Here is a 72,089-nt window from a genome sequence, read left to right as displayed (position 1 = left end):
ATTATTGACTTTTTAGACGGCTTTGGTGCCTTGGACATGAGCTAGTACCTTAAGATTTTGTAAGAAGGTAGGTATAGCAGCCGCGTTGCACAGGGGAATGTGAAAAGTGTTCATATGTAGTGAAAACCTGAGAAATCGGCCCGTTTTCGTCATTTGCTATCGAATCGACTTAATGCCAGATCGTCATATTGACGGTTCTTCTCTCTGAAATGGTTACATTTATCGTGTGCAATGCTATGTCGCGTGCTGCGGTATGTGGAGACACGAAAAGCACCATAATATAATACAAAAGAAGCACCTAAGTTAATGTGATAGCCAGTACGAAGCTGTGCAATTCAAGTTTTAGTTATCGATTATTGACTTTTTAGACGGCTTTGGTGCCGTGGGCATGATCTAGGACCTTACGATTTTGCAGGGAGGGAGGTCTAGCCGCCGCGTTGCATGGGGGAATGTGAAAAGTGTTCATATGTAGTGAAAACCGGAGAAATCCGCCTGCTTTCGTCATTTGCTATTGAATCGACTTAATGCCAGATCGTCATATTGGCCACTTTTCTCTCTGAAACGGTTACATTTATCGTGTGCAAAGCTATGTCGCTTGCTGTGGTATGTGGAGACACTAAAAGCACCATAATAGAACACAGAAGAAGCTTCTATGTTGATGTGAAAGCCAGCACGTAGCAGTACAATTCAAGTTTTAGTTATCGATTATTGACTTTTTAGACGGCTATGGTGCATTGGACATGAGCTAGGACCTGAAGATTTTGCATGAAGGGAATTCTAGCAGCCGCGTTGCACGGGGTGATGTGAAAAGTTTCGTATGTAGTGAAAAGCTGAGAAATCCGCCCGTTTTCTTTATTTCTATCGAATCGACCTAATGCCAGATCGTCTTATTGGCCGCTCTTCTCTCTGAAATGGTTACATTTATCGTGTGCAAAGCTATGTCGCGTGCTGCGGTATGTGGAAACAGTAAAAGCACCATAATATAATACAAAAGAAGCATCTAAGTTGATGTGATAGCCAGTACGAAGCAGTACAATTCAAGTTTTAGTTATCGATTATTGCCTTTTTTAGACGGCCTTGGTGCCTTGGACATGAGCTAGGACCTTAAGATTTTGCATGAAGGGTGGTCTCGCAGCCACGTTGCATGACAGAATGTGAAAAGTACTCATATATATTAAACACCTGAGAAATCCGCCCGTTTTCGTCATTTGCTATCGAATCGATTTAATGCCATCTCGTCAAATTTGCCGCCCTTCGCTCTGAAACGGTTACATTTATCGTGTGCAAAGCTATGTCGCGTGCTGCGGTATGCGGAGACACTAAAAGCACCATAACAGAACACAGAAGAAGCTTCTATGATGAAGTGATAGCCACTACGAAGCAGTACAATTCAAGTTTTAGTTATCGATTATTGACGTTTTAGACGGCATTGGTTCCTTTGACATGAGCTACGACCTTACGATATTGCATGAAAGGATGTCTAGGAGCTGCGTTGCACGGGGGAATGTGAAAAGTGTTCATATATAGTGGAAAACTGAGAAATCCGCCCGTTTTCGACATTTGCTATGGAATCGCCTTAGTGCCAGATCGTCATATTGCCCGCTCTTCTCTCTTAAATGGTTACATGTATCGTGTGCAAAGCTATGTCGCGTGCTGCGGTATGTGGAGACACTAAAAGCACCATAACAGAACACAGAAGAAGCGTCTAAATTGATGTGATAGCCAGTACCAAGCAGTACAATTTATGATTTTGTTATCGATTATTGACTTTTTAGACGGCTTTGGTTCCTTTGACATGAGCTACGACCTGTCCTGATGTGATAGCCTGTACGAAGCAGTACAATTCAAGTTTTAGTTATCGGTTATTGAATTTTTAGACTATATTGGTGAATTGGACATTAGCTAGGACCTTACGACCTTGAATGAAGGGGGGTCTAGCAGCCGCGTCGCACGGGAGAATGTGAAAACTGTTCATATGCATTGAAAACCTGAGAAATCCGCTTGTTTTCGTCATTTCCTATCGAATCGACTTAATGCCAGATCGTCATATTGGCCGGTATTCTCTCTGAAACGGTTACATTTATAGTGTGCAAAGATATGTCGCGTGCTGTGGTATGCGGAGACACTAAAAGCACCATAATGGAACACAGAAGATGCTTCTAAGTTGATGTGATAGCCAGTAAGAAGCAGTACAATTCAAGTTTTAGTTATCGATAATTGACTTTTTAGATGGAGATGAGCTGGGACTTTACGATTTGCATGAGGGAGTTATAGCAGCCGCGTTGCACGTTGGAATGTGAAAAATGTTCATATGTAGTGAAAACCTGAGAAATCCCCCAGTTTTCGTCATTTGCTATCGAATCGACTTTTGCCAGATGGTCATATTGGCCGCTCTTCTCTCTGAAACGGTTACATTTATCGTGTGCAAAGCCATGTCGCGTGCTGCGCTATGCGGAGACACTAAAAGCACCATAATATATCACAGAAGAAGCTTCTCAGTTGATGTGATAGACAGTACGAAGCAGTACAGTTCAAGATTTAGTTATCGATTATTGACTTTTTAGACTGCTTTGGTGCCTTGGACATGAGCTAGGACCTTACGATTTTGAATGAAGGGAGGTCTAACAGCCGCGTTGCACTGGAGACCGTGAAAAGTTTTCATATGCAAAAAAAACCTCAGAAATCCGCCCGTTTTCGTCATTTGCTATCGAATCGACTAAATGCCAGATCGCCATTTTGGCTGGTATTCTCACTAAAACGGTTACATTTATCGTGTGCAAAGCCATGTCGCGTGCTGCGCTATGCGGAGACACTAAAAGCACCATAATAGAACACAGAAGAATCTTCTAAGTTGATATGATAGCCAAAACGAAGCAATACAATTCAAGTTTTAGTTATCGATTATTGACTTTTTTGGCGATTTTCGTGCCTTGGACATGAGCTAGGACCTTACAAACTTGCATGAATGGAGGACCAGCAGCCGCGTTGCACGGGAGAATGTGAAAAGTGTTCATATGTAGTGAAAACATGAGAAATCAACCCGTTTTCGTCATTTGCTATCGAATAGACATTTGCCAGATCGTCATATTGGCGGCTCTTCTCTCTGAAACGGTTACATTTATCGTGTGCAAAGCTATGTCGCGTGCTGCGGTATGCGGAGACACTAAACGCACCATAACAGAACACAAAAGAAGCTTCTAAATTATTGTGATAGCCAGTCCGAAGCAGTACATTTCAAGTTTCAGTTATCGATTATTGACTTTTTAAACGGCCTTGGTGCCTTGGACATGAGCTAGGACCTTAAGATTTTGCATAAAGGTAGGTCTAGTAGCCGCGTTGCACTGTGGAATATGAAAACTGTTCATACGTTGTGAAAACCTGAGAAATCCGCCCGTTTTCGTCATTTGCTATCGAATCGACTTAATGCCAGATCGTCATATTGGCCGGTATTCTCTCTGAAACGGTTACATTTATCGTGTGCAAAGCAATGCCGCTGCTGTGGTATGCGGAGACACTAAAAGCACCATAATAGAACACAGAACAAGCTTCTAAGTTGATGAGATAGTCAGTACTAAGCAGTAATATTGAAGTTTTAGTTATCGATTATTGACTTTTTAGACGATTTTGGTGCCATGTACATGCGCTAGGACCTTACGACCTTGCATGAAAGGAGTCTAGCAGCCGCGTTGCACGGGGGAATGTGAAAAGTGTTCATATGTAGTGAAATCCTGAGAAATCCGCTCGTTTTCGTCATTTGCTATCGAATCGACTTAATGCCAGATCGTCATATTGGCCGCTCTTCTCTCTAAAATGTTTACATTTCTCGTGTGCAAAGCTATGAAAGCTATGTCGCGTGCTGCGGTCTGCGGAGACACTAAAAGCTCCATAATAGAACACAGAATAAGCTTCTAGGTTGATGTGATAGCCAGTACGAAGCAGTACAATTAAAGATTTAGTTATCGATGATTGACTTTTTAGACGATATTTGTGCCTTGGACATGCGCTGGGACCTTAAGACCTTGCATGAAAGCAGTCTAGCTGCCACGTTGGACGGGGGAATCTGAAAAGTGTTCAAATGTAGTGAAATCCTGAGAAATCCACTCGTTTTCGTCATTTGCTATCGAATCGACTTAATGCCAGATCGTCATATTGGCCTCTCTTCTCTCTTAAACGGTTACATTTATCCTGTGCAAAGCTATGTCGCGTGCTGCGGTATGCGGAGACACTAAACGCACCATAACAGAACACAAAAGAAGATTCTAAATTGGTGTGATAGCCAGTCCGAAGCAGTACATTTCAAGTTTCAGTTATCGATTATTGACTTTTTAAACGGCTTTGGTGCCTTGGACATGAGCTAGGACCTTAAGATTTTGCATAAAGGTAGGTCTAGTAGACGCGTTGCACTGGGGAATGTGAAAAGTGTTCATACGTTGTGAAAACCTGAGAAATCCGCCCGTTTTCGTCATTTGCTATCGAATCAAATTAATGACAGATCGTCATATTGGCCGGTATTCTCTCTGAAACGGTTACATTTATCGTATGCAAAGCAATGTCGCGTGCTGCGGTATGCGGAGACACTAAAAGCACCATAATAGAACACAGAAGAAGCATCTAAGTTGATGTGATAGCTAGTATGAAGCAGTACAAATTAAGTTTTAGATATCGATTATTGAATTTTTAGACGGTTTTGGTGCCTTGGACATGATCTAGGACATTACGATTTTGCATGAATGGAGGTCTAGCATCCGCGTTCCACGGGTGAATGTGAAATGTGTTCATATGTAGTGAAATTCTGAGAAATCCGCCCGTTTTCGTCATTTGCTATCGAATCGACTTAATGCCAGATCGTCATATTGGCCGGAATTCTCTCTGAAACGGTTACATTTGTCGTGTGCAAAGCTATGTCGCGTGCTGCGGTATGCGGAGACACTAAACGCTCCATAATAGAACACAGAATAAGCTTCTAAGTTGAAGTGATAGAAAGTACGCAGCAGTACAATTCAAGTTTTAGGTATCGATTATTACCTTTTTAGACGGCTTCGGTGCCTTGGACATGATCCAGGACCTTAAGATTTTGCATGAAGCGAGTTCTAGCAACCGCGTTGCACGGGGGAATGTGAAAAGTGTTCATATGTAGTGGAAACATGAGAAATCCGCCCGTTTTCGTCATTTGCTATCGAATCGACTTTTGCCAGATCGTCATATTTGCCGCTCTTCTCTATGAAACGGTTACAATTATCGTGTGCAAAGCTATGTCGCGTGCTGCGGAATGCGGAGACACTACAAGCACCATAGTAGAACACAGAAGAAGCTTCTAAGTTGACGTAATAGCCAGTAAGAAGCCGTAAAATAATTCTTTTAGCTATCGATTATTGACATTTTAGTCGGCTTTGGTGCACTGGACATGAGCTAGGATATTAAGATTTTGCATGAGGGAGTTCTAGCAGCCGCGTTGCACGGGGGAATGTGCAAAGTGTTCATATGTAGTAAAAACCGAGAAATCCGCCGATTACGTCATTTGCTATCGAATCGACTTTTGTGAGATCGTCATATTGGCCGCTCTTCTCTCTGAAACGGTTACATTTATCGTGTGAAAAGTATGTCGCGTGCTGCGGTATGCGTAGACAATAAAAGCACCATAATAGAACAAAGAAGATGTTTCTAAGTTGGTGTGATAGCCAAAACGAAGCAGTACAAATCTAGTTTAAGTCATCGATTATTCACTTTTTGGACGGCTTTGGTGCTTTGGACATGAGCTATGACCTTAAGATTTTGCATGAAGGGAGGTCTAGCAGGCGCGTTGCACGGGGGAATGTGAAAAGTGTCCATATGTAGTGAAAACCTGAAATATCCGCCCGTTTTCGTCATTTGTTATCGAATCGACATAATGCCAGATCGCTATATTGGCCGCTCTTCTCTCTGAAACGGTTACATTTATCGTGTGCAAAGCTATGTCGCGTGCTGCGGTATGCGTAGACATTAAAAGCAACATAATAGAACACAGAAGAAGTTTCTAAGTTGATGTAATAGCCAGTACGAAGCAGTACAATTCAAGTTTTAGTTATCGATTATTGACTTTTTAGACGGCTTTGGTTCCTTTGAGATGAGCTAGGACCTTAAGATATTGCATAAAGGGATGACTAAGAGAAGCGATGCACGGGTGAATGTGAAAATTGTTCATATGTAGAGAAAACCTGAGATATCCGAGCGTTTTCGTAATTTGCTATCGAATCCACTTAATTTCAGATAGTCATATTGCCCGCTATTCTCTCTGAAACCGTCACATTTATCGTGTACAAAGCTATGTCGCGTGCTGCGGCATGGAGAGACACTAAAAGCACCATAATAGAACACAGAAGATGCTTCTAAGTTGATGTGATAGCCAGTAAGAATCAGTGCAATTCAGGTTTTAGTTATCGATTATTGACTTCTTAGACGGCTTTTATGCCTTGGACATGAGATAGGACCTTAAGATTTTGCATGAAGGGAGGTGTAGGGACCACGTTGCACGGGGTAATGTGAAAAGTGTTCATATGTAGTGAAAACCTGACAAATCCGCCCGTTTTCGTCATTTGCTATCGAATCGACTTAGTGCCAGATCGATATATTACCCGCAATTATCTCTGAATCCGTTACATTTATGGTGTGCAAAGCTATGTTGCGTGCTGCGGTATGCGTAGATACTAAAACAACCATAATAGAACACAGAGGAAGCTTCTATGTTGATGTGATAGCCAGTACGAAGCGGTACAATTCAGGTTTTAGTTATCGATTATTGACTTCTTAGACGGCTTTGGTGCCTTGGACATGAGCTAGGACCTTAAGATTTTGCATGAGGGAGTTCTAGCAGCCACGTTGCACGGGGGAATGTGAAAAGTGTTCATATGTAGTGAAAACCTGAGAAAACCGCCGATATCGTCATTTGCTATCGAATCGACTTAACGCCAAATCGTCATATTGGCCGCTCTTCTCTCTGAAACGGTTACATTTATCGTGTTCAAAGCTATGTCGCGTGCTGCGGTATGCGTAGACATTAAAAGCAACATAATAGAACACAGAAGAAGTTTCTAAGTTGATGTAATAGCCAGTACGAAGCAGTACAATTCAAGTTTTAGTTATCGATTATTGACTTTTTAGACGGCTTTGGTTCCTTTGAGATGAGCTAGGACCTTAAGATATTGCATAAAGGGATGACTAAGAGAAGCGATGCACGGGTGAATGTGAAAATTGTTCATATGTAGAGAAAACCTGAGATATCCGAGCGTTTTCGTAATTTGCTATCGAATCCACTTAATTTCAGATCGTCATATTGCCCGCTATTCTCTCTGAAACCGTCACACTTATCGTGTACAAAGCTATGTCGCCTGCTGCGGCATGGAGAGACACTAAAAGCACCATAATAGAACACAGAAGATGCTTCTAAGTTGATGTGATAGCCAGTAAGAAATCAGTGCAATTCAGGTTTTAGTTATCGATTATTGACTTCTTAGACGGCTTTTATGCCTTGGACATGAGATAGGACCTTAAGATTTTGCATGAATGGAGGTCTAGCAGCCGCATTGCACGGGGGAATGTGAAAAGTGTTCATATGTTGTGAAACCCTAGAAATCCACCCGTTTTCGTCATTTGCTATGGAATCGACTTTTGCCAGATCGTCATATTGGCCGCTCTTTTCTCTGAAACGGTTACATTTATCGTGTGCAAAGCTAAGTAGCGTGTTGCGGTATGCGGAGACACTAAAAGCACCATAATTGAACACAGAAGAAGCTTCTAAGTTGATGTGATAGCCAGTACGTAGCAGTACAATTCAAGTTTTAGTTATCGATTATTGACTGTTTATACGGCTTTGGTGCCTTGGACATGAGCTAGGACCTTAAGATTTTGCATGAAGGGAGGTGTAGCAACCGCATTGCACGGGGAATGTGAAAAGAGTTCATATGTAGTGAAAACCTAAGAAATCCTTCCGATTTCGTAATCTGCTATCGAATCGACTTAATGCCAGATCGTCATATTGGCCAGTAATCTCTCTGAAACGGTTACATTTATCGTGTGCAAAGCTATGTAACGTGCTGCGAAATGCAGAGATACTAAAAGCACCATAATGGAACACAGAAGATTATTCTAAGTTGATGTGATAGCCAGTACCAAGTAGTACAATTCAAGTTTTAGCTATCGATTATTGACTTTGTTGACAGCTTTGGTGCCTTGGGTATCAGCTAGCACCGTAAGATTTTCCGTCAAGGGAGGTCTAGCAGCCGCGTTGCACGGGTGAATGTGAAAAGTGTTCATATGTAGTGAAGACCTGAGAAATCCGTATGTTTTCGTCATTTGCTATCGAATCGACATTTGCCAGATCGTCGTATTGGCCGCACTTCTCTCTGAAACGGTTACATTTACCGTGTGCAAAGCTATGTCGCGTACTGCGGTATGTGGAGACACTAAATGCACCATAATAGAACACAGAAGAAGCTTCTAAGTTGATGTGATAGCCAGTACGAAACAGTACAATTTAACTCTTAGTTATCGATTATTGAATTTTTAGACGGCTTCGGTGCCTTGGACATGAGCTAGGACATTACCATTTGGCATTAAGGGAGGTCTAGCGACCGCGTTGCACGGGGGAATGTGAAAAGTGTTCATATGTAGTGAAAACCTGAGAAATCCGCCCGTTTTCGTCATTTGTAATCGAATCGACTTAATGCCAGATCGTCATATTGCCCGCTATTCTCTCTGAAACCCTTACATATATCGTGTGCAAAGCTATATTGCGTGCTGCGGTATGTGGAGACACTAAGAGCACCATAAAAGAACACAGATTAAGCTTCTAAGTTGATGTGATAGCCAAAACGAAGCAGTACAATTCAAGTTTTACCTATCGATTATTGACTTTTTAGACGGCGTTGGTGCCTTCGACATGAGCTAGGACCTTAAAATTTTGCGTGAATGGAGATCTAGCAGCCGCGTTGCACGGGGGAATGTGAAAAGTGTTCTTATGTAGCGAAAACCTGAGAAATCCGCCCGTCTTCGTCATTTGCTGTCGATTCGAGTTTTGCCAGGTCGTCATATTGGCCGGTTTTCACCCTGAGAAGGTTACATTTATCGTTAGGAAAGCTATGTCACGTGCTGCGGTATGCGGAGTCACTAAAAGCACCATAATAGATCAAAGAAGAAGCTTCTAAGTTGATGTGATATCCAGTTCGAAGCAGTCCAATTCAAGTTTTAACTATCGATTATTGACTTTTTAGACGGCTTTCGTGGCTTGGACATGAGGTAGGTCCTTAAGATTATGCATTAGGGAGGTCTAGCAGCCGCGTTTGACGAGGGAATGTGAGAAGTGTTCATATGTAGTGAAAACCTGGGAAATCCGCCCGTTCTCCTCATTTGCTATCGAATCGACGTTTGAAAGATCGTCGTATTGGCAGCTCTTCTCACTGAAACGGTTACATTTATCGTGTGCAAAGCTATGTCTCGTGCTGCGGTATGCGGAGACACTAAAACCTCCATAATAGAACTTAGAAGAAGCTTCTAAGTTGATGTGATAGCCAGTTAGATGCAGTACAATTCCAGTTTTAACTATCGATTATTGACTTTTTAGACGGCTTAGGTGCCTTGGACATGAGCTAGGACCTTAAAATTTTGCATGAAGGGAGATCCAGCAGCCGCGTTGCACGGGGTAATGTGAAAAGTGTTCATATGTAGTGAAAACCTGATAAACCTGCCCGTTTTCTTCATTTGCTATCGAATCGACTTAATGCCAGATCGTCATATTGGACGTACTTCTCTCTAAAACGGTTACATTTATAGTGTGCGAAGCTATGTCACGTGGTGCGGTATGCGGAGTCACTAAAAGCACCATAATAGATCAAAGAAGAAGCTTCTAAGTTGATGTGATAGCCACTACGACGCAGTACAATTCAAGTTTTAATTTTTGAGTATTGACTTTTTAGACGGCTTTGTTGCCTCTGACGCGAGGTAGGACCATAAGATTTTGCGTGAAGAGAGGTCTAGCAGCCGTCATGCACTAGGGAATGTGAAAAGTGTTCATATGTAGTGAAAACCTGAGGAATCCGCCCGTTTTCGTCATTTGCCATCGAATCGACCTAATGCCAGATCGTCATATTTCGCGCTCCTCTCTCTGAAACGGTTACATTATTCGTGTGCAAAGCCATGTCGCGTGCTGCGTTATGCGGAGACACTAAAAGCACCATAATGGATCACAGAAGAAGCTTCTAAGTTGAAGTGATAGCCAGTAAGAAGCAGTACAAATCAAGTTTTAGTTATCGATATTGACTTCTTAGACGGCTTTGGTGCCTTGGACATGAGCTAGGACCTTAAGATTTTGCATGAAGGGAGGTCTAGCAGCCGTAATGCACTGGGGAATGTGAAAAGTGTTCATATGTAGTGAAAACCTGGGAAATACACCCGTTTTCGTGATTTGCTATCGAATCGACATTTGCCAGATCGTCATATTTTCGGCTCTTCTCTCTGAAACGGTGACATTTATCGTGAGCAAAGCTTTGTCGCGTGCTGCGGTATGCGGAGACACTAAAAGCACCATAATAGAACACAGAAGAAGGTTCTAAGTTGGTGTGATAGCCAAAACGAAGCAGTACAATTCAAGTTTTAGTTATCGATTATTGACCTTTTAGACGGTTATGGTGCATTGCACATGAGCTAGGACCTTAAGATGTTCCATGAAGGGACGTCTAGCAGCCGCGTTGCACGGGGTAATGTGAAAAGTGTTCATATGTAGTGAAAACCTTAGAAATCCGCCCTTTTCGTCATTTGCTATCGAATCGACTTTTGCCAGTTCGTCTTATAACTGGTCTTCTCTCTGAAACGGTTACATTTATCGTGTGCAAAGCTATGTAGCGTGCTGCGGTACGAGGGGACCCTCAAAGCACCATCATAGAACACAGAAGAAGCTTCTAAGTTGATGTGACAGCCAGTACGTAGCAGGACTATTCAAGTTTTTGTTATCGATTATTGACTTTTTATACGGCTTTGGTGCCTTCGACATGAGCTCGGACCTTAAGATTTTTCGTGAAGTGAGGTCTAGCAGCCGCGTTGCACGGCGGAATGTGAAAAGTGTTCATATGTAGTGAAAACCTGAGAAATAAGCCCGTTTTCGTCATTTGCTATCGAATCGACTTAATGCCAGATCGTCATACTGGCCGCACTTGTCTCTGAAACGGTTACATTTATCGTGTGCAAAGCTATGTCGCGTGCTGCGGTATGCGGAGTCACTAAAAGCTCCATAATAGAACATATATGAAGCTTCTAAGTTGCTGTGAAAGTCATTACGTAGCAGTACAATTCAAGTGTTAGTTATCGATTAATAACTTGTTAGACGGCTTCGGTGCCCTAGACATGATCAAGGACCTTAAGATTTTGCATGAAGCGAGGTCTAGCAACCGCGTTGCACGGGGGAATGTGAAAAGTGTTCATATGTAGTGAAAACCTGAGAAATCCGCCCGTTTTCGTCATATGCTATCGTATCAGCTTAACGCCAGATCGTCATACTGGCCGCACTTGTCTCTGAAACGGTTACATGTATCGTGTTCAAAGCTATGTCGCGTACTGCGGTATGCGTAGACACTAAAAGCACCACAATAGAACACAGAAGAAGTTTCTAAGTTGGTGTGATACCCAAAACGAAGCAGTACAATTCTAGATTAAGTTATCGATTATTGATTTTTTAGACGGCTTTGGTGCCTTGCACATGAGCTAGGACCTTAAGATTTTGCATGAAGGGAGGTCTAGCAGCCGCGTTGGACGGGGGAATGTGAAAAGTGTTCATATGTAGTGAAAACCGGAGAAATCCGCTCGTTTTCGTCATTTGCTATCGATTCGACTTTTGCCAGATCGTCATATTAGCCGCTATTCTCAATGAAACGGTTACAATTATCGTGTGCAAAGCTATGTCGCGTGCTGAGGTATGCGGAGACAATAAAAGCACCATAATAGGACACAGAAGAAGCTTCAAAGATGATGTGATAGCCTGTACTAAGCATTACAATTTTTGTTTTAGTTATCGATTATTGACCTTTTACACGGCTTTGGTGCCTTTGACATGAGCTAGGATCTTAAGATATTGCATGAAGGGAGGTCTAGGAGCTGTGTTGCACTGGGGAATGTGAAAAGTGTTCATATGTAGTGAAAAAATGAGAAATCCGCCCGTTTGCGTCATTTGCTATCGAATCAGGTTAATGCAAGATCGTCATATAGCCCGCTTTTCTCTCTGAAACCGTTACATTTATCGTGTGCAAAGATATGTCGCGTGCTGCGGTATGCGGAGACACTAAAAGCACCATAATAGAATACAGAAGAAGCTTCTAAGTTCATGTGATAGCTAGTACGAAGCAGTACAATTCAAATTTAGTTATCGATTATTGATTTTATAGACGGCTTTGTTGCGTTGGGCATGAGCTAGGACCTACAGATTTTGCATGAAGGGAGCTCTAGTAGCCGCGTTGCTCGGGGGAATGTGCAAAAGTGTTCATATGTAGTGAAAACCTGAGCAATCCGTCCGTTATCGTCATTTGTTATCGATTCCAGTTAAAGTCTAATCGTCACATTGGCCGCTCTTCTCTCTAAAACGGTTACATTTATCGTCTGTAAAGCTATGTCGCATGCTGCGGTACGCGGAGACACTAAATGCACCATAGTAGAACACTGAAGAAGCTTCTAAGTTGATGTAATAGCCAGTAAGAACTAATACAATACAAGTTTTAGATATCGATTATTATGTTTTTAGCTTTTGGTGCCTTTGACATGAGCTAGGACCTTACGATTCTGCATGATGGGAGGTCTAGCAGCCGCGTTGCACGAGAGAATGTGAAAAGTGTTAATTTGTAGTAAAAAACAGAGAAATCAGTCCGTTTTCGTCATTTGTTATCGAATCGGCTTTTAGCTAGATCGTCACATTGGCCGGTCTTCTCTCTGAAACGGTTACATTTATGGACTGCAAATCTATGTCGCGTGCTGCGGTATGTGGAGACACTAAATGCAGCATAGCAGAACACATAAGAGGCTTCTAAGTTGATGTAATAGGCAGTAAGAAGTAGTACAATTCAAGTTTTAGTTATCGATTATTGACTTTTTACCGTTCTTTGGTGCGTAGGACTTGTGCTAGGACCTTACAATTTTGCACCACAGAAGAACTAGCAGCCGCGGTACAAGGGAGACTGTGTTCTCAAGTAGTAAAAACCTGGAAATCCGTCCGTTTTCGTCATTTGTTATCAAATCGACTTAAAGTGAGATCGTCATTTGCTATCGAGTCGACTTTTGCTAGCTCGTCATATTGGCCGCTCTTTTCTCTGAAACGGTTACATTTATCGTCTGCAAAGCTAAGTCGCGTGCTGCGGTATGCGGGGACAATAAAAGCACCATAACCGAACACAGAAGAAGGTTCTATGTTGATGTAATAGCCAGTAAGAAGTAGTACAATTCAAGTTTTAGTTATCGATTATTGACTTTTTAGCCGGCTTTGGTGCCTTGGACATGAGCTAGGACCTTAAGATTTGGCATGAAGGGAGGTCGAGCAGCCGCGTTGCACGGGGGAATGTGAAATGTGTTCATATGTAGTGAAAACCTGACAAATTCGGCCGTTTTCGTCATTTGATATCGAATCGACTTAATGCCAGATCGTCATATTGGCCGCTTTTCTCTCTGCAATGGTTATATTTATCTTCTGCAAAACTATATCGTGTCCTTCGCTATGCTTAGACACTAAAAGAACCATAGTAGAACACAGAAGAAGACTCTCAGAAGATGTAATCGGCCAGTACGAAACATTACAATTCACATTTTACTTATCTATTATTGACTTATTAACCGGCTTTGGTTATTTGTACATGAGCTATGACCTTGAGATTGTTCATGAAACGAGGTCTGTCTGCCACGTTGCGCGGGAGAATGTGAAAAGTGTTCATATGTAGTAAAAACCTGAGAAATCCTCCCGTTTTCGTCATTTTCTATTTAATCGACTAATTGCCAGATCTGCAAGCTTATGTCGCGTGCTGCGTTATGCGGAGACAGTCAAAGCATCACAGTAGAACACAGATGAAGCTTCTCTGTTGGTGTAATCAGCGAGAAAGAACCAGTAATAAGTTGTACAATTCAAATTTTAGTTATCATTTATTGACTTATTAGCCTGCTTTGGTACCTTGGACATGAGCTAGGGCCTTAAGATTTTGCATGAAACGCGGTCTGGACGCCACGTTGCACGGGATGATGTGAAAAGTGTCCATTTGTAGTAAAAACCTGACAAATCCGACCGTTTTCTTCATTTGCTGACGAATCGACTTATTGGCAGATCGTCACATCGGCCGCTTTACGCTCTGAGACGGTTAAATTTATAGTCTGCAAACTTATGTCGCCTGCTGCGGTTTGCGGAGACACTAAAAGCACCACAGTAGAAGACAGAAGAAGGTGTTAAGAAGATGTATTCAGCCAGTAAGAAGCAGTACAATTCAAGTTTTAGTTATAGATTACTGACTTATTAGCCGGCTTTGGTGCCTTGGACATGATCGAGGACCTCAAGCTTTTGCATCAAACGAGGTCTGAACGTCACGTTGCACGGGGAAATGTGAAACGTGTTAATATATATTAAAAACCTAAGAAAACCTTTCGCATTTATTTAAGTTCCTTTAGTACAATAAGAATCTGTTAAAAAACTGACTACAATAATCATAATCTTGCTGTACAAGGGAAGTAGCTACTATTATTAACAGTATTTATCAACAGCAAATAAAACAAAAGGTAAAACAGAAAGATTATCAAACGTCTAATGGCACAGTAACGAAACTGAAAACAGTTCGCGACAATTTCTTCTGAAATTATTTCACCAGGAAACAACAAGAACACCGATTGAAGACTACTAAAGTTCCAAAATAAACCACTGTACACAAACAACTAATTAGTACTTAGCTTTGGATGCGCCGCTACAGCTGCAACTGGTCAGCGCGGAATGTAAACACAGGTAAGAAGTTAAGTTGCTCGATACGAAACACTCGCAAATATCAGGTCACAACCCAAGAAAGGCGGAGGTGAATGAAGAAACCATTAATAAGTATCTTATATAGTAAATATTATCACAAAAACCGTTAAAATATGTATCTGAAACCTATAAATGTATGAAAACTTAGAGAGCGATTTCACACGCACTCACGCGCCTAATCGTAATGCCAGATCGTCGCAGTGGCAGCTTTGCTCACGGAACTGTTTACATATACATCTGGAAACTTACGTCATGTGCTGAGGTATGCGGTCGCACCACAAACAACAAAATAGGGGCTTCTAATTTGATGCAATCGGCAGGTAAGAAGTAGTACTACTCAAGTTTTAGGTATCGAAAATTCAACTGTAGGCCGGTTCTGGTGTCTTGCAGTTGATAGAGGACCTTGGAACATGCCTGTCTTTTTACCCCCCTCCCCCCTCGTAAGATGACTGTCTACGTACACCCGCCACCCCCCCCCCCCCCCTCGTAATATGTCTGCCTACCTACTCAATCCTTCTGAAAATGTGTGTCTACCCACTTCCCCCTCAGAAGATGACTCTCTACTTATCCCCCCAACCGGAAAACGACAGTTTTCCCACCCCCTCCCCCCTCAGAAGATGACTGTCTACCTACACACCCTCGGAAGATACCTGTCTACTTACCCCCCCCCCCCCCCCCCTCGTTTGGAACATGTCTGCCTACCTACCAGCCTCTCAAAATATGTCTTTCTATCTACATCCCCCACCCCCCTCAGAAGATCACTCTCTACCTACTCCGCACGTGGATGATGCGTGTCTCCCTAACCCACCCTTCAGAAGATGTTTGCCTACATACCCCTTCTTGGAAGATGTCTGTCTACCTACACACCTTTGGAAGAGGCCTGTCTACCTACCCCCTCCCCACCCCTTGGAAGATGTCTGCCCAGCTACCCTCCATCTAAGAAAATATTTGTCTACATACACCCCCTTCGGAAAATGTCTGTCTACCTACTACTGCTCTGATGATGTCTGTCTCCCTACCCCACCCTTCAGAAGATGTCTGCCTACCTTCTACTCCATGGAAGATGTCTCTATACATACCACCTATCGGGTGATGTTTGTCTACTCGCCCCCCCCCCCCACCCCATAACATGCCAATCTAACATCCCCCCCTGTGAAGATGCCTATCTATCGCCTAGCTCGGAAGCTACCCCAACTCAGAAGATTCCTATCTATCTGCACTTGGAAGATGACTATCTCTCCATCACCTTCAGAAGACTCTTATCTACCCCCTCAGAAGATGGCTGTCTACATACCCCACCCTCAGAATATGACTGTCTCTGATCTCCCACACTATCTGTCTGTCTACCATTCTCACACATCGAGAGAGGTGGTACAGTGGTTAGCACATTGGACTCGCATTCGGGAGGACGACGGTTCAATCCCGTCTCCGGCCATCCTGATTTAGGTTTTTCGTGATTACCCTAAATCGTTTCAGGCAAATGCCGGGATGGTTCCTCTGAAAGGGCACGGCCAATTTCTTTCCCAATCCTTCCCTAACCCGAGCTTGCGCTCCGTCTCTAATGACCTCGTTGTTGACGAGACATTAAACACTAACCACCACCACCACCATTCTCACAATCAGAAACTGTCTGTCTACCTACCTCCCCCCCCCCCCCCCCGAAGATGTCTGCCTATCTTCCTAGGTACCGCCATTTAGAAGGTGTCTGCCTACCTACACCCACTTCAAAAGATGTGTAACTGACTACCCCACCTCCGAAGATCTCTGTCAAACCCTCCTCCCATCCCCGGAGGATGTATGTGTGCAGACCCCCCTCTTGGAAGACATTTGACAACCGAAAAAACCGCTTTGGAAGATGTATGACTTCCTACCACTACCCTCGGAAGGTGTATGTCTACCTAGCACCCCTCGAAGATGCCTGTCTATCTACCGAACCACGGTATATGCCTGCCTCACCCTGTCAGAATATGTCTGTCTACATACCCCACAAGGAAGATGTCTGTCTACTTACCCCCCCCCCCCCCCTTGGAAGATGTTTGTCTACCTAGCCCCTCTTGGAAGATGTCTGCCCACATAAACACACACTCGGAATATGTATGACTAGCCACCACTCCCCTCGGAACATGTATGTCTACCTACCCCACCTCCGGACATGTCTCTCTACCTACGCCCCCACTCATAAGTTGTGTGTCTACCAACCCGCCATTTGAAGATGTCTGTCAACCTGGCCCTCCCTCAGAAAATGTCTGTCTACCTGCCCACCTTGGAATATTTATGTCTACCAAAACCCGGAGGATATCTGTCTACCCAACACCCCCTCAGAAGATGATTGTCTACCTACCCCCGGAAGATTTCAGTCTACCTGCACCCCTCACTTCTGAAAGATGCCTGTCAATCAACCCCTCCAACAGAAAATGTCTGTCTACCTACCGCCCCTCGAAAGTTGTATGTGTACCACCCCTCCTCGGGAGATGTCTGTCTACCTACCCCCCTTCAGAAGATGTCTATCTACCTACCCCCCATCCCCTCGGTAAATGCCTGTCTACCCAACCCCCTCTCGGGAAAAGTATGTCTACCTATCCCCACTCGGAAGATGGCTGTCTACCTACCACCTCCCTCGGAATATGTCTGTATATCGAACCCGACCTCGGAATATGATTTTCCACCTAATGCATGGGAGATGTCAGTCCACCTGCACCCCACTTTGTAAAATGCCTGTCTACTTTCCACCCCTTTGGAAGATGTCTATCATCCCACCTCGGAAGAGGTCTGTCTACCTACCCCCCTCTGAACATGATTGCCTACTGAACCACAACTCAGAAGATGATTGTCTACTGACCACCCAGAAGATGGAAGCCTACCTGCCCCCTCCCACTACAACAGAAGATGACCATCCATCTAACCCCCTTGGTGGATGTCTGTTCATCTCCCCCCCCCCCCCCCCCCCTTGGAGGACTTTGTCTTCCTACCCACTCGGAAGATGTATGTATTCCATTCGCCCCTCAGAAGAGGTCTATCTTCCAACCGCCCTCAGAAGATTTTTGTCTACCTACCCTGCCTTGGTATATGTATGTCTTCCTACACCCCCTCATACGATGTCTGCATACCTACCCCCCTCGGAAGAAGTCTATCATCCCTCTGTTAGAGAATTTCTGTCTACCTTGCCCCCCCCCCCCCCCCTCGGAAGATATATGTCTTCATATCCTCTACCCTTGGTGCCTACATACTCAACCTCAGAAGATGTCTACCAACCTACCCCACCTTATAAGAAATCTTTCTACCTACCCCCCCCCTCATAATATGTGTGTCTACCACCTCATGGAGGATGTATGTCTACTCCCCCCCCCCTCGTAAAATGTCTATCTTTCCCAGTTGGAAAGATGTCTATCATCCCACTCTTAGAAGGTGTCTGTCTACCTGTCCTCCCACTCTGAAGATGTCTGTGTACCTACCCTCCCTCAGGAGATATCGGTCTAATTGCCCACCGGGACTATGTCTATCTACATACTCTCAGCCTTGGAAAATATGTGCCTACCTACCCCACCCCCTGTAAGATATCTGTCTACCTACAACCTGCCCTCGGATACTGTCTGTCTACATACACCCTCTAATAAGATGTCTGTCTACCTACCCCACACTGTCTGTCTTCCTACCCCAACCATCCTCGGAAGATGTTTGTCTACCTACCCCTCCTTGGAAAATGCCTGTCTACCTAAATCTCGCTTGGAAAATATCTGTCTACCTACCCCCATCCTTGGAAGGTGTCTGTCCACCAACTCTCCTGTCGGAAGATGTATGGCTACCTAACCCCCCTCAGAAGATGTCTGTCTATCTATCTGCCTGTGGAATGTGTATGTCTACCTAACTCCCTTAGACAATGTCAGTCTACATACCCCCCTCGGAAGATACCTGTCTACCAATACTCTTCCCTCTACATGCCAAAACTAATAAGATAGCTGCCAACCTAACCCACCTCAGAAGGTCTCTGTTTATACACACAAACTGAACATGTATGTCTATCTACCCCCCAGAAGTTGTCTGTCTACCTGCCCCCTCAGAAAATGTCAGTCGACCTACCCCCCTTGGAAGATTTCTGTCTACCTATAACACCTCACGGAAAATATCTGTCTACCAGCCCCCTCTCAGAAGATGTCTGTCTACCTACCACCCCCCTCAGAAGTAGTATATCAATCTACCGTACCCTTGGAACATGTCTACCTACCCCCCCCTCACAGTCAGCAGTTGTCTGTCCACCACCTACATAAGTTGTCTATCTACACCCCCTCGGAAGATGTCTGTCCAATACACCACCCTCAGAAGATATCTGTCCTACCCCTCTCGAAAATGTTAGTCTACCTACACCCCAGATAATGAATGTCTACCAACCCCACCTTGGAAGATGTTTGTCTACCTACCCCATGGAAGATGTGTTTACCTACCACCACTCGTAGTATGTGTGTCTACCTACCCCCATTGGAAAATATCGGTCTACCAACTGCCCTTGAAGATGTATGCCTACATACCCAACACCCTCGGAAGACGTCTGGCTACCTAGCTCCCCCCCACGAAGATATCTGCCTTCATACCCACTTCTCTTGGAAGATGTCTGTCAACGGACCCAAATTCAGAAAACGACTGCCTACCTACCCCACCTCAAAAGATGTCTGCCTACCAACCACCCCTTGGAATATGTATGTCTACCTACACTCATTCGGAATATTGCTCTCTACCACCCCTCCCTCTGAACATGTCTATCTACCTACCTCCCTCAGAACATGTCTATCTACCAACATCCCCCACCTCTTATGAAGTCTCTCTCACTACCCCCCCCCCCTTCGAAAGTGACACCCTACCTACCATCCTCAGGAAATGTCAGTCTTCCTACTCCCCATACCTCAGAAGGTGTGTCTAACTATCCCCATGGACAATGTCTGTCTACATACCCCTAGCCTCAGAAAATACTTGTCTAACTACACCCCTCAGATTATTTCTGTCTACCTACAACCCAGCCTCGGATAATGTCTGTCTACCTACCCCCTCACTAATTGTCTCTCTACCTAAGCTACCTTAGAAGATATCTGTCTACATATCCCTCATCCTCTGAAGCTGTATGTCTACTACCCCTGCTCAGAAGATGTCTGTCTACTTAAAAACCCCTCAGAACATGTCTGTCTAACAACCCCCCCCCCCCCCCAGTTGTCTGTCTACCTACCCCCTTGAAGATGTCTGTCTACCTACCCCCAGTAAAATGTCTCTGTACCCATCTTCCCCTCAGAAGATGATTGTCTACCTACCCCCATACAGAAGATGCACCCCTTTCAGAAAATGTCTGTCTACCTACCCCATCCACACATGGAAGATTCCTATCTACCCACTTTGGACAATGCCTTTCTACCCCAACTCAGAAATGTCTATCTACTACCATCTCAGAAGATGTCTGTCTACCTACCCCCCATTGAATATATCTGCCTACCCAACCCATCTTTGGAAGATGATTGGCTACCTACCCCATGGAAGATGTCAGGCAACCTGCCCGCTCACTTAGGAAGATGCCTACCTCCCCCTTGGAAGTGGTCTATTTTCCACCACTCAGAAGATGTCTGTCTAACTACCCCCTCTGAATGTATATCTCTATCAACTATGTCTGTTTACCTACTCCCATAAGATGTCTATCATCCCCCTCAGAAGGTATCTTCCTATATACTCCCTCCCCTTGGAAGATGTCTGTCTACATACCCAAACTAAGATGATGTCTGGCAATCTACTCCCCCACAGAAGATGTCTGTCTACCTACCACCCTTGGAACATCTATGTCTTTCTACTCCCCGGAAGATGTCTGTCAGTCTGCCCAACTTGGAAAATGTCTGTCTACGTGCCCTCCTTCGGAAAATGTCTATCATCCCCAGCCTCAGAAGAATTATGTCTATTTGTCCCGCACCAACAGTAGATGTCTGTGTACCTACCCCCTTAAGAAGAAGTCTGTTTACCAACCCCCCTTCAGGAGATTCTCAAACCACCCACCAGGAAAGTCTCTGTCTACCTATCCCTCCCCCCCCCCCCCTTTGGGAGATATGTGTCCTACAACATAACTCGGTAAATGTCTGTCTACCTACCCCTCAGAAGATGTCTGTTTATCCACACCTCCACAGATGATGTCTATCTACCTACCCCCTGCCCCCATCCTCCGAGGATGTCTGTCTTCCTACACCCTCAGAAGATGTCTGTCTACCTACCCCCCTTGGAAGATGTTGGTCTACTTACCCCTCTAGATGATGTCTGTCTACGTACGCCCCTCAGAAGATGGCTGTCTACCAATCCACCAATGGGAGATGTCTGTCTACCAACCCCCTCGAAAGGTGCCTTTGTGCCTACCCCCTCAGAAGATTGTCTACCTACGAACACTCAGTAAATGTATGTATACCTACCCCCCCCCCCCCCTCGGAAGAAGTCTGTCTAATTATTCCCCACCCCTTGGTAATTTCTGTCTACATACCACTCCCTTGCAAGATGTCTGTGTACCTACTCCCTCTTGAAAGATATCTGTTTACCTACATCTTCTGTGGGGAGGTAGGAAGACACACATCTTCCGCGAGGGGTAGGTAGACAGACATATTCCAAAGCAGGGTACATGGTCAGACATCTTCTGAAGGGTGGTAGGTAGACAGACATCCTCCAAGAGGGGGGGGGGGAGACATTTTCTGTGGTGATAATGGTAGACAAACAATTCCAAGGAGGGGTAGTTAGACAGTCATCTTCTGAGTGGTTGTTTCTTAGTCAGACGTCTTCAAGAGGGAGGATTGGTAGACTGACAGTTTCCAAGGGGGGAGACATTTTTCGATTGGGGCCAAATAGGTAAACAGATATCCTTTGAGAGGGAGGTAGTCATTTTCCGGGGGGGGGGGGGGGCGATATTTTCGAGGGGGAGAGTAGATTGACATCTTCTGGGAGGGGGGAGATAGTATTCTTCCATGGGGGGAGGTGAGTTGTCAGACATCTTCAAAGGTTGGGGGGGGGGGTCGGTAGACAGACATCTTCCAAGAAATGTCGGTAAGTAGACAGACATCTTCTGTGGGAAGTGATGGTATGTACACTTACATCTTCTGATGGGTTCGGGTAGATAAACAGGCATCTTTCATGATGGGGGGATAGAGCTCCTCGAAGATGGGGTGTAGATGTCTTTGGCAAGGAGGGTAGATAGACATATTCCGAGAGGGGGTTAGATAGATTTCTTCCATAGCGGGGATAGATAGACTTGTCCCGAGTTTGTGAGGTAGACAGACATACAGACATCTTCCTAGAATTTGGAGGTAGACAAACATATTCAGAATGGGCAGTAGACACATTCCAAATGAAGGGAGGCTGTAGAAATCTTCTGAGTCTAGGATAAATGTTCTCTGCGAGGAGGGGCTAGATGGAAATCTTAACAGGGGTGGGGTAGGTAGTCAGACATATTCTGAGAGGAGGGGGTTGATAGACAGGCATCTTTCATGAGGTGAGTTATAGACATCCGCCTGGGGGATAGACATCTTCTGAGGTGGGGATAGAAATCTTCCAGTGGGTGTAGATATCTGTGGGTGGGGTAGATAGACATCTTCTGAGGTGTTGGTTGATAGTCACCTTCCTAGTGGAGGGATACAGATATTTTCCGCCTGGGCTGGGTAGATAATCTTCTGAAGGGGGGTAGACGTCTTCCAAGGGGGGGTAGAGAGACAGCTTCTGAGGGGGGTAGATAGACATTTTCCAAGGATGGGGGCAGATACACATCTTCTGAGGGGGTAGATACACCTCTTCCGAGGAAGGTATGGATAGATAATCTTATGAGGTGGGTGTTGGTAGGCATCAGCTGAAGGGGGCTAGATTGGCATCTTCCGATGTGGAAGGGTTTAGGTAGGCATGTTTAGAGGGAGGGATTTCGTCCCAGGGGTTTAGATAGGCATCTTCCAAGTGGGTGTAGAATGACACCTCAGAGAGGGGGTAGACAAAATCTTCCGAGAGGGGGTAGGTAGAAAGACATCTTTCGATGGGAGAGTAGGTAAGCAGACATCTTTTGAGTGGGGTTGGTAAACTGACATCTTCCAAAGGGGCAAGGTAGACATATAGTTTCTGAGGGTGGGGCATAGGTAGACTGACACTTTCCGATGTGTGGTAAGTAGAATTACATCTTCTGAAGTGATGGGGTAGGTAGACAGACATTTTCCAAAGGGGTGTAGGTATACAGACATATACCTAGGGGGAAGGTAGACAGACATGTCCCGAGTGGTGGTAGGTAGACCGCCATCTTCCAGTTGGGTAGGTACACAGACATCATCCAAGGAGGTTAGAAGGACAGACATTTTCCATGTGGGGGTTGGTAGACATAAATCATCTGAGGGGGGAGAGACATCTTTTGAGGGGAGGGTACATAGACGGACATCTTCAGAGAGGAGGTAGTCATCCTCCGAGAGGGAGATAGTCATCCTCCGAGAGGGGGAGTAGATGTCTTCCGAGATGGGAGGCAGTTGTACATCTTCCACTGGTCTTAGCTAGGCAGACATCTTCTGAGGGAGGGTATGTAGACAGACATCTTCTGAGGGGGATAACGTCGACAGTCATCTTCTGATCGGGGTGGGTGGGTAGACAGACATCTTCCGAGTGGTGGTAGGTATGGAGACATCTTCTGAGGCTGGATTCGGTAGACAGGCATCTTCCAAGGGGGGGTGTTGGAAGACAGATATTTTTCAAGGGGTGGGAAACATCTTCTAAAGGATGCAGTTTGGTAAGCAGTATCCTCCGAGAGGGGTCTAGACATTCTGTGAGGGGGATAACGTCGACAGTCATCTTCCTATTGGGGGGGGGGGGGCAGGTAGAAAGACATCTTCCGAGGAGTGTTAGGTATGGAGACATCTTCTGAGCCTGGGTGCAGTAGAAAGACATCTTCCAAGGGGTGGAGGGGGGTGTTGGAAGACAGACATCTTCCAAGGGGTGGGAAGCACCTTCTAAAGGATGCAGTTTGGTAGACAGACATCCTACGAGAGAGGATGTAGACATTCTCAGATGGGGAGTGTATATCTTCTGAGAGGAGTGGTAGATTGACATCTTCCGAGAGGGGGGAGATACTTTTCTTCCATGGCGGCAATAGATAGATATCTTCCGAGAGGAGGTACATAGATAGACATGTTTAAATGTGTGGTGAATGTACACAGACAACTTTCGAGAAGGGGGGGGTAGGTATACAGACATCCTCAGAGGGGGTGGGTTGGGAGACAGACATCTTCCGAGATAGGGATAAGATAGAGACAAATCATTCAAGGTGTGGTAGATAAATATACAGATTCTGAGGGGTTTAGGTAAACATTCATATTATGACGGGTTGTGGGTGTAGGTAGACAGAAACCATCCGAGGAGGGGTATTTAGGCAGATAATGTCGGAGAGGGTTTATGTAGACTGGCATCTTCTGAGGGGTTGTAGGAGGACAGATATCTTCCAAGTGGAGGGTTGGTAGACAGACATCTTCAGATGTGGGGTGGGGTAGGTAGCCAGACATCTTCCAATAGGGGGTTGGTAGGCAGACATATCATGTGAGGGGATGGTTTAGACAACCTTCTTCTGATGGGTGGGTGGGTAGACTGACATCTTCCATGATGGGGCGTAGGCAGAGAGACATTGTCCGAGGCAGGGTGACTATAGACATTTTTCGAGAGGGAGGGTAGTTAGACAGACTTCTTCTGGGGGGTTGTAGGTAAACTGACCTCTTCAGAGGGGTGGCGTAGAATGACATTTGCCAAGAGGGGTAGGTAGAGAGACATTTTCCGATGGTGGAAAGTAGACAACATCTTCTGATGAGTGTAGGTAGACAGACATCTTCCGAGGGGGATGTGTAGGTGGACATACATCTTCCGATGGTTGGTGGGTACATAGACAGACATATTCCAATGGGTGCGGTAGGTAGACAAACATCTTCCAAGTGCGGGCGTCGTAGACAGATATCATACAAAAGTTCATGTAGGTAGACACACATCTTCTGAGGGGGTGTAGGGAGACAGACATTTTCCGAGGGGTGTACATAGACATACATTTTCCACGTGGGGTCTAGGTAGACAGACATCTTCAGATGAGGGGGTAATTAGACAATCATCTTCTGGGGTAGGCTGACAGACATATTCAGAAGTATGGGTTGGTAGACAATACTTTATGACTGGAGGGATGTAGAGAGACATCTTCCAAGGGGTGTAAGTAGGTAGACAGACCTCTTCTGTTGTGGGATTTGTAGGTAGGCAGACATCTTCCGAAGCAGAGGTGTTGGTAAACAGACAATTATCATGGACAGGGTTAGGTAGGCAGACATCTTCCCAGTGAAGTTTTGTAGACAGACATCTTCCAACGAGGGGTTAGGTAGACTGACACCTTCTGAGGCAGGGTAGGTAGATAGTCATCTTCGGAGGAGTGTTTGGTATACAGACATCTTCCGAACGGGTGTAGGTATACAGACATATACCTAAGGGGGAGGTAGACAGACATCATGGGAGTGGGGGTACGTAGACAGACAGGTGGGTAGGTATACAGACATCTTCCGAGGGGGATTAGGAGGACAGACATTTTCCATTTGAGGGTTGATAGACTTACATCATCTGAGGGAGGAGAAATATCTTTTGAGAGGAGGGTATGTAGACAGACATTTCAGAGAGAGGGTAGACATCATCCGAGAGGGAGGTAGTCATCCTCCAACACAGGGGTAGATATCTTCCAAGAGGGGTGTAAATAAATATCTTCCAAGATGCGAGGTAGATGGACCTCTTCCGAGGGTTTTAGGTAGGCAGACATGTTCCGAGGTGTGGCATGTAGACATACACCTTCTGAGGGGAATAAGGTAGACAGTCATCTTCTTATGGGAAATGGGTAGGTAGACAGACATATTCCAAGGGAGGGGGGGTAGGTAAGGAGGAGATATATTCTGAGGGTGAGTTCAGTACTCAGACATCTTCTGAGGGGTGTTCATGGTAGACAGACATCTTTCAAAGGGGGGGAGACATCCTCCAAGAGGGGTGTGGACATTCTCTGATGTGGGAGTAGATATCTTCCCAGAGGAGTGGTAGTTTAACAACTTCCGAGAGGGGGGGGTTGGGTAGGCAGACAGATATCCTCAGAGGTAGGGGTAGGGAGACAGATATCTCCCACAGGAGGGATAAAATCGAATCATTTGAAGGGGGTAGATAGGCATACATCTTCTGAGGGGTTTAGGTAGACATTCATCTTATGACAGGGGAAGGGGGTAGGTAGACAGATCATGCGGGGGGGGGGGGATATGTAGACAGATATCTTACGAGAGGGGGGTAGGTAGGCAGACATATTCTGAAGAGTTGTAGGAGGACGGACATATTCCAAGGGGGTAGGTAGACAGGCATCTACAGAGGGGGTTAGGTAGACAGTCTTATCAGAGGTGTATAGGTAGACAGACATCTTCTAAGGGGTTTGGTAGACCAACATTTCCTAAGGAGTGGCAGGTAGACAAACTTCTTCCGAGTGTGGGTGGGTATGTAGACAGACACCAGTAAGGAATTGTAGGCTGACAGACATCCTTTGTGATAGATGGTAGGTAGGCAGAAATATTCCGAAGGGAGGGTTGGAAAACATACATCTTCCAATGGAAGGGGTAGGTAGTCATACATCTTCTGAGGGCTGGGTTTAGGTATACAGAGATCTTTCCAAGGGGGGGCAGGTAAGTAGACAGACATATACTCAGGGTAGGGGGATGAGAGACAGACATTTTCCGAGGGGGAGGGGTAGGTACACAGACATCTTCTGATGGTTGGGTAGGTAAACAGACATCTTCCGGGGTGGACAGCTAATCGGACATGGTTTGAGGGAGCTTAGGTAGACAGACATTTCCGATGGGGAGTGTAGGTAGACAGACATATTCTAAGGGTGGGGAGATGAGAGACATTTTCTGATGTGGAGATAGGTAGACAGACGTCTTCTGAGGGGTTGTAGGTAGACAGACATCTTCCAAGCGGGAGCTGTAGGTAGACAGATATCTTCAGAAGGAGATTGTAGGTTGATGGACATATTTTGTGCAGGTAATGATAGATAAACAAATTCCAAGGGGTGGTAGTTTAACAGACATCTTCCCAGGGGGGGCTGAGTAGATAGACAGATATCATCCAACGTGGGTAGACAGACATATTCCAGGTGGAGTAGACATCCTCCAAGGGGTAGACATCTTCGAATGGTGGTGAGGGTAGGTAGACATCCTATGAGAGTGGGGTTAGAGATTCTCTGAGAGGGAGGTGTAGATAGCTACCAAGAGTGGAGGTAGATAGACATATTCCGAGTGGGGGGGGGGGGTTGGATAGAAATCTTCTGGGGGTTGAAATTTGGCAGTTGGTAGACTGGGCTTTTCTGAGACTGTGTTTGGAAGACATTTTCCGAGGTGGGAGGTAGACAGATATATTCCGAGGCAGTTGGTAGGTAGACAGACTAATTCCAGGGTGGTTGGTATGCTGACAGACATCTTCTGAGGGGGGGGGGGGGTAGACAGACATCGCCTGAGGGGCTGGAAGACACCTTCCAAAGTTTGGGGGTCTCTAGACATCTTCCGAGACAGGGGTAAACAACTTCCGAGTGGGGGGGCTGAGTAGGGGTTGGGATAGGTAGACAGACAAATTCCGAGAGGGCAGGTAGGTAGATAGACTTCTCCTTAGTGTGGGGGGGGGGGGGTGTTGAGAGACATCTTTCAGGGTGATAGACATCTTACGAGGTGGGGAGAGAGTTTTTGTGGGGGTATAGATAGACATCTTCACAGGGTGAGGTAGGTGGACAAACATCTTCCTTAGGGGGGTGAGGTAGGCAGACATCTGACGAGGGGGCAGGTAGACAGACATCTCCTGTGGAGAGTTACGTAGACTGACATTTTATAAGGAGCAAGTAGGTAGAATTACATATTAGGTGGTGGGGCGATGAGAGACAGACAGCTTTCGATGGGGTAGAGGTAGTATGAAATCTTCCGATGTGTGAGGTGTAGGTAGATATCATCTGAGAGGGGTAGGTACACAGACATCTCCCGAGGGGTGGGGTAGGTAGACATTCATATTCTGTGGGGAGGGGTAGGTAGTCATACATATTCTAAGGGGGGGGGGGTTTAGGTAGACAGACATATTCCAAGGGTGTGGGTAGGTACACAGACATCATCTGAGGGGGGAGGGGAGGTGCAGGTTGACAGAGATCTTCCATGGATGGGTAGCTCGGTAGATATCTTCTGAGGGGGATAGATAGGCATATTTCGAAGGTGGGGTAGATAGCCACCTTCCCAGGGGGGGGGGGGGGGGCAGATCATCATGGGTGTGACGTCACGTGAGCTGCACTGCTGTTGAAATAGCTTGTTAATGTTTTATAAATTTTAGACTTCATTTACGGATTTTAAAGTTTTTTTGTGTTATTATTTTTGCCGTAAAAGCAAATTATTAGTGGATATTCATTTATCTCAGTGTTTCTTCCTGTGGTATTGACCCGAGTGGTCTATTATGTGTAAGTGTGCTTCCATGGTTCGTCTAAGCCTCGCGCCTCATCAGCGTGTTTACATTTTGCGGCGTGCACTGCATCTGCAGCGGTTATAAGCTAAGTACTGACGAACTTGTTTGTGCTCTGTAATACGTTATTAAACTGAATAGATTGCAGTGGTGTTGCTTGCCATTTTTGGCGAAATAATGACTTAATAAACTCTTGTAATCGTTCGCTCGCTGTGTTTTATAGTGTTTTCAGTGTGTTGAAGTCGTTTAGTAAATTTCGTGCTTTAGTTTTCAACTGGCGTTTAGTTTAAATTTTTTGGTTTTAGCCAATAATTTTGTGAAGTTTTGCTGGTATTGGTATCGGCTGTGTTGTAGTAGTATTAATACAAGTAGCTGCTTTCTTAGTAGGCAGAGAATTTCGAGACCATAGTTGTTAGTTCTTAAATAGTGCTGCTTTTGTAACTGAACTTTGGTAACGTAGACGTATAGTTTTTTTTAGTAACTGTAAAATTTTATCGTGAGTGAGAAGTGATTGCTATGTCGTAGGTTTGTGAGTAGTGGATTAAGCTGTGGGATTTGTTCAAAGTATTTTCATTGGGGGGAATGCGGTGGGGAAGCCAGTGGTCATTTGAGGGTGATCCTGTCCTGGGAATGTAGAATCTGTGATAGAAACAAGTTAATAGAGGAGCAGGAGCGTAAGATCTGTGCCCTTCAGGTGCAGTTACAATGCGCAAAGGAGGAACTAGATAAGTTGAGGAGGGTGAAGGGTGCTGGGGAATGGGAACTGGCAGTTGACAAGAAGATAGATAGGAAAAGGAGGTAGTCAGACAGTTTTACTTTGCATACATGCAATAGATACGACAAACTGTCAAAGTAGAGCGGAGAGGAGCCTCGTGTAGCTGTATATGGAGGTAACTTGCAGCCGTCCTCAGCAATTAGGAGGCCTAGGTTCTGCTGCTAGGTAGTTACCGGGTAGAGGTGTGGGCCAGCATTTGCAAGAAGTTTTGTGGAGTGAGTACCAGGTCACAAGCATTGTGAAGCCTAATGCAGGGTTGGCTCAGGTGGCTGAAAGCATAGGGGAGTTATGTAAGAATTTTACAAAGGAGGATCAGGTAGTGATAGTGGGTGGTGCTGGGAGCAGTCGCAATAGGGACAGGGGGTATGATGTCAGTGGTGACTTGGTTAAGATAGCTACTCAAACTGGTGGCACTAATGTGCTTTTCGTGCAACTGTTTCAGCATAATGATCGGCCACACCTTAATGCGGCTGTTGGGGGCGTAATTGTGGGGCTGGGGAGTGCAGTGATGGGAGAGGGCATGGATCACATCTCAGTGGTGCCAGCTGGGTCTATCAGTAGATGGGGTTTCACTAGGCATGGCCTGCACCTCAATAGGTATGCGAAGGAGAGGCTACCTAAGCTTATAGGTGACAGTGTAGTGGGTGGTGGTGGCGGTAGTGGTGTCACTCATGGAAAAATTCCTGTAGTATTTGGTGTTAGAGCTGCACCTTTTTAATACTGAAGTCAGCTGATTGGTATACCAGCTTAAAGGAAGTGCCTCTAAGGTTCAAAAATGGTTCTAATGGCTCTGAGCACTATGCAAATTAACATCTGGGGTCATCAGTCGCCTAGAACTTAGAACTAATTAAACCTAACTAACCTAAGGACGTCACACACATCCATGCCCGAGGCAGGATTCGAACCTGCGACCGTAGCAGTCGCGCGGTTCCGAACTGAGCGCTTAGAACCGCAAAACCACCGCGGCCGGCGTGCCTCTAAGGGCTCTCCTCCAGAGGATGTAATGTTTCCAAGTAGAGAAGGAATTGGCATATTTCATCAGAATATAAGAGTTATTAGAGATAAAGTTAGTGAACTGCTAACAGATGTTAACGCTGAAATTATTTGTATATCAGAGCACCACTTCAATAAATTGATAATTTATAGGCTTCCTTTACCAGGCTACATATTACCTGGCTGTTTCTCAAGGAGTTCCTTGCGGGGTGGGGAGGTGTCTCCGTACATAAAAAACAGTACGTTATTTGAGTCCATAGACTTATCACGACACTGCACTGAACAGATATTTGAAAGTTGTGCAGCATTTGTTGAATTTAGTGAAACTCAACTTCTAATTGCTGGTGTTTATAGGGCCTCTAACTCAAACTTCAGAGCATTTTTGCTTAAGCTAGAGAGGGTTCTTGATTCACTTTGTAGGAAGTACCAGAAAGTAGTTATATGTGGGGAATTCAATATTAATTTTGTATATGATTGTGCAAGAAAAAGGGGGGTTGGGTTGTTTGGGGAAGGAGACCAGACAGCGATGTCATTGGTCTCATCGGATTAGGGAAGGATGGGGAAGGAAGTCGGCCATGCCCTTTGAGAGGAACTAACCCAGAATTTGCCGGGAGTGATTTAGGGAAATCACGGAAAACCTGAATCAAGATGGCTGAACGCGGGACTGAACCGTCGTCCTCCCGAATGTGAGTCCAGTGCCTTAACCACTGCGCCACCTCGCTCGGTCCCAAGAAAAATGATGTTGGTAGATCTCCTAAATTCATATGATCTGATGCCAACTGTGTTTTTTTTTTTTTTTTTTTTTCAAACTAGGGTGCAGGCGAATAGTAGCACAATTATAGACAATATTTTTATTCGTTCTTCAATACTAGATGGGCATCCTGTTAGTAAAAAAGGGAATGGCCTTTCAGACCATAATGCACAAATTTTAACACTAAAAGGTTTTTGTACTCAACCCAATGTCATATTTAGTTACAAAGAACGTAGGAAAGTCAATCCAACAGCAATAGAGTGTTTTTAAAACTTGTCAAGGAACAAGAGTGGCAAGATGTTTATAGTGCCAATAATACAGATGATAAATATAATGCTTTCCATGGCACATTTCTCATGCTCTTTGAGAGTTGTTTTCCATTAGAACATTCTGAATGGGGTACTAGCAGTAATAGACAGCACAGTTGGCTGACTAGTGGGATAATGATTTCATGTAGAACATAGGGCGAATTATATCAAAATGTTAGAAGTAGTCACAATCAAGCTAAATAAAAATTTAGTTTCAACAGGAAATCATACAAATTTCTTCCCAAATACCTTTCTGAGATTGACGTCTGAAATACTCCTCTGTGATACAAACAAGAGAGAGATTGAGTCAATAACTATATCACTGAAGACTAAGGACTCTCATGGATATGATGGAGTGCATAGAAGCATACTAAAGTACTGTGCTGCACATGTTAGCTCTGTATTTAGCCATATTTGCAATTTTTCCTTTAGAGTTGGTCAGTTTCCTGACCGATTAAGGTACTCATCAGTAAAGCCGCTTTATGAAAAGGGAGAAAGGGATAATATAGATAATTTTAGACCTACTTCTATGCCATCAGTGTTTGCAAAAGTTACCGAAAAGGCTGTGCATGTAAGGTTAATTGATCACTTGATATCACACAATTTGCTGTCAAATGAACAGTTCGGTTTTAGAAGCCGTCTGACAACTGAAAATGCTGTATTCTGGCGTACAGACGTACTTTTATGCAAAATCGTAAGGTCCTAGCTCTTGTCCAATGCACCAAAGCCGACAAATAAGGGAATAACCGATAACTAAAACTTGAATAGTACTGCTTCTTACTGGCTACTACATCTTCTTAGAAGATATTTCTGTGTTATAATATGATGTTTTCAGTTTTCTCCGCATACCGCAACACGCGACATAATTTTGCAGACGATAAATGTAACCGTTTCAGAGAGAAAAGCGGCCAATGTGAAGATGTGGCAATAAAGTCGATTCGATAGCAAATGACGAAAGCGGGCGGATTTCTGAAGTTTTTACTACGTATGAACAGTTTCCACATTCTCCCGTGCAACGTGGTTTCCAGACGTGGTTTCATGCTGAATCTTTAGGTCGTCGGTCATGTGCAATGTACCAAAGCCGGCAAATAAGTGAATAACCGATAACTAAAACTTGACTACTACTGCTTGTTACTGGCCGATAAAATCTTCTTAGAAGCTTCTTCTGTGTTCTACTATGGTGCTTTTAGTGTCTCCGCATACCGCGGCAAGAGACATATCTTTGCAGACGATGAATGTGACCGATTCAGAGAGAAAATCGACCAATATGACGATCTGGCGTTAAGTCGATTCTTATGGCAAATGACGAAAACGGGCGGATTTCTCATGGTGTTACAACATATGAAAGCTTTTCTCATTCTCCCGTACAACGTGGCGTACAGACGTACTTTCATGCAAAATCTTAAGATCTTAGCTCATGTCCAATGTACCAAAGAAGGCAAATAAGTGAATAAACCGATATTTAAACTTGAATAGTACTGCTTCTTATTGGCTATTACATCTTCTTAGAAGCTTTTTCTGTGTTCTAATATGATGTTTTCAGTTTTTTCTGCATACCGCAACACGCGACATACTTTTGCAGCCGCTAAATGTAAGCGTTTCAGAGAGAAAAGCGGCCAATATGACGATCTGACATTAAGTCGATTCGATGGAAAATGTCGAAAACGGGCGGATTTCTCATGTTGTTAGTACATATGAACACTTTTCACATTCTCCCGTGCAACGTGGCGTACATACGTACTTTCATGCAAAATCTTAAGGTCCTAGCTCATGTCCAACCGTGCGACTGCTAAGGTCGCAGGTCCGAATCCTGCCTGGGGCATGGATGTGTGTGATCTCCTTGGGTGAGTTAGGTTTAAGTAGTTCTAAGTTCTAGGGGACTAACGACCTCAGCAGTTGAGTCCCATTGTGCTCAGAGCCATTTGAACTGATGTTCAATGCACTAAAGCCGGCAAATAAGTCAATAGTATAGTTCTGGTTGCTACTTTCGATTACATCTTCTTAGAAGCTTTTTTTGTGTTCTAATATGATGTTTTCAGTTTCTTCCGCATATTGCAATACGCGACATACATTTCCAGACGATAAATGTAACTGTTTCAGAGAGAAAAGCGGCCAATGTGACGATCTGGCATCAAGTCGATTCGATGGCAAATGTCGAAACCGGGCGGATCTCTCAAATTTTTACTACATATGAACAGTTTTCACATTCCAGCGCGCAATGTGATTTCCAGACGTCGTTTCATGCGAAATCTATAGGTCGTCGGTCATGTCCAATATACCAAAATCGGCAAATAAGTGAATTACCGATAACTATATCTTGAATAGTACTGCTTCCTATTGGCTATTACATCTTCTTAGAAGCTTTTTCTGTGTTCTAATATGATGTTTTCAGTTTTTTCTGCATACCGCAACACGCGACATACTTTTGCAGCCGCTAAATGTAACCGTTTCAGAGAGAAAAGCGGCCAATATTACGATCTGACATTAAGTCGATTCGATGGAAAATGTCGAAAACGGGCGGATTTCTCATGTTGTTACTACATATGAACATTTTTTATATTCTCCCGTGCAACGTGGCGTACAGACGTACTCTCATGCATAATCTTAAGGTCCTAGCTCATGTCCAATGCACCAAGGCGGCAAATAAGTGAATAACCGATAACTAAAGCATGTATATTACTGCTTCCTACTTTCGATTATATCTTCTTTGAAGCTTTTTCTGTGTTTTAATATAATGTTTTCAGTTTTTTCCGCATACCCCAACACGCGACATAACTTTACAGACGATAAATGTAACCGTTTCAGAGAGAAAAGTAGCCAATATGACGATCTGACAATAAGTCGATTCAATGGCAAATGTCGAAAACGGGCGGATTTCTCATGTTGTTAGTACATATGAACACTTTTCACATTCTCCCGTGCAACGTGGCGTACATACGTACTTTCATGCAAAATCTTAAGCTCCTAGCTCATGTCCAACCGTGCGACCGCTAAGGTCGCAGGTTCGAATCCTGCCTGGGGCATGGATGTGTGTGATCTCCTTGGTTGAGTTAGGTTTAAGTAGTTCTAAGTTCTAGGGGACTAACGACCTCAGCAGTTGAGTCCCATTGTGCTCAGAGCCATTTGAACTGATGTTTAATTCACCAAAGCCGGCAAATAAGTCAATAGTATAGTTCTGCTTGCTACTTTCGATTACATCTTCTTAGAAGCTTTTTTTGTGTTCTAATATGATGTTTTCAGTTTCTTCCGCATATTGCAATACGCGACATACATTTCCAGACGATAAATGTAACTGTTTCAGAGAGAAAAGCGGCCAATGTGACGATCTGGCATCAAGTCGATTCGATGGCAAATGACGAAAGCGAGCGGATCTCTCAAATTTTTACTACATATGAACAGTTTTCACATTCCCCCGCGCAATGTGATTTCCAGACGTCGTTTCATGCGAAATCTATAGGTCGTCGGTCATGTCCAATATACCAAACCCGGCAAATAAGTGAATTGCCGCTAACTAAATCTAGAATAGTACTGCTTCTTATTGGCGATTACATCTTCTTCGAAGCTTTTTCTGTGTTCTAAAATGTTTTCAGTTTTTTTCCATACCGCAACACGCGACATAATTTTGCAGACGATGGATGTAACCTGTTCTGAGAGAAAAGTGGCCAATGGGACGATCTGGCAATACATTCGACTCTATAGCAAATGACGAAAGCGATCGGGTTTCTCAGGTTTTTACTACATATGAACACTTTCTACATTCTCCCGTGCAACGTGGCGTACAGACGTACTTTCATGCAAAATCCTAAGGTCCTAGCTCATGTCCAATGCAATAAAGCCGCAAGTAAGTGAATAACCGATCGCTTAAACTTGAATAGTACTGCTTCCTACTTTCGATTACATCTTCTTAGAAGCTTTTTTTGTGTTCTAATAAGATGTTTTCAGTTTTTTCCGCATATTGCAATACGCGACATACATTTCCAGACGATAAATGTAACTGTTTCAGAGAGAAAAGCAGCCAATGTGAAGATGTTGCAATAAAATAGATTCGGTAGCAAATGACGAAAGCGGGCGGTTTTCTCCAGTTTTTACTACATATGAACAGTTTCCACATTCCCCCGTGCAAGGTGGTTTCCAGACGTCGTTTCATGCAAAATCTTTACGTCGTCGGTCATGTCCAATGTACCAAAGGCGGCAAATAAGTGAATAACCGATAACTAAAACTTGAATAGTACTGCTTCTTATTGGCGATTACATCTTCTTAGAAGCTTTTTCTGTGTTCTAATATGATGTTTTCAGTTCTTTTCCGCATATTGCAACACACGACATAAATTTCCAGACGGTAAATGTAACCTTTTCAGTGAGAAAAGCGGCCAATATGACGCTCTATCATTAATTCGATTAGATGGCAAATGTCGAAAACGGGCGGATTTTTCATGTGGTTACTACATGTGAACACTTTTCACATCCTCCTGTGCATCGTGGTTTCCAGACGTCGTTTCATGCAAAATCATTAGGTCGTCGGTCATGTCCAATGTACCAAAGCCGGCAAATATGTGAATAACTGATAACTAACACTTGAATAACACTGCTTGTTACTGGCCGATTACATTTTCTTAGAAGCATCCTCTGTGTTCTACTATTTTGCCTTTAGTGTCTGCGCATACCGCGGCAATCGACGTAACTTTGCAGACGATGAATGTAACAGTTTCAAAGAGAAAAGCGGCCAATGTGACGAATTGTACTACTTCTTACTGGCTATTACATCGACTTAAAACTTCATCTGTGTTCTACTATGGTGATTTTATTGTCTCCACATACCGCAGCACGCGACATAGCTTTGCAGACGATAAGTACAACCGTTTCAGAGAGAAGAGCGGCCAATGTGACGATCGGGCTTTAAGTCGATTCGATAACAAATGACGAAAACGTACGGATTTCTCAGGTTTCTACTACATATGAACACATTTCACATTCACCCGTGCAACGCGGCTACTAGTCCTCCTTTCATGCAGAATCTTAAGGTCCTAGCTCATGTCCAAGGCACCAAAGCCAGCTAAAAAGTCAATAATCGATACCTAAAACTTGAATTGTACTGCTTCTTACTGGCTATTACATCAAATTAGAAGCTTCATCTGTGTTCTACTGTGGTGGTTTCAGTGTCTCCGCCTACCGCAGCATACGACATAGCTTTGCAGACGATAAGTACAACCGTTTCAGAGAGAAGAGCGGCCAATGCGACGATCTGGCCATAAGTCGATTCAATAACAAATGACGAAAACGGATGGATTTCTCAGGTTTTTGCTACTTATGAACACTTTTCACATTCTCCCGTGCAACTCGGCTGCTAGTCCTCCTTTCATGCAGAATCTTAAGGTCCTAGCTCATGTCCAAGGCACCAAAGCCAGCTAAAAAGTCAATAATCGATACCTAAAACTTGAATTGTACTACTTCTTACTGGCTATTACATCAACTTAGAAGCTTCATCTGTGTTCTACTATGGTGCTTTTAGTGTCTCCGCATACCGCAGCACGCGACATAGCTTTGCAGACGATAAGTACAACCGTTTCAGAGAGAAGAGCGGCCAATGTGACGATCGGGCTTTAAGTCAATTCGATAACAAATGACGAAAACGGACGGATTTCTCAGGTTTCTACTACATATGAACACATTTCACATTCTCCCGTGCAACGCGGCTGCTAGTCCTCCTATCATGCAGAATCTTAAGGTCCTAGCTCATGTCCAAGGCACCAAAGCCAGCTAAAATTCAATAATCGATACCTAAAACTTCAGTTGTACTACTTCTTACTGGCTATTACATCAACTTAGAATTCATCTGTTTTATACTATGGTGCTTTTAGTGTCTGCGCATACCGCAGCAATCGACATAGCTTTGCAGACGATAAGTACAACCGTTTCAGAGAGAAGAGCGGCCAATGTGACGATCTGGCTTTAAGTCGATTCGATAACAAATGACGAAAACGGACGGATTTCTCAGGTTTTTACTACATATGAACACTTTTCAGATTCTCCCGTGCAACTCGGCTGCTAGTCCTCCTTTCATGCAGAATCTTAAGGTCCTAGCTCATGCCCAAGGCACCAAAGCCAGCTAAAAAGTCAATAATCCATACCTAAAACTTGAATTGTACTACTTCTTATTGTCTATTACATCATCTTAGAAGCTTCATCTGTGTTCTACTATGGTGATTTTAGTGTCTCCGCATACCGCAGCACGCGACATATCTTTGCAGACGATAAGTACAACCGTTTCAGAGAGAAGAGCGGCCAATGTGACGATCTGGCTTTAAGGCGATTAGATAACAAATGACGAAAACGGACGGATTTCTCAGGTTTAGACTACATATGAACACTTTTCATATTGTCCCGTGCAACTCGGCTGCTAGTCCTCCTTTCATGCAGAATCTTAAGGTCCTAGCTCATGTCCAAGGCACCAAATCCATCTAAGAAGTCAATAATCGATACCTAAAACTTGAATTGTACTACTTCTTACGGGCTATTAAATCGAATTAGAAGCTTCATCTGTGTTCTACTATAGTGATTTTATTGTCTCCGCATACCGCAGCACGCGACTTAGCTTTGCAGACGATAAGTACAACCGTTTCAGAGAGAAGAGCGGCCAATGTGACGATCGGGCTTTAAGTCGATTCGATAACAAATGACGAAAACGGACGGATTTCTCAGGTTTCTACTACATATGAACACATTTCACTCTCTCCCGTGCAACGCGGCTGCTAGTCCTCCTTTCATGCAGAATCTTAAGGTCCTAGCTCATGTCCAAGGCACCAAAGCCAGCTAAAAAGTCAATAATCGATACCTAAAACTTGAATTGTACTACTTCTTACTGTCTATTACATCAACTTAGAAGCTTCATCTGTGTTCTACTATGGTGCTTTTAGTGTCTCCGCATACCGCAGCACGCGACATAGCTTTGCAGACGATAAGTACAACCGTTTCAGAGAGAAGAGCGGCCAATGTGACGATCGGGCTTTAAGTCAATTCGATAACAAATGACGAAAACGGACGGATTTCTCAGGTTTCTACTACATATGAACACATTTCACATTCTCCCGTGCAACGCGGCTGCTAGTCCTCCTATCATGCAGAATCTTAAGGTCCTAGCTCATGTCCAAGGCACCAAAGCCAGCTAAAATTCAATAATCGATACCTAAAACTTCAGTTCTACTACTTCTTACTGGCTATTACATCAACTTAGAATTCATCTGTTTTATACTATGGTGCTTTTAGTGTCTGCGCATACCGCAGCAATCGACATAGCTTTGCAGACGATAAGTACAACCGTTTCAGAGAGAAGAGCGGCCAATGTGACGATCTGGCTTTAAGTCGATTCGATAACAAATGACGAAAACGGACGGATTTCTCAGGTTTTTACTACATATGAACACTTTTCAGATTCTCCCGTGCAACTCGGCTGCTAGTCCTCCTTTCATGCAGAATCTTAAGGTCCTAGCTCATGCCCAAGGCACCAAAGCCAGCTAAAAAGTCAATAATCCATACCTAAAACTTGAATTGTACTACTTCTTATTGTCTATTACATCATCTTAGAAGCTTCATCTGTGTTCTACTATGGTGATTTTAGTGTCTCCGCATACCGCAGCACGCGACATATCTTTGCAGACGATAAGTACAACCGTTTCAGAGAGAAGAGCGGCCAATGTGACGATCTGGCTTTAAGGCGATTCGATAACAAATGACGAAAACGGACGGATTTCTCAGGTTTAGACTACATATGAACACTTTTCATATTGTCCCGTGCAACTCGGCTGCTAGTCCTCCTTTCATGCAGAATCTTAAGGTCCTAGCTCATGTCCAAGGCACCAAATCCATCTAAGAAGTCAATAATCGATACCTAAAACTTGAATTGTACTACTTCTTACTGGCTATTACATCGACTTAGAAGCTTCATCTGTGTTCTACTATGGTGATTTTATTGTCTCCGCATACCGCAGCACGCGACTTAGCTTTGCAGACGATAAGTACAACCGTTTCAGAGAGAAGAGCGGCCAATGTGACGATCGGGCTTTAAGTCGATTCGATAACAAATGACGAAAACGGACGGATTTCTCAGGTTTCTACTACATATGAACACATTTCACTCTCTCCCGTGCAACGCGGCTGCTAGTCCTCCTTTCATGCAGAATCTTAAGGTCCTAGCTCATGTCCAAGGCACCAAAGCCAGCTAAAAAGTCAATAATCGATACCTAAAACTTGAATTGTACTACTTCTTACTGGCTATTACATCAACTTAGAAGCTTCATCTGTGTTCTACTATGGTGCTTTTAGTGTCTCCGCATACCGCAGCACGCGACATAGCTTTGCAGACGATAAATACAACCGTTTCAGAGAGAAGAGCGGCCAATGTGACGATCGGGCTTTAAGTCGATTCGATAACAAATGACGAAAACGGACGGATTTCTCAGGTTTCTACTACATATGAACACATTTCACATTCTCCCGTACAACGCGGCTGCTATTCCTCCTATCATGCAGAATCTTAAGGTCCTAGCTCATGTCCAAGGCACCAAAACCAGCTAAAAAGTCAATAATCGATACCTAAAACTTGAATTGTACTATTTCTTACTGGCTATTACATCAAATTAGAAGCTTCATCTGTGTTCTACTGTTGTGGTTTCAGTGTCTCCGCCTACCGCAGCACGCGACATAGCTTTGCAGACGATAAGTACAACCGTTTCAGAGAGAAGAGCGGCCAATGTGACGATCTGGCTTTAAGCCGATTCGATAACAAATGACGAAAACGGACGGATTTCTCAGGTTTTTACTACATATGAACACTTTTCACATTCTCCCGTGCAACTCGGCTGCTAGTCCTCCTTTCATGCAGAATCTTAAGGTCCTAGCTCATGTCCAAGGTACCAAAGCCAGCTAAAAAGTCAATAATCGATACCTAAAACTTGAATTGTACTACTTCTTACTGGCTATTACATCAACTTAGAAGCTTCATCTGTGTTCTACTATGGTGCTTTTAGTGTCTCCGCATACCGCAGCACGCGACACAGCTTTGCAGACGATAAGTAGAACCGTTTCAGAGAGAAGAGCGGCCAATGTGGCGATCTGCCTTTAAGTCGATTCGATAACAATTGACGAAAACGGACGGATTTCTCAGGTTTTTACTACATATGAACACTTTTCACATTCTCCCGTGCAACTCGGCTGCTAGTCCTCCTTTCATGCAGAATCTTAAGGTCCTAGCTCATGTCCAAGGCACCAAAGCCAGCTAAAAAGTCAATAATCGATACCTAAAACTTGAATTGTACTACTTCTTACTGGCTATTACATCCACTTAGAAGCTTCATCTGTGTTCTACTATGGTGCTTTTAGTGTCTCCACATACCGCAGCACGCGACATAGCTTTGCAGACGATAAGTACAACCGTTTCAGAGAGAAGAGCGGCCAATGTGACGATCGGGCTTTAAGTCGATTCGATAACAAATTACGAAAACGGACGGATTTCTCAGGTTTCTACTACATATGAACACATTTCACATTCTCCCGTGCAACGCGGCTGCTAGTCCTCCTATCATGCAGAATCTTAAGGTCCTAGCTCATGTCCAAGGCACCAAAGCCAGCTAAAAAGTCAATAATCGATACCTAAAACTTCAGTTGTACTACTTCTTATTGGCTATTACATCAACTTAGAAGCTTCATCTGTTTTATACTATGGTGCTTTTAGTGTCTGCACATACCGCAGCACGCGACATAGCTTTGCAGACGATAAGTACAACCGTTTCAGAGAGAAGAGCGGCCAATGTGACGATCTGGCTTTAAGTCGATTCGATAACAAATGACGAAAACGGACGGATTTCTCAGGTTTTTACTACATATGAACACTTTTCAGATTCTCCCGTGCAACTCGGCTGCTAGTCCTCTTTTCATGCAGAATCTTAAGGTCCTACCTCATGCCCAAGGCACCAAAGCCAGCTAAAAAGTCAGTAATCCATACCTAAAACTTGAATTGTACTACTTCTTATTGTCTATTACATAATCTTAGAAGCTTCATCTGTGTTCTACTATGGTGATTTTAGTGTCTCCGCATACCGCAGCACGCGACATAGCTTTGCAGACGATAAGTACAACCGTTTCAGAGAGAAGAGCGGCCAATGTGACGATCGGGCTTTAAGTCGATTCGAAAACAAATGACGAAAACGGACGGATTTCTCAGGTTTTTACTACATATGAACACTTTTCACATTGTCCCGTGCAACGCGGCTGCTAGTCCTCCTTTCATGCAGAATCTTAATGTCCTAGCTCATGTCCAAGGCACCAAAGCCAGCTAAAAAGTAAATAATCAGTACCTAAAACTTGAATTGTACTACTTCTTACTGGCTATTACATCAACTTAGAAGCTTCATCTGTGTTCTACTATGGTGCTTTTAGAGTCTCCGCATACCGCTGCACGCGACATAGCTTTGCAGACGATAAGTACAACCGTTTCAGAGAGAAGAGCGGCCAATGTGACGATCTGGCTTTAAGTCGATTCGACACCAAATGACGAAAACGGACGGATTTCTCAGGTTTTTACTACATATGAACACAATTCACATTCTCCCGTGCAACTCGGCTGCTAGTCCTCCTTTCATGCAGAATCTTAAGGTCCTAGGTCATGTCCAAGGCACCAAAGCCAGCTAAAAAGTCAATAATCGATACCTAAAACTTGAATTGTACTACTTCTTACTGGCTATTACATCCACTTAGAAGCTTCATCTGTGTTCTACTATGGTGTTTTTAGTGTCTCCGCATACCGCAGCACGCGACATAGCTTTGCAGACGATAAGTACAACCGTTTCAGAGAGAAGAGCGGCCAATGTGACGATCTGGCTTTAAGTCGATTCGATAACAAATGACGAAAACGGACGGATTTCTAAGGTTTTTACTTTATATGAACACTTTTCACATTCTCCCGTGCAACTCGGCTGCTAGTCCTCCTTTCATGCAGAATCTTAAGGTCCTAGCTCATGCCCAAGGCACCAAAGCCAGCTAAAAAGTAAATAATCAGTACCTAATACTTGAATTGTACTACTTCTTACTGGCTATTACATCAACTTAGAAGCTTCATCTGTGTTCTACTATGGTGCTTTTAGTGTCTCCGCATACCGCAGCACGCGACATAGCTTTGCAGACGATAAGTAGAACCGTTTCAGAGAGAAGAGCGGCCAATGTGACGATCTGCCTTTAAGTCGATTCGATAACAATTGACGAAAACGGACGGATTTCTCAGGTTTTTACTACATATGAACACTTTTCACATTCTCCCGTGCAACTCGGCTGCTAGTCCTCCTTTCATGCAGAATCTTAAGGTCCTAGCTCATGTCCAAGGCACCAAAGCCAGCTAAAAAGTCAATAATCGATACCTAAAACTTGAATTGTACTACTTCTTACTGGCTATTACATCCACTTAGAAGCTTCATCTGTGTTCTACTATGGTGCTTTTAGTGTCTCCACATACCGCAGCACGCGACATAGCTTTGCAGACGATAAGTACAACCGTTTCAGAGAGAAGAGCGGCCAATGTGACGATCTGGCTTTAAGTCGATTCGATAACAAATGACGAAAACGGACGGATTTCTCAGGTTTCTACTACATATGAACATATTTCACGTTTTCCCGTGCAACGCGGCTGCTAGTCCTCCTATCATGCAGAATCTTAAGGTCCTAGCTCATGTCCAAGGCACCAAAGCCAGCTAAAAAGTCAATAATCGATACCTAAAACTTCAGTAGTACTACTTCTTACTGGCTATTACATCAACTTAGAAGCTTCATCTGTTTTATACTATGGTGCTTTTAGTGTCTGCGCATACCGCAGCACGCGACATAGCTTTGCAGACGATAAGTACAACCGTTTCAGAGAGAAGAGCGGCCAATGTGACGATCTGGCTTTAAGTCGATTCGATAACAAATGACGAAAACGGACGGATTTCTCAGGTTTTAACTACATATAACACTTTTCAGATTCTCCCGTGCAACTCGGCTGCTAGTCCTCCTTTCATGCAGAATCTTAAGGTCCTAGCTCATGCCCAAGGCACCAAAGCCAGCTAAAAAGTCAGTAATCCATACCTAAAACTTGAATTGTACTACTTCTTATTGTCTATTACATCATCTTAGAAGCTTCATCTGTGTTCTACTATGGTGATTTTAGTGTCTCCGCATACCGCAGCACGCGACATAGCTTTGCAGACGATAAGTACAACCGTTTCAGAGAGAAGAGCGGCCAATGTGACGATCGGGCTTTAAGTCGATTCGAAAACAAATGACAAAAACGGACGGATTTCTCAGGTTTTTACTACATATGAACACATTTCACATTCTCCCGTGCAACGCGGCTGCTAGTCCTCCTTTCATGCAGAATCTTAATGTCCTAGCTCATGTCCAAGGCACCAAAGCCAGGTAAAAAGGAAATAATCAGTACCTAAAACTTGAATTGTACTACTTCTTACTGGCTATTACATCAACTTAGAAGCTTCATCTGTGTTCTACTATGGTGCTTTTAGAGTCTCCGCATACCGCAGCACGCGACATAGCTTTGCAGACGAAAGTACAACCGTTTCAGAGAGAAGAGCGGCCAATGTGACGATCTGGCTTTAAGTCGATTCGATAACAAATGACGAAAACGGACGGATTTCTCAGGTTTTTACTACATATGAACACTTTTCACACTCTTCCCTGCAACACGGCTGCTAGTCCTCATTTCATGCAGATTCTTAAGGTCCTAGCTCATGTCCAAGGCATCAAAGCCAGCTAAAAAGTCAATAATAGATACCTAAAACTTGAATTGTACTATTTCTTACTGGCTATTACATCAAATTAGAAGCTTCATCTGTGTTCTACTGTGGTGGTTTCAGTGTCTCCGCCTACCGCAGCATACGACATAGCTTTGCAGACGATAAGTACAACCGTTTCAGAGAGAAGAGCGGCCAATGTGACGATCTGGCTTTAAGTCGATTCGATAACAAATGACGAAAACGGACGGATTTCTCAGGTTTTTACTACATATGAACACTTTTCACATTCTCCCGTGCAACTCGGCTGCTAGTCCTCCTTTCATGCAGAATCTTAAGGTCCTAGCTCATGTCCAAGGCACCAAAGCCAGCTAAAAAGTCAATAATCGATACCTAAAACTTGAATTGTACTACTTCTTACTGGCTATTACATCAACTTAGAAGCTTCATCTGTGTTCTACTATGGTGCTTTTAGTGTCTCCGCATACCGCAGCACGCGACATAGCTTTGAAGACGATAAGTACAACCGTTTCAGAGAGAAGAGCGGCCAATGTGACGATCTGCCTTTAAGTCGATTCGATAACAATTGACGAAAACGGACGGATTTCTCAGGTTTTTACTACATATGCACACTTTTCAGATTCTCCCGTGCAACTCGGCTGCTAGTCCTCCTTCCATGCAGAATCTTAAGGTCCTAGCTCATGCCCAAGGCACCAAAGCCAGCTAAAAAGTCAGTAATCCATACATAAAACTTGAATTTTACTACTTCTTATTGTCTATTACATCATCTTAGAAGCTTCATCTGTGTTCTACTATGGTGATTTTAGTGTCTCCGCATACCGCAGCACGCGACATAGCTTTGCAGACGATAAGTACAACCGTTTCAGAGAGAAGAGCGGCCAATGTGACGATCGGGCTTTAAGTCGATTCGAAAACAAATGATGGAAACGGACGGATTTCTCAGGTTTTTACTACATATGAACACATTTCACATTCTCCCGTGCAACGCGGCTGCTAGTCTTCCTTTCATGCAGAATCTTAATGTCCTAGCTCATGTCCAAGGCACCAAAGCCAGCTAAAAAGTAAATAATCAGTACCTAAAACTTGAATTGTACTACGTCTTACTGGCTTTTACATCAACTTAGGAGCTTCATCTGTGTTCTACTATGGTGCTTTTAGAGTCTCCGCATACCGCAGCACGCGAAATAGCTTTGCAGACGATAAGTACAACCGTTTCAGAGAGAAGAGCGGCCAATGTGACGATCGGGCTTTAAGTCGATTCGATAACAAATGACGAAAACGGACGGATTTCTCAGGTTTTTACTACATATGAACACATTTCACTTTCTCCCGTGCAACGCGGCTGCTAGTCCTCCTTTCATGCAGAATCTTAATGTCCTAGCTCATGCCCAAGGCACCAAAGCCAGCTAAAAAGTCAGTAATCCATACATAAAACTTGAATTTTACTACTTCTTATTGTCTATTACATCATCTTAGAAGCTTCATCTGTGTTCTACTATGGTGATTTTAGTGTCTCCGCATACCGCAGCACGCGACATAGCTTTGCAGACGATAAGTACAACCGTTTCAGAGAGAAGAGCGGCCAATGTGACGATCGGGCTTTAAGTCGATTCGAAAACAAATGATGGAAACGGACGGATTTCTCAGGTTTTTACTACATATGAACACATTTCACATTCTCCCGTGCAACGCGGCTGCTAGTCTTCCTTTCATGCAGAATCTTAATGTCCTAGCTCATGTCCAAGGCACCAAAGCCAGCTAAAAAGTAAATAATCAGTACCTAAAACTTGAATTGTACTACGTCTTACTGGCTTTTACATCAACTTAGGAGCTTCATCTGTGTTCTACTATGGTGCTTTTAGAGTCTCCGCATACCGCAGCACGCGAAATAGCTTTGCAGACGATAAGTACAACCGTTTCAGAGAGAAGAGCGGCCAATGTGACGATCGGGCTTTAAGTCGATTCGATAACAAATGACGAAAACGGACGGATTTCTCAGGTTTTTACTACATATGAACACATTTCACTTTCTCCCGTGCAACGCGGCTGCTAGTCCTCCTTTCATGCAGAATCTTAATGTCCTAGCTCATGTCCAAGGCACCAAAGCCAGCTAAAAAGTAAATAATCAGTACCTAAATCTTGAATTGTACTACTTCTTACTGGCTATTACATCAACTTAGAAGCTTTATCTGTGTTCTACTATGGTGCTTTTAGAGTCTCCGCATACCGCAGCACGCGACATAGCTTTGCAGACGATAAGTACAACCGTTTCAGAGAGAAGAGCGGCCAATGTGACGATCTGGCTTTAAGTCGATTCGATAACAAATGACGAAAACGGACGGATTTCTCAGGTTTTTACTACATATGAACACTTTTCACATTCTTCCCTGCAACGCGGCTGCTAGTCCTCCTTTCATGCAGAATCTTAAGGTCCTAGCTCATGTCCAAGGCACCAAAGCCAGCTAAAAATTCAATAATCGATACCTAAAACTTGAATTGTACTATTTCTTACTGGCTATTACATCAAATTAGAAGCTTCATCTGTGTTCTACTGTGGTGGTTTCAGTGTCTCCGCCTACCGCAGCACGCGACATAGCTTTGCAGACGATAAGTCGACCGTTTCAGAGAGAAGAGCGGCCAATGTGACGATCTGGCTTTAAGCCGATTCGATAACAAATGACGAAAACGGACGGATTTCTCAGGTTTTTACTACATATGAACACTTTTCACATTCTCCCGTGCAACTCGGCTGCTAGTCCTCCTTTCATGCAGAATCTTAGGGTCCTAGCTCATGTCCAAGGTACCAAAGCCAGCTAAAAAGTCAATAATCGATACCTAAAACTTGAATTGTACTACTTCTTACTGGCTATTACATCAACTTAGAAGCTTCATCTGTGTTCTACTATGGTGCTTTTAGTGTCTCCGCATACCGCATCACGCGACATAGCTTTGCAGGCGATAAGTACAACCGTTTCAGAGAGAAGAGCGGCCAATGTGACGATCTGGCTTTAAGTCGATTCGATAACAAATGACGAAAACGGACGGATTTCTCAGGTTTTTACTACATATGAACACTTTTCACATTCTCCCCTGCAACTCGGCTGCTAGTCCTCCTTTCATGCAGAATCTTAAGGTCCTAGGTCATGTCCAAGGCACCAAAGCCAGCTAAAAAGTCAATAATCGATACCTAAAACTTGAATTGTACTACTTCTTACTGGCTATTACATCATCATAGAAGCTTCATCTGTGTTCTACTATGGTGCTTTTAGTGTCTCCGCATACCGCAGCACGCGACATAGCTTTGCAGACGATAAGTCGATCGTTACAGAGAGAAGAGCGGCCAATGTGACGATCTGGCTTTAAGTCGATTCGATAACAAATGACGAAAACGGACGGATTTCCCAGGTTTTTACTACATATGAACACTTTTCATATTGTCCCGTGCAACTCGGCTGCTAGTCCTCCTTTCATGCAGAATCTTAAGGTCCTAGCTCATGTCCAAGGCACCAAATCCATCTAAGAAGTCAATAATCGATACCTAAAACTTGAGTTGTACTACTTCTTACTGGCTATTACATCAACTTAGAAGCTTCATCTGTTTTATACTATGGTGCTTTAAGTGTCTGCGCATACCGCAGCACGCGACATAGCTTTGCAGACGATAAGTACAACCGTTTCAGAGAGAAGAGCGGCCAATGTGACGATCTCTCTTTAAGTCGATTCGATAACAAATGACGAAAACGGACGGATTTCTCAGGTTTTTACTACATATGAACACTTTTCACATTCTCCCGTGCAACTCGGCTGCTAGTCCTCCTTTCATGCAGAATCTTAAGGTCCTAGCTCATGCCCAAGGCACCAAAGCCAGCTAAAAAGTAAATAATCAGTACCTAATACTTGAATTGTACTACTTCTTACTGGCTATTACATCAACTTAGAAGCTTCATCTGTGTTCTACTATGGTGCTTTTAGTGTCTCCGCATACCGCAGCACGCGACATAGCTTTGCAGACGATAAGTACAACCGTTTCAGAGAGAAGAGCGGCCAATGTGACGATCTGCCTTTAAGTCGATTCGATAACAAATGACGAAAACGAACGGATTTCTCAGGTTTTTACTACATATGAACACTTTTCACATTCTCCCGTGCAACTCGGCTGCTAGTCCTCCTTTCATGCAGAATCTTAAGGTCCTAGCTCATGTCCAAGGCACCAAAGCCAGCTAAAAAGTCAATAATCGATACCTAAAACTTGAATTGTACTACTTCTTACTGGCTATTACATCCACTTAGAAGCTTCATCTGTGTTCTACTATGGTGCTTTTAGTGTCTCCACATACCGCAGCACGCGACATAGCTTTGCAGACGATAAGTACAATCGTTTCAGAGAGAAGAGCGGCCAATGTGACGATCGGGCTTTAAGTCGATTCGATAACAAATGACGAAAACGGACGGATTTCTCAGGTTTCTACTACATATGAACACATTTCACATTCTCCCGTGCAACGCGGCTGCTAGTCCTCCTATCATGCAGAATCTTAAGGTCCTAGCTCATGTCCAAGGCACCAAAGCCAGCTAAAAAGTCAATAATCGATACCTAAAACTTCAGTTGTACTACTTCTTACTGGCTATTACATCAACTTAGAAGCTTCATCTGTTTTATACTATGGTGCTTTAAGTGTCTGCGCATACCGCAGCACGCGACATAGCTTTGCAGACGATAAGTACAACCGTTTCAGAGAGAAGAGCGGCCAATGTGACGATCTCTCTTTAAGTCGATTCGATAACAAATGACGAAAACGGACGGATTTCTCAGGTTTTTACTACATATGAACACTTTTCACATTCTCCCGTGCAACTCGGCTGCTAGTCCTCCTTTCATGCAGAATCTTAAGGTCCTAGCTCATGCCCAAGGCACCAAAGCCAGCTAAAAAGTAAATAATCAGTACCTAATACTTGAATTGTACTACTTCTTACTGGCTATTACATCAACTTAGAAGCTTCATCTGTGTTCTACTATGGTGCTTTTAGTGTCTCCGCATACCGCAGCACGCGACATAGCTTTGCAGACGATAAGTACAACCGTTTCAGAGAGAAGAGCGGCCAATGTGACGATCTGCCTTTAAGTCGATTCGATAGCAAATGACGAAAACGAACGGATTTCTCAGGTTTTTACTACATATGAACACTTTTCACATTCTCCCGTGCAACTCGGCTGCTAGTCCTCCTTTCATGCAGAATCTTAAGGTCCTAGCTCATGTCCAAGGCACCAAAGCCAGCTAAAAAGTCAATAATCGATACCTAAAACTTGAATTGTACTACTTCTTACTGGCTATTACATCCACTTAGAAGCTTCATCTGTGTTCTACTATGGTGCTTTTAGTGTCTCCACATACCGCAGCACGCGACATAGCTTTGCAGACGATAAGTACAATCGTTTCAGAGAGAAGAGCGGCCAATGTGACGATCGGGCTTTAAGTCGATTCGATAACAAATGACGAAAACGGACGGATTTCTCAGGTTTCTACTACATATGAACACATTTCACATTCTCCCGTGCAACGCGGCTGCTAGTCCTCCTATCATGCAGAATCTTAAGGTCCTAGCTCATGTCCAAGGCACCAAAGCCAGCTAAAAAGTCAATAATCGATACCTAAAACTTCAGTTGTACTACTTCTTACTGGCTATTACATCAACTTAGAAGCTTCATCTGTTTTATACTATGGTGCTTTAAGTGTCTGCGCATACCGCAGCACGCGACATAGCTTTGCAGACGATAAGTACAACCGTTTCAGAGAGAAGAGCGGCCAATGTGACGATCTCTCTTTAAGTCGATTCGATAACAAATGACGAAAACGGACGGATTTCTCAGGTTTTTACTACATATGAACACTTTTCACATTCTCCCGTGCAACTCGGCTGCTAGTCCTCCTTTCATGCAGAATCTTAAGGTCCTAGCTCATGCCCAAGGCACCAAAGCCAGCTAAAAAGTAAATAATCAGTACCTAATACTTGAATTGTACTACTTCTTACTGGCTATTACATCAACTTAGAAGCTTCATCTGTGTTCTACTATGGTGCTTTTAGTGTCTCCGCATACCGCAGCACGCGACATAGCTTTGCAGACGATAAGTACAACCGTTTCAGAGAGAAGAGCGGCCAATGTGACGATCTGCCTTTAAGTCGATTCCATAGCAAATGACGAAAACGAACGGATTTCTCAGGTTTTTACTACATATGAACACTTTTCACATTCTCCCGTGCAACTCGGCTGCTAGTCCTCCTTTCATGCAGAATCTTAAGGTCCTAGCTCATGTCCAAGGCACCAAAGCCAGCTAAAAAGTCAATAATCGATACCTAAAACTTGAATTGTACTACTTCTTACTGGCTATTACATCCACTTAGAAGCTTCATCTGTGTTCTACTATGGTGCTTTTAGTGTCTCCACATACCGCAGCACGCGACATAGCTTTGCAGACGATAAGTACAATCGTTTCAGAGAGAAGAGCGGCCAATGTGACGATCGGGCTTTAAGTCGATTCGATAACAAATGACGAAAACGGACGGATTTCTCAGGTTTCTACTACATATGAACACATTTCACATTCTCCCGTGCAACGCGGCTGCTAGTCCTCCTATCATGCAGAATCTTAAGGTCCTAGCTCATGTCCAAGGCACCAAAGCCAGCTAAAAAGTCAATAATCGATACCTAAAACTTCAGTTGTACTACTTCTTACTGGCTATTACATCAACTTAGAAGCTTCATCTGTTTTATACTATGGTGCTTTAAGTGTCTGCGCATACCGCAGCACGCGACATAGCTTTGCAGACGATAAGTACAACCGTTTCAGAGAGAAGAGCGGCCAATGAGACGATCTCTCTTTAAGTCGATTCGATAACAAATGACGAAAACGGACGGATTTCTCAGGTTTTTACTACATATGAACACTTTTCACATTCTCCCGTGCAACTCGGCTGCTAGTCCTCCTTTCATGCAGAATCTTAAGGTCCTAGCTCATGCCCAAGGCACCAAAGCCAGCTAAAAAGTAAATAATCAGTACCTAATACTTGAATTGTACTACTTCTTACTGGCTATTACATCAACTTAGAAGCTTCATCTGTGTTCTACTATGGTGCTTTTAGTGTCTCCGCATACCGCAGCACGCGACATAGCTTTGCAGACGATAAGTACAACCGTTTCAGAGAGAAGAGCGGCCAATGTGACGATCTGCCTTTAAGTCGATTCGATAGCAAATGACGAAAACGAACGGATTTCTCAGGTTTTTACTACATATGAACACTTTTCACATTCTCCCGTGCAACTCGGCTGCTAGTCCTCCTTTCATGCAGAATCTTAAGGTCCTAGCTCATGTCCAAGGCACCAAAGCCAGCTAAAAAGTCAATAATCGATACCTAAAACTTGAATTGTACTACTTCTTACTGGCTATTACATCCACTTAGAAGCTTCATCTGTGTTCTACTATGGTGCTTTTAGTGTCTCCACATACCGCAGCACGCGACATAGCTTTGCAGACGATAAGTACAATCGTTTCAGAGAGAAGAGCGGCCAATGTGACGATCGGGCTTTAAGTCGATTCGATAACAAATGACGAAAACGGACGGATTTCTCAGGTTTCTACTACATATGAACACATTTCACATTCTCCCGTGCAACGCGGCTGCTAGTCCTCCTATCATGCAGAATCTTAAGGTCCTAGCTCATGCCCAAGGCACCAAAGCCAGCTAAAAAGTCAGTAATCCATTCCTAAAACCTGAATTGTACTACTTCTTATTGTCTATTACATCATCTTAGAAGCTTCATCTGTGTTCTACTATGGTGATTTTGGTGTCTCCGCATACCGCAGCACGCGACATAGCTTTGCAGACGATAAGTACAACCGTTTCAGAGAGAAGAGCGGCCAATGTGACGATCGGGCTTTAAGTCGATTCGAAAACAAATGACGAAAACGGACGGATTTCTCAGGTTTTTACTACATATGAACACATTTCACATTCTCCCGTGCAACGCGGCTGCTAGTCCTCCTTTCATGCAGAATCTTAATGTCCTAGCTCATGTCCAAGGCACCAAAGCCAGCTAAAAAGTAAATAATCAGTACCTAAAACTTGAATTGTACTACTTCTTACTGGCTATTACATCAACTTAAAAGCTTCATCTGTGTTCTACTATGGTGTTTTTAGAGTCTCCGCATACCGCAGCACGCGACATAGCTTTGCAGACGATAAGTACAAACGTTTCAGAGAGAAGAGCGGCCAATGTGACAATCTGGCTTTAAGTCGATTCGATAACAAATGACGAAAACGGACGGATTTCTCAGGTTTTTACTACATATGAACACTTTTCACACTTTTCCCTGCAACACGGCTGCTAGTCCTCCTTTCATGCAGATTCTTAAGGTCCTAGCTCATGTCCAAGGCACCAAAGCCAGCTAAAAAGTCAATAATCGATACCTAAAACTTGAATTGTACTACTTCTTACTGGCTATTACATCAACTTAGAAGCTTCATCTGTGTTCTACTATGGTGCTTTTAGTGTCTCCGCATACCGCAGCACGCGACATAGCTTTGAAGACGATAAGTACAACCTTTTCAGAGAGAAGAGCGGCCAATGTGACGATCTGGCTTTAAGTCGATTCGATAACAAATGACGAAAACGGACGGATTTCTCAGGTTTTTACTACATATGAACACTTTTCACATTCTCCCCTGCAACTTGGCTGCTAGTCTTCCTTTCTTGCAGAATCTTAAGGTCCTAGCTCATGTCCAAGGCAACAAAGCCAGCTAAAAAATCAATAATTGATACCTACAACTTGAATTGTACTACTTCTTACTGGCTATTACATCAACTTAGAAGCTTCATCTGTGTTCTACTATGGTGCTTTTAGTGTCTCCGCATACCGCAGCACGTGACATAGCTTTGAAGACGATAAGTACAACCGTTTCAGAGAGAAGAGCGGGCAATGTGACGATCTGGCTTTAAGTCGATTCGATAACAAATGACGAAAACGGACGGATTTCTCAGGTTCTTACTACATATGAACACTTTTCAGATTCTCCCGTGCAACTCAAGTGCTAGTCCTCCTTTCATGCAGAATCTTAAGGTCCTAGCTCATGTCCAAGGCACCAAAGCCAGCTAAAAAGTCAATAATCGATACATAAAACTTGAATTGTACTACTTCTTACTGGCTATTACATCAACTTAGAAGCTTCATCTGTGATCTACTATGGTGCTTTTAGTGTCTCCGCATACCGCAGCACGCGACATAGCTTTGAAGACGATAAGTACAACTGTTTCAGAGAGAAGAGCGGCCAATGTGACGATCTGGCTTTAAGTCGATTCGATAACAAATGACGAAAACGGACGGATTTCTCAGGTTTTTACTACATATGAACACTTTTCACATTCTCCCGTGCAACTCGGCTGCTAGTCCTCCGTTCATGCAGAATCTTAAGGTCCTAGCTCATGTTCAAGGCACCAAAGCCAGCTAAAAAGTCAATAATCGATACCTAAAACTTGAATTGTACTACTTCTTACTGGCTATTACATCATCTTAGAAGCTTCATCTGTGTTCTACTATGGTGCTTTTAGTGTCTGCGCATACCGCAGCACGCGACATAGCTTTGCAGACGATAAGTACAACCGTTTCAGAGAGAAGAGCGGCCAATGTGACGATCTGGCTTTAAGTCGATTCGATAACAAATGACGAAAACGGACGGATTTGTCAGGTTTTTACTACATATGAACACTTTTCAGATTCTCCCGTGCAACTCGGCTGCTAGTCCTCCTTTCATGCAGAATCTTAAGGTCCTAGCTCATGCCCAATGCACCAAAGCCAGCTAAAAAGACAATAAACCATACATAAAACTTGAATTGTACTACTTCTTATTGTCTATTACATCATCTTAGAAGCTTCATCTGTGTTCTACTATGGTGATTTTAGTGTCTCCGCATACCGCAGCACGCGACATAGCTTTGCAGACGATAAGTACAACCGTTTCAGAGAGAAGAGCGGCCAATATAACGATCTGGCTTTAAGTCGATTCGAAAACAAATGACGAAAACGGACGGATTTCTCAGGTTTTTACTACATATGAACACATTTCACATTCTCCCGTCCAACGCGGCTGCTAGTCCTCCTTTCATGCAGAATCTTAATGTCCTAGCTCATGTCCAAGGCACCAAAGCCAGCTAAAAAGTCAATAATCCATACCTAAAACTTGATTTGTACTACTTCTTACTGGCTATTACATCAACTTAGAAGCTTCATCTGTGTTCTACTATGGTGCTCTTAGAGTCTCCGCATACCGCAGCACGCGACATAGCTTTGCAGACGATAAGTACAACCGCTTCAGAGAGAAGAGCGGCCAATGTGACGATCTGGCTTTAAGTCGATTCGATAACAAATGACGAAAACGGACGGATTTCTCTGGTTTTTACTACATATGAACACTTTTCACACTCTTCCCTGCAACTCGGCTGCTAGTCCTCCTTTCATGCAGATTCTTAAAGTCCTAGCTCATGTCCAAGGCATCAAAGCCAGCTAAAAAGTCAATAATCGATACCTAAAACTTGAATTGTACTATTTCTTACTGGCTATTACATCAAATTAGAAGCTTCATCTGTGTTCTACTGTGGTGGTTTCAGTGTCTCCGCCTACCGCAGCATACGACATAGCTTTGCAGACGATAAGTACAACCGTTTCAGAGAGAAGAGCGGCCAATGTGACGATCTGGCTTTAAGCCGATTCGATAACAAATGACGAAAACGGACGGATTTCTCAGGTTTTTACTACATATGAACACTTTTCACATTCTCCCGTGCAACTCGGCTGCTAGTCCTCCTTTCTTGCAGAATCTTAAGGTCCTAGCTCATGTCCAAGGCAACAAAGCCAGCTAATAAATCAATAATCGATACCTAAAACTTGAAATGTACTACTTCTTACTGGCTATTACATCAACTTAGAAGCTTCATCTGTGTTCTACTATGGTGCTTTTAGTGTCTCCACATACCGCAGCACGCGACATAGCTTTGAAGACGATAAGTACAACCGTTTCAGAGAGAAGAGCGGCCAATGTGACGATCTGGCTTTAAGTCGATTCGATAACAAATGACGAAAACGGACGGATTTCTCAGGTTTTTACTACATTTGAATACTTTTCATATTCTCCCGTGCAACTCGGCTGCTAGTCCTCCTTTCATGCAGAATCTTAAGGTCCTAGCTCATGTCCAAGGCACCAAAGCCAGCTAAAAAGTCAATAATCCATACCTAAAACTTGAATTGTAATACTTCTTACTGGCTATTACATCAACTTAGAAGCTTCATCTGTGTTCTACTATGGTGCTTTTAGTGTCTCCGCATACCGCATCACGCGACATAGCTTTGCATGCGATAAGTACAAACGTTTCAGAGAGAAGAGCGGCCAAAGTGACGATCTGGCTTTAAGTCGATTCGATAACAAATGACGAAAACGGACGGATTTCTCAGGTTTTTACTACATATGAACACTTTTCACATTCTCCCATCCAACGCGGCTGCTAGTCCTCCTTTCATGCAGAATCTTAAGGTCCTAGCTCATGTCCAAGGCACCAAAGCCAGCTAAAAAGTCAATAATCGATACCTAAAACTTGAATTCTACTACTTCTTACTGGCTATTACATCATCATAGAAGCTTCATCTGTGTTCTACTATGGTGCTTTTAGTGTCTCCGCATACCGCAGCACGCGACATAGCTTTGCAGGCGATAAGTACAACCGTTTCAGAGAGAAGAGCGGCCAATGTGACGATCTGGCTTTAAGTCGATTCGATATCAAATGACGAAAACGGACGGATTTCTCAGGTTTTTACTACATATGAACACTTTTCACATTCTCCCGTGCAACTCGGCTGCTAGTCCTCCTTTCATGCGGAATCTTAAGGTCCTAGCTCATGTCCAAGGCACCAAAGCCAGCTAAAAAGTCAATAATCGATACCTAAAACTTGAATTGTACTACTTCTTACTGGCTATTACATCAACTTAGAAGCTTCATCTGTGTTCTACTATGGTGCTTTTAGTGTCTCCGCATACCGCAGCACGGGACATAGCTTTGAAGACAATAAGTACAACCGTTTCAGAGAGAAGAGCGGCCAATGTGACGATCTGGCTTTAAGTCGATTCGATAACAAATGACGAAAACCGACGGATTTCTCAGGTTTTTACTACATATGATCACTTTTCACATTCTCCCCTGCAACTTGGCTGCTAGTCCTCCTTTCTTGCAGAATCTTAAGGTCCTAGCTCATGTCCAAGGCAACAAAGCCAGCTAAAAAATCAATAATCGATACCTAAAACTTGAATTGTACTACTTCTTACTGGCTATTACATCAACTTAGAAGCTTCATCTGTGTTCTACTATGGTGCTTTTAGTGTCTCCGCATACCGCAGCACGCGACATAGCTTTGAAGACGATAAGTACAACCGTTTCAGAGAGAAGAGCGGCCAATGTGACGATCTGGCTTTAAGTCGATTCGATAACAAATGACGAAAACGGACGGATTTCTCACTTTTTTACTACATTTGAATACTTTTCATATTCTCCCGTGCAACTCGGCTGCTAGTCCTTCTTTCATGCAGAATCTTAAGGTCCTAGCTCATGTCCAAGGCACCAAAGCCAGCTAAAAAGTCAATAATCGATACCTAAAACTTGAATTGTAATACTTCTTACTGGCTATTACATCAACTTAGAAGCTTCATCTGTGTTCTACTATGGTACTTTTAGTGTCTCCGCATACCGCATCACGCGACATAGCTTTGCAGGCGATAAGTACAAACGTTTCAGAGAGAAGAGCGGCCAATGTGACGATCTGGCTTTAAGTCGATTCGATAACAAATGACGAAAACGGACGGATTTCTCAGGTTTTTACTACATATGAACACTTTTCACATTCTCCCCTGCAACTCGGCTGCTAGTCCTCCTTTCATGCAGAATCTTAAGGTCCTAGATCATGTCCAAGGCACCAAAGCCAGCTAAAAAGTCAATAATCGAAACCTAAAACTTTAATTGTACTACTTCTTACTGGCTATTACATCATCATAGAAGCTTCATCTGTGTTCTACTATGGTGCTTTTAGTGTCTCCGCATACCGCAGCACGCGACATAGCTTTGCAGACGATAAGTCGACCGTTTCAGAGAGAAGAGCGGCCAATGTGACGATCTGGCTTTAAGTCGATTCGATAACAAATGACGAAAACGGACGGATTTCCCAGGTTTTTACTACATATGAACACTTTTCATATTGTCCCGTGCAACTCGGCTGCTAGTCCTCCTTTCATGCAGAATCTTATTGTCCTAGCTCATGTCCAAGGCACCAAATCCATCTAAGAAGTCAATAATCGATACCTAAAACTTGAGTTGTACTACTTCTTACTGGCTATTACATCAACTTAGAAGCTTCATCTGTTTTATACTATGGGGCTTTAAGTGTCTGCGCATACCGCAGCACGCGACATAGCTTTGCAGACGATAAGTACAACCGTTTCAGAGAGAAGAGCGGCCAATGTGACGATCTCTCTTTAAGTCGATTCGATAACAAATGACGAAAACGGACGGATTTCTCAGGTTTTTACTACATATGAACACTTTTCACATTCTCCCGTGCAACTCGGCTGCTAGTCCTCCTTTCATGCAGAATCTTAAGGTCCTAGCTCATGCCCAAGGCACCAAAGCCAGATAAAAAGTAAATAATCAGTACCTTATACTTGAATTGTACTACTTCTTACTGGCTATTACATCAACTTAGAAGCTTCATCTGTGTTCTACTATGGTGCTTTTAGTGTCTCCGCATACCGCAGCACGCGACATAGCTTTGCAGACGATAAGTAGAACCGTTTCAGAGAGAAGAGCGGCCAATGTGACGATCTGCCTTTAAGTCGATTCGATAACAATTGACGAAAACGAACGGATTTCTCAGGTTTTTACTACATATGAACACTTTTCACATTCTCCCGTGCAACTCGGCTGCTAGTCCTCCTTTCATGCAGAATCTTAAGGTCCTAGCTCGTGTCCAAGGCACCAAAGCCAGCTAAAAAGTCAATAATCGATACCTAAAACTTGAATTGTACTACTTCTTACTGGCTATTACATCCACTTAGAAGCTTCATCTGTGTTCTACTATGGTGCTTTTAGTGTCTCCACATACCGCAGCACGCGACATAGCTTTGCAGACGATAAGTACAATCGTTTCAGAGAGAAGAGCGGCCAATGTGACGATCGGGCTTTAAGTCGATTCGATAACAAATGACGAAAACGGACGGATTTCTCAGGTTTCTACTACATATGAACACATTTCACATTCTCCCGTGGAACGCGGCTGCTAGTCCTCCTATCATGCAGAATCTTAAGGTCCTAGCTCATGTCCAAGGCACCAAAGCCAGCTAAAAAGTCAATAATCGATACCTAAAACTTCAGTTGTACTACTTCTTACTGGCTATTACATCAACTTAGAAGCTTCATCTGTTTTATACTATGGTGCTTTTAGTGTCTGCGCATACCGCAGCACGCGACATAGCTTTGCAGACGATAAGTACAACCGTTTCAGAGAGAAGAGCGACCAATGTGACAATCTGGCTTTAAGTCGATTCGATAACAAATGACGAAAACGGACGGATTTCTCAGGTTTTTACTACATATGAACACTTTTCACACTCTTCCCTGCAACACGGCTGCTAGTCCTCCTTTCATGCAGATTCTTAAGGTCCTAGCTCATGTCCAAGGCATCAAAGCCAGCTAAAAAGTCAATAATCGATACCTAAAACTTGAATTGTACAATTTCTTTCTGGCTATTACATCAAATTAGAAGCTTCATCTGTGTTCTACTGTGGTGGTTTCAGTGTCTCAACCTACCGCAGCTTACGACATAGCTTTGCAGACGATAAGTACAACCGTTTCAGAGAGAAGAGCGGCCAATGTGACGATCTGGCTTTAAGTAGACTCGATAACAAATGACGAAAACGGACGGATTTCTCAGGTTTTTACTACATATGAACACTTTTCACATTCTCCCGTGCAACTCGGCTGCTAGTCCTCCTTTCATGCAGAATGTTAAGGTCCTAGCTCATGTCCAAGGCACCAAAGCCAGCTAAAAAGTCAATAATCGATACCTAAAACTTGAATTGTACTACTTCTTACTGGCTATTACATCAACTTAGAAGCTTCATCTGTGTTCTACTATGGTGCTTTTAGTGTCTCCGCATACCGCAGCACGCGACATAGCTTTGAAGACGATAAGTACAACCGTTTCAGAGAGAAGAGCGGCCAATGTGACTATCTGGCTTTAAGTCGATTCGATAACAAATGACGAAAACGGACGGATTTCTCAGGTTTTTACTACATATGAACACTTTTCACATTCTCCCCTGCAACTTGGCTGCTAGTCTTCCTTTCTTGCAGAATCTTAAGGTCCTAGCTCATGTCCAAGGCAACAAAGCCAGCTAAAAAATCAATAATTGATACCTACAACTTGAATTGTTCTACTTCTTACTGGCTATTACATCAACTTAGAAGCTTCATCTGTGTTCTACTATGGTGCTTTTAGTGTCTCCGCATACCGCAGCACGTGACATAGCTTAGAAGACGATAAGTACAACCGTTTCAGAGAGAAGAGCGGCCAATGTGACGATCTGGCTTTAAGTCGATTCGATAACAAATGACGAAAACGGACGGATTTCTCAGGTTTTTACTACATTTGAATACTTTTCATATTCTCCCGTGCAACTCGGCTGCTAGTCCTCCTTTCATGCAGAATCTTAAGGTCCTAGCTCATGTCCAAGGCACCAAAGCGAGCTAAAAAGTCAATAATCGATACCTAAAACTTGAATTGTAATACTTCTTACTGGCTATTACATCAACTTAGAAGCTTCATCTGTGTTCTACTATGGTGCTTTTAGTGTCTCCGCATACCGCATCACGCGACATAGCTTTGCAGGCGATAAGTACATCCGTTTCAGAGAGAAGAGCGGCCAATGTGACGATCTGGCTTTAAGTCGATTCGATAACAAATGACGAAAACGGACGGATTTCTCAGGTTCTTACTACATATGAACACTTTTCACATTCTCCCGTGCAACTCAAGTGCTAGTCCTCCTTTCATGCAGAATCTTAAGGTCCTAGCTCATGCCCAATGCACCAAAGCCAGCTAAAAAGACAATAATCCATACCTAAAACTTGAATTGTACTACTTCTTATTGTCTATTACATCATCTTAGAAGCTTCATCTGTGTTCTACTATGGTGATTTTAGTGTCTCCGCATACCGCAGCACGCGACATAGCTTTGCAGACGATAAGTACAACCGTTTCAGAGAGAAGAGCGGCCAATGTGACGATCGGGCTTTAAGTCGATTCGAAAACAAATGACGAAAACGGACGGATTTCTCAGGTTTTTACTACATATGAACACATTTCACATTCTCCCGTGCAACGCGGCTGCTAGTCCTCCTTTCATGCAGAATCTTAATGTCCTAGCTCATGTCCAAGGCACCAAAGCCAGCTAAAAAGTCAATAATCGATACCTAAAACTTGAATTGTACTACTTCTTACTGGCTATTACATCAACTTAGAAGCTTCATCTGTGTTCTACTATGGTGCTTTTAGTGTCTCCACATACCGCAGCACGCGACATAGCTTTGAAGACGATAAGTACAACCGTTTCAGAGAGAAGAGCGGCCAATGTGACGATCTGGCTTTAAGTCGATTCGATAACAAATGACGAAAACGGACGGATTTCTCAGGTTTTTACTACATTTGAATACTTTTCATATTCTCCCGTGCAACTCGGCTGCTAGTCCTCCTTTCATGCAGAATCTTAAGGTCCTAGCTCATGTCCAAGGCACCAAAGCCAGCTAAAAAGTGAATAATCGATACCTAAAACTTGAATTGTAATACTTCTTACTGGCTATTACATCAACTTAGAAGCTTCATCTGTGTTCTACTATGGTGCTTTTAGTGTCTCCGCATACCGCAGCACGCGACATAGCTTTGCAGACGATAAGTACAACCGTTTCAGAGAGAAGAGCGGCCAATGTGACGATCTGGCTTGAAGTCGATTCGATATCAAATGACGAAAACGGACGGATTTCTCAGGTTTTTACTACATATGAACACTTTTCACATTCTCCCGTGCAACTCGGCTGCTAGTCCTCCTTTCATGCGGAATCTTAAGGTCCTAGCTCATGTCCAAGGCACCAAAGCCAGCTAAAAAGTCAATAATCGATACCTAAAACTTGAATTGTACTACTTCTTACTGGCTATTACATCAACTTAGAAGCTTCATCTGTGTTCTACTATGGTGCTTTTAGTGTCTCCGCATACCGCAGCACGCGACATAGCTTTGAAGACGATAAGTACAACCGTTTCAGAGAGAAGAGCGGCCAATGTGACGATCTGGCTTTAAGTCGATTCGATAACAAATGACGAAAACGGACGGATTTCTCAGGTTTTTACTACATATGATCACTTTTCACATTCTCCCCTGCAACTTGGCTGCTAGTCCTCCTTTCTTGCAGAATCTTAAGGTCCTAGCTCATATCCAAGGCAACAAAGCCAGCTAAAAAATCAATAATCGATACCTAAAACTTGAATTGTACTACTTCTTACTGGCTATTACATCAACTTAGAAGCTTCATCTGTGTTCTACTATGGTGCTTTTAGTGTCTCCGCATACCGCAGCACGCGACATAGCTTTGAAGACGATAAGTACAACCGTTTCAGAGAGAAGAGCGGCCAATGTGACGATCTGGCTTTAAGTCGATTCGATAACAAATGACGAAAACGGACGGATTTCTCACGTTTTTACTACATTTGAATACTTTTCATATTCTCCCGTGCAACTCGGCTGCTAGTCCTTCTTTCATGCAGAATCTTAAGGTCCTAGCTCACGTCCAAGGCACCAAAGCCAGCTAAAAAGTCAATAATCGATACCTAAAACTTGAATTGTAATACTTCTTACTGGCTATTACATCAACTTAGAAGCTTCATCTGTGTTCTACTATGGTGCTTTTAGTGTCTCCGCATACCGCATCACGCGACATAGCTTTGCAGGCGATAAGTACAAACGTTTCAGAGAGAAGAGCGGCCAATGTGACGATCTGGCTTTAAGTCGATTCGATAACAAATGACGAAAACGGACGGATTTCTCAGGTTTTTACTACATATGAACACTTTTCACATTCTCCCATCCAACGCGGCTGCTAGTCCTCCTTTCATGCAGAATCTTAAGGTCCTAGCTCATGTCCAAGGCACCAAAGCCAGCTAAAATGTCAATAATCGATACCTAAAGCTTGAATTGTACTACTTCTTACTGGCTATTACATCATCATAGAAGCTTCATCTGTGTTCTACTATGGTGCTTTTAGTGTCTCCGCATACCGCAGCACGCGACATAGCTTTGCAGACGATAAGTACAAACGTTTCAGAGAGAAGAGCGGCCAATGTAACGATCGGGCTTTAAGTCGATTCGATAACAAATGACGGATACAGACGGATTTCTCAAGTTTTTACTACATATGAACACATTTCACATTCTCCCGTGCAACGCGGCTGCTAGTCCTCATTTCATGCAGAATCTTAAGGTCCTAGCTCATGTCCAAGGCACCAAAGCCAGCTAAAAAGTAAATAATCAGTACCTAAAACTTGAATTGTAGTACTTCTTACTGGCTATTACATCAACTTAGAAGCTTCATCTGTGTTCTACTATGGTGCTTTTAGTGTCTCCGCATACCGCAGCACGCGACATAGCTTTGCAGACGATAAGTAGAACCGTTTCAGAGAGAAGAGCGGCCAAGTGACGATCTGGCTTTAAGTCGATTCGTTAACAAATGACGAAATGGACGGATTTCTCAGGTTCTTACTACATATGAACACTTTTCACATTCTCCCGTGCAACTCAAGTGCTAGTCCTCCTTTCATGCAGAATCTTAAGGTCCTAGCTCATGTCCAAGGCACCAAAGCCAGCTAAGAAGTCAATAATCGATACATAAAACTTGAATTGTACTACTTCTTACTGGCTATTACATCAACTTAGAAGCTTCATCTGTGTTCTACTATGGTGCTTTTAGTGTCTCCGCATACCGCAGCACGCGACATAGCTTTGAAGACGATAAGTACAACTGTTTCAGAGAGAAGAACGGCCAATTTGACGATCTGGCTTTAAGTCGATTCGATAACAAATGACGAAAACGGACGGATTTCTCAGGTTTTTACTACATATGAACACTTTTCACATTCTTCCCTGCAACTCGGCTGCTAGTCCTCCTTTCATGCAGAATCTTAAGGTCCTAGTTCATGTTCAAGGCACCAAAGCCAGCTAAAAAGTCAATAATCGATACCTAAAACTTGAATTGTACTACTTCTTACTGGCTATTACATCATCTTAGAAGCTTCATCTGTGTTCTACTATGGTGATTTTATTGTCTCCGCATACCGCAGCACGCGACATAGCTTTGCAGACGATAAGTACAACCGTTTCAGAGAGAAGAGCGGCCAATGTGACGATCGGGCTTTAAGTCGATTCGATAACAAATGACGAAAACGGACGGATTTCTCAGGTTTCTACTACATATGAACACATTTCACATTCTCCCGTGCAACGCGGCTGCTAGTCCTCATTTAATGCAGAATCTTAAGGTCCTAGCTCATGTCCAATGCGCCAAAGCCAGCTAAAAAGTCAATAATCGATACCTAAAACTTGAATTGTACTACTTCTTACTGGCTATTACATCAACTTAGAAGCTTCATCTGTGTTCTACCATGGTGCTTTTAGTGTCTCCGCACACCGCAGTACGCGACATAGCTTTGCAGACGATAAGTACAACCGTTTCAGAGAAAAGAGGGGCCAATGTGACGATCTGGCTTTAAGTCGATTCGATAACAAATGACGAAAACGGACGGATTTCTCAGGTTTTTACTACATATGAACACTTTTCACATTCTCCCGTGCAACTCGGCTGCTAGTCCTCCTTTCATGCAGAATCTTAAGGTCCTAGCTCATGTCCAAGGCACCAAAGCCAGCTAAAAAGTCGATAAACGATACCTTAAACTTGAATTGTACTACTTCTTACTGGCTATTACATCATCATAGAAGCTTCATATGTGTTCTACTATGGTGCTTTTAGTGTCTCCGCATACCGCAGCACGCGACATAGCTTTGCAGACGATAAGTACAACCGTTTCAGAGAGGAGAGCGGCCAATGTGACGATCTGGCTTTAAGTCGATTCGATAACAAATGACGAAAACTTACGGATTTCTCAGGTTTTTACTACATATGAACACTTTTCACATTCGCCCATGCAACTCGGCCGCTAGTCCTCCTTTCATGCAGAATCTTAAGGTCCTACCTCATGTCCAAGGCACCAAAGCCAGCTAAAAAGTCAATAATCAGTACCTAAAACTTGAATTGTACTACTTCTTACTGGCTATTACATCGACTTAGAAGCTTCATCTGTGTTCTACTATGGTGATTTTATTGTCTCCGCATACCGCAGCACGCGACATAGCTTTGCAGGCGATAAGTACAACCGTTTCAGAGAGAAAAGTGGCCAATGTGACGATCGGGCTTTAAGTCGATTCGATAACAAATGACGAAAACGGACGGATTTCTCAGGTTTTTACTACATATGAACACATTTCACATTCTCCCGTGCAACGCGGCTTCTAGTCCTCCTTTCATGCAGAATCTTAAGGTCCTAGCTCATGTCCAAGGCACCAAAGCCAGCTAAAAAGTAAATAATCAGTACCTAAAACTTGAATTGTACTACTTCTTACTGGCTATTACATCAACTTAGTAGCTTCATCTGTGTTCTACTATGGTGCTTTTAGAGTCTCCGCATACCGCAGCACGCGACATAGCTTTGCAGACGATAAGTACAACCGTTTCCGAGAGAAGAGCGGCCAATGTGACGATCTGGCTTTAAGTCGATTCGATAACAAATGACGAAAACGGACGGATTTCTCAGGTTTTTACTACATATGAACACTTTTCACATTTTTCCCTGCAACTCGACTGCTAGTCCTCCTTTCATGCAGATTCTTAAGGTCCTAGCTCATGTCCATGGCATCAAAGCCAGCTAAAAAGTCAATAATCGATACCTAAAACTTGAATTGTACTACTTCTTACTGGCTATTACATCAACTTAGAAGCTTCATCTGTGTTCTACTATGGTGCTTTTAGTGTCTCCGCATACCGCATCACGCGACATAGCTTTGCAGGCGATAAGTACAACCGTTTCAGAGAGAAGAGCGGCCAATGTGACGATCGGGCTTTAAGTCGATTCGATAACAAATGACGAAAACGGACGGATTTCTCAGGTTTTTACTACATATGAACACATTTCACATTCTCCCGTGCAACGCGGCTGCTAGTCCTCCTTTCATGCAGAATCTTAAGGTCCCAGCTCATGTCCAAGGCACCAAAGCCAGCTAAAAAGTAAATAATCAGTACCTAAAACTTGAATTGTACTACTTCTTACTGGCTATTACATCAACTTAGAAGCTTCATCTGTGTTCTACAATGGTGCTTTTAGAGTCTCCGTATACCGCAGCACGCGACATAGCTTTGCAGACGATAAGTACAACCGTTTCAGAGAGAAGAGCGGCCAATGTGACGATCTGGCTTTAAGTCGATTCGATAACAAATGACGAGAACGGACGGATTTCTCAGGTTTTTACTACATATGAACACTTTTCACATTCTTCCCTGCAACTCGGCTGCTAGTCCTCCTTTCATGCAGATTCTTAAGGTCCTAGCTCATGTCCAAGGCATCAAAGCCAGCTAAAAAGTCAATAATCGATACCTAAAACTTGAATTCTACTACTTCTTACTGGCTATTACATCAAATTAGAAGCTTCATCTGTGTTCTACTGTGGTGGTTTCAGTGTCTCCGCCTACCGCAGCATACGACATAGCTTTGCAGACGATAAGTACAAGCGTTTCAGAGAGAAGAGCGGCCAATGTGACGATCTGGCTTTACGTCGATTCGATAACAAATGACGAAAACGGACGGATATCTCAGGTTTTTACTACATATGAACACTTTTCACATTCTCCCGTGCAACTCGGCTGCTAGTCCTCCTTTCATGCAGAATCATAAGGTCCTAGCTCATGTCCAAGGCACCAAAGCCAGCTAAAAAGTCAATAATCGATACCTAAAACTTGAATTGTACTAATTCTTACTGGCTATTACATCAACTGAGAAGCTTTATCTGTGTTCTACTATGGTGCTTTTAGTGTCTCAGAATACCGCAGCACGCGACATAGCTTTGCAGACGATAAGTACAACCGTTTCAGAGAGAAGAGCGGCCAATGTGACGATCTGGCTTTAAGTCGATTCGATAACAAATGACGAAAACGGACGGATTTCTCAGGTTTTTACTACATATGAACACTATTCACATTCTCCCATCCAACGCGGCTGCTAGTCCTCCTTTCATGCAGAATCTTAAGGTCCTAGCTCATGTCCAAGGCACCAAAGCCAGCTAAAAAGTCAATAATCGATACCTAAAACTTGAATTGCACTACTTCTTACAGGCTATTACATCATCATAGAAGCTTCATCTGTGTTCTACTATGGTGCTTTTAGTGTCTCCGCATACCGCAGCACGCGACATAGCTTTGCAGACGATAAGTACAACCGTTTCAGAGAGAAGAGCGGCCAATGTGACGATCTGGCTTTAAGTCGATTCGATAACAAATGAGGAAAACGGACGGATTTCTCAGGTTTTTACTACATATGAACACTTTTCACATTCTCCCGTGCAACTCTGCTGCTAGTCCTCCTTTCATGCAGAATCTTAAGGTCCTAGCTCATGTCCAAGGCAACAAAGCGAGCTAAAAAGTCAATAATCAGTAGTTAAAACTTGAATTGTACTACTTCTTACTGGCTATTACATCAACTTAGAAGCTTCATCTGTGTTCTACTATGGTGCTTTTAGTGTATCCGCATACCGCAGCACGCGACATAGCTTTGCAGACGATAAGTACAGCCGTTTCAGAGAGAAGAGCGGCCAAGTGACGATCTGGCTTTAAGGCGATTCGATAACAAATGACTAAAACGGACGGATTTCTCAGGTTTTTACTACATATGAACACTTTTCATATTGTCCCGTGCAACTCGGCTGCTAGTCCTCCTTTCATGCAGAATCTTAACATCCTAGCTCATGTCCAAGGCACCAAATCCATCTAAGAAGTCAATAATCGATACCTAAAACTTGAATTGTACTACTTCTTACTGGCTATTACATCGACTTAGAAGCTTCATCTGTGTTCTACTATGGTGATTTTATTGTCTCCGCATACCGCAGCACGCGACATAGCTTTGCAGACGATAAGTACAACCGTTTCAGAGAGAAGAGCGGCCAATGTGACGATCGGGCTTTAAGTCGATTCGAAAACAAATGACGAAAACGGACGGATTTCTCAGGTTTTTACTACATATGAACACATTTCACATTCTCCCGTGCAACGCGGCTGCTAGTCCTCCTTTCATGCAGAATCTTAATGTCCTAGCTCATGTCCAAGGCACCAAAGCCAGCTAAAAAGTCAATAATCGATACCTAAAACTTGAATTGTACTACTTCTTACTGGCTATTACATCAACTTAGAAGCTTCATCTGTGTTCTACTATGGTGCTTTTAGTGTCTCCACATACCGCAGCACGCGACATAGCTTTGAAGACGATAAGTACAACCGTTTCAGAGAGAAGAGCGGCCAATGTGACGATCTGGCTTTAAGTCGATTCGATAACAAATGACGAAAACGGACGGATTTCTCAGGTTTTTACTACATTTGAATACTTTTCATATTCTCCCGTGCAACTCGGCTGCTAGTCCTCCTTTCATGCAGAATCTTAAGGTCCTAGCTCATGTCCAAGGCACCAAAGCCAGCTAAAAAGTGAATAATCGATACCTAAAACTTGAATTGTAATACTTCTTACTGGCTATTACATCAACTTAGAAGCTTCATCTGTGTTCTACTATGGTGCTTTTAGTGTCTCCGCATACCGCATCACGCGACATAGCTTTGCAGGCGATAAGTACAAACGTTTCAGAGAGAAGAGCGGCCAATGTGACGATCTGGCTTTAAGTCGATTCGATAACAAATGACGAAAACGGACGGATTTCTCAGGTTTTTACTACATATGAACACTTTTCACATTCTCCCATCCAACGCGGCTGCTAGTCCTCCTTTCATGCAGAATCTTAAGGTCCTAGCCCATGTCCAAGGCACCAAAGCCAGCTAAAAAGTCAATAATCGATACCTAAAACTTGAATTCTACTACTTCTTACTGGCTATTACATCATCATAGAAGCTTCATCTGTGTTCTACTATGGTGCTTTTAGTGTCTCCGCATACCGCAGCACGCGACATAGCTTTGCAGACGATAAGTACAACCGTTTCAGAGAGAAGAGCGGCCAATGTGACGATCTGGCTTGAAGTCGATTCGATATCAAATGACGAAAACGGACGGATTTCTCAGGTTTTTACTACATATGAACACTTTTCACATTCTCCCGTGCAACTCGGCTGCTAGTCCTCCTTTCATGCGGAATCTTAAGGTCCTAGCTCATGTCCAAGGCACCAAAGCCAGCTAAAAAGTCAATAATCGATACCTAAAACTTGAATTGTACTACTTCTTACTGGCTATTACATCAACTTAGAAGCTTCATCTGTGTTCTACTATGGTGCTTTTAGTGTCTCCGCATACCGCAGCACGCGACATAGCTTTGAAGACGATAAGTACAACCGTTTCAGAGAGAAGAGCGGCCAATGTGACGATCTGGCTTTAAGTCGATTCGATAACAAATGACGAAAACGGACAGATTTCTCAGGTTTTTACTACATATGATCACTTTTCACATTCTCCCCTGCAACTTGGCTGCTAGTCCTCCTTTCTTGCAGAATCTTACGGTCCTAGCTCATATCCAAGGCAACAAAGCCAGCTAAAAAATCAATAATCGATACCTAAAACTTGAATTGTACTACTTCTTACTGGCTATTACATCAACTTAGAAGCTTCATCTGTGTTCTACTATGGTGCTTTTAGTGTCTCCGCATACCGCAGCACGCGACATAGCTTTGAAGACGATAAGTACAACCGTTTCAGAGAGAAGAGCGGCCAATGTGACGATCTGGCTTTAAGTCGATTCGATAACAAATGACGAAAACGGACGGATTTCTCACGTTTTTACTACATTTGAATACTTTTCATATTCTCCCGTGCAACTCGGCTGCTAGTCCTTCTTTCATGCAGAATCTTAAGGTCCCAGCTCACGTCCAAGGCACCAAAGCCAGCTAAAAAGTCAATAATCGATACCTAAAACTTGAATTGTAATACTTCTTACTGGCTATTACATCAACTTAGAAGCTTCATCTGTGTTCTACTATGGTGCTTTTAGTGTCTCCGCATACCGCATCACGCGACATAGCTTTGCAGGCGATAAGTACAAACGTTTCAGAGAGAAGAGCGGCCAATGTGACGATCTGGCTTTAAGTCGATTCGATAACAAATGACGAAAACGGACGGATTTCTCAGGTTTTTACTACATATGAACACTTTTCACATTCTCCCATCCAACGCGGCTGCTAGTCCTCCTTTCATGCAGAATCTTAAGGTCCTAGCTCATGTCCAAGGCACCAAAGCCAGCTAAAATGTCAATAATCGATACCTAAAGCTTGAATTGTACTACTTCTTACTGGCTATTACATCATCATAGAAGCTTCATCTGTGTTCTACTATGGTGCTTTTAGTGTCTCCGCATACCGCAGCACGCGACATAGCTTTGCAGACGATAAGTACAAACGTTTCAGAGAGAAGAGCGGCCAATGTAACGATCGGGCTTTAAGTCGATTCGATAACAAATGACGGATACAGACGGATTTCTCAAGTTTTTACTACATATGAACACATTTCACATTCTCCCGTGCAACGCGGCTGCTAGTCCTCATTTCATGCAGAATCTTAAGGTCCTAGCTCATGTCCAAGGCACCAAAGCCAGCTAAAAAGTAAATAATCAGTACCTAAAACTTGAATTGTAGTACTTCTTACTGGCTATTACATCAACTTAGAAGCTTCATCTGTGTTCTACTATGGTGCTTTTAGTGTCTCCGCATACCGCAGCACGCGACATAGCTTTGCAGACGATAAGTAGAACCGTTTCAGAGAGAAGAGCGGCCAAGTGACGATCTGGCTTTAAGTCGATTCGTTAACAAATGACGAAATGGACGGATTTCTCAGGTTCTTACTACATATGAACACTTTTCACATTCTCCCGTGCAACTCAAGTGCTAGTCCTCCTTTCATGCAGAATCTTAAGGTCCTAGCTCATGTCCAAGGCACCAAAGCCAGCTAAGAAGTCAATAATCGATACATAAAACTTGAATTGTACTACTTCTTACTGGCTATTACATCAACTTAGAAGCTTCATCTGTGTTCTACTATGGTGCTTTTAGTGTCTCCGCATACCGCAGCACGCGACATAGCTTTGAAGACGATAAGTACAACTGTTTCAGAGAGAAGAACGGCCAATGTGACGATCTGGCTTTAAGTCGATTCGATAACAAATGACGAAAACGGACGGATTTCTCAGGTTTTTACTACATATGAACACTTTTCACATTCTTCCCTGCAACTCGGCTGCTAGTCCTCCTTTCATGCAGAATCTTAAGGTCCTAGTTCATGTTCAAGGCACCAAAGCCAGCTAAAAAGTCAATAATCGATACCTAAAACTTGAATTGTACTACTTCTTACAGGCTATTACATCATCTTAGAAGCTTCATCTGTGTTCTACTATGGTGATTTTATTGTCTCCGCATACCGCAGCACGCGACATAGCTTTGCAGACGATAAGTACAACCGTTTCAGAGAGAAGAGCGGCCAATGTGACGATCGGGCTTTAAGTCGATTCGATAACAAATGACGAAAACGGACGGATTTCTCAGGTTTCTACTACATATGAACACATTTCACATTCTCCCGTGCAACGCGGCAGCTAGTCCTCATTTAATGCAGAATCTTAAGGTCCTAGCTCATGTCCAATGCGCCAAAGCCAGCTAAAAAGTCAATAATCGATACCTAAAACTTGAATTGTACTACTTCTTACTGGCTATTACATCAACTTAGAAGCTTCATCTGTGTTCTACCATGGTGCTTTTAGTGTCTCCGCACACCGCAGTACGCGACATAGCTTTGCAGACGATAAGTACAACCGTTTCAGAGAAAAGAGGGGCCAATGTGACGATCTGGCTTCAAGTCGATTCGATAACAAATGACGAAAACGGACGGATTTCTCAGGTTTTTACTACATATGAACACTTTTCACATTCTCCCGTGCAACTCGGCTGCTAGTCCTCCTTTCATGCAGAATCTTAAGGTCCTAGCTCATGTCCAAGGCACCAAAGCCAGCTAAAAAGTCGATAATCGATACCTTAAACTTGAATTGTACTACTTCTTACTGGCTATTACATCATCATAGAAGCTTCATATGTGTTCTACTATGGTGCTTTTAGTGTCTCCGCATACCGCAGCACGCGACATAGCTTTGCAGACGATAAGTACAACCGTTTCAGAGAGGAGAGCGGCCAATGTGACGATCTGGCTTTAAGTCGATTCGATAACAAATGACGAAAACTTACGGATTTCTCAGGTTTTTACTACATATGAACACTTTTCACATTCGCCCATGCAACTCGGCCGCTAGTCCTCCTTTCATGCAGAATCTTAAGGTCCTACCTCATGTCCAAGGCACCAAAGCCAGCTAAAAAGTCAATAATCAGTACCTAAAACTTGAATTGTACTACTTCTTACTGGCTATTACATCGACTTAGAAGCTTCATCTGTGTTCTACTATGGTGATTTTATTGTCTCCGCATACCGCAGCACGCGACATAGCTTTGCAGGCGATAAGTACAACCGTTTCAGAGAGA

The sequence above is a fragment of the Schistocerca gregaria genome, unplaced genomic scaffold (genome assembly GCF_023897955.1).
Source record: "Schistocerca gregaria isolate iqSchGreg1 unplaced genomic scaffold, iqSchGreg1.2 ptg000198l, whole genome shotgun sequence".
Classification (NCBI taxonomy): domain Eukaryota; kingdom Metazoa; phylum Arthropoda; class Insecta; order Orthoptera; family Acrididae; genus Schistocerca; species Schistocerca gregaria.
This window is presented reverse-complemented; position numbering follows the sequence as displayed.